The sequence below is a fragment of the Urocitellus parryii genome, chromosome 7, assembly GCF_045843805.1.
Source record: "Urocitellus parryii isolate mUroPar1 chromosome 7, mUroPar1.hap1, whole genome shotgun sequence".
NCBI classification, from domain to species: Eukaryota; Metazoa; Chordata; class Mammalia; order Rodentia; family Sciuridae; genus Urocitellus; species Urocitellus parryii.
The window spans coordinates 117,626,904-117,697,328 of NC_135537.1; the positions used below are offsets into that span (position 1 = coordinate 117,626,904).

Here is a 70,425-nt window from a genome sequence, read left to right on the forward strand (position 1 = left end):
TTATAGCAGCACAATTCACAATAGCTAAACTGTGGAGCCAACCTAGATGCCCTTCAGTGGATGAATGGATTTTTTAAAAATGTGGCATTTAGAAAAACACTAATCTCATTTGTGAGCTCATTCCCCTCAAGACCTAATCACTTTCCAAAGACCTTACCTGCTACTGTCATCGCGTGGGAGGTTAGGACTTCAACGTGAACCTTGTTGGGTGGGGAAACACAAACACGCAGAATACAACCAGCAAGAAGCCCAGTGTTCTGTAAAGGAGTGTCAGGGGAGTCGACAACTTGAGCCTCCCCAAACCCCACTTTTCTTCAGCTATATTGTCCATTATCATTCACTGGGTGAGGCCCAAGCCCAGCGTCCTCAGGGTTCAATTCCATGAAAGGACTAAGAAGGAAGGAGGGATCAGAGCTCAGGGTCCAGCTCCTTGTCTCTCTTCTGAGGACTGTTTTCTGAGATCTATTCTGAACTGATGCCAGTGGGTCCCAGAACAGGGACTTCTTGGAGGGGGTTGGGACTCATGTGGAAGTGGAACAGCAGGGTCTTATCTACCAAGCTCCTATTCTGTGGTTCTATTTCCTGGCTCTGTGTTGCTAATGAGAGACAAGAAAACTCAGGGAGCGTGGGACCTGAGTCTTGCTTTCTTCACTCAAGCATTTGCCTTCTTAACTCATTGCTAGATTCGTGATTAACAGTTATACTCGGTGGCTCTGAATACTTGTGTTCCACATCAAAGAATTCAACCAGCTACAGATCAAAAAAATATATATATTCTGGGGGAAAAATTGCATTAGTGCTCAACATGTACTTTTAGGGTTTGGATCTGGAATGTCCTCCCCAAAGTGCATGTTCTGAAGGCATGATCCTCCATGCAGCAAGGTTCAGAGGTAGAGAGCTTTTAGGCAATGACGAGGGCTCTGACTTCATCAGTGGATTAATCCATTTGCTGGATTCATTCATTGATAGTTAGACTTCTGGGTGATAACTGTAGGCAGGTGGGACATGGCTGGAGGAAGTAGATCTTTGGAGACGTACCCTTGGACTATATCTGTCCTGGGACCCCTCCTTTCACTCTCTCTGCTTCCCATCTAGCATGAGCTGAGCAGTTTCCCACTCCCCCATCATGCCCTTTTTCCATGCCTTATCTCATGCCCAGAGTAATGGAGTCAGCCTACCACGGACTGAACCTCTGAAACTGTGAGCCAAATAAACTTTTCCTTCTCTGAGTTGTTCTTTTCAGGTATTTTGAGCCTAGCACTGAAAAACTGGCTAACACACGTTCAGACTTTTTTCCTTGTCATTATTCTCTGAACAACACAGTGTAACAACTCATTTACCTTGTATTAAATATTATAAGTAATCTAAGAAGATTTAAATATACAGGAGGGTCTGTGCGGGTTCTGTGCAAATACGATGCCATTTTATACAAAGCATTTAAGCGTCGGCAGATTTTTGGTTCCTGGTGGGGCACCAACCCTTCAACTCTTCACAGATACCAAGGGACAACTATAGATGTGATTAATACTCCTCTATTGATTTATCGAGATCTGTATTATTTACATGTTATTCATTCTTAAATAGATTTTTAAAAATACCCTCTACTGATCCTTCCCCATTATCCTCCAATAAAGAATTCTTTAATGTGTGCTTCTAAATCGTGGGTCACAATGAGCAAACTGTCACATGCATTTAGGATTATGTCAAAATGAACCCCACTATTATGTATCACTATAATGCACTAATAAAAACATTTAAAAAATAAAATATAAAAAAAATTGTGGGGCACAGAATCTCAGCTCTCAGGTATAACCAGGCTGCATGTCTAGGGCCCTGCTCCTGAGGACAAATCCTACAGTCTATGCCCTGTCTTCAGGGACAGCACTGCTCATGCCCAGAGTAATGGAGTCAGCCTTCCATGGACTGAGCCTCTGACACTGTGAGCCAAATAAACTTTTCCTTCTCTGAGTTGTTCTCCAACAAAGGGGGCAGGTTAGCCCAGTGAGACCTGTGAAGGGAAAGTGGCTGGGGTCTGCCGCCTCCCTCAGATGTCCTGAGCTCTCTTAAGAGGTCAACCCACAGGCCTGAGCCAGGGTGTTTAGGATCCTGCCCTGAAACTTTCCACCTCCCATGGGTAAAAGGGCTGTGATTCTTGAATAAAAAACCCTCATCCTACCTGCCTCTTTTTTGTTCTCCCAAACCTGTGCTAAATCAATGACTTCCAGGTCCCCAGAGAATCCCCATCCCTGAGGTTTCTCCATCCCAATAGGTTTAAAAGGAGGGGAAATTGGAAAAGGCAGACAAGAGTCTTCTTCTTTATTAGACTTCTTCAGGTGGCCCACTTCTATTATTCCATCCTGGGTTCTATTACCTGATTTGTGTCCACATTTTTCCAAAAAAAAAAAAAAATGGGAAATAGGAACATCACTGAGTGCTGTGACATGTCAGAAAGATGCTTCCTAGGTCCACACAACTAAAACGAGATGGGACCACAAGCTCAGGGCTCACTCACGTGCAGACAGATCCAACCTAAATTTCCCATCATCTGAAATTCACACCTGTCTCACACAATGAAGCAAAGAATGTGCTCCCCAGACTAGAGTTCCAGGCCCGCATCATAGATTGTGGGATAATCACAGAGGGGTCTTAAGCATCCAGGCAGGGACAAAGGAGACAGATAAACCCAAGGCCCCTTCTCAGCCACCTGAGCCCAGCAGATCACCCCGCACCCCACCCCTCAGGGTCACCAGATGCTCAAAATCATTAGTCATTTTTTTTTGGAGAAATGCAAATCAAAAGCACAGTGAGACAGCACTTTGCACCTACTGGGATAGCTACTGTTTTCTTTTCTTTTTGGAAGGGGGATTGAACCCAGGGGCACTTTACCGCCACACTACAACCCCAGCCCTTTTTATTTTGCTATTTAGGCCATCCAATTCACTGCCTATTTGGTTAACCCAAAGTCAGCAGATTAATAGCATTAACTTCATCTACAGAGATTGCTTTTGCCATGTCCTATAGCATCATCTTGGGAGTGACGTTGCTTTTATTTAATTTTTTTTAATATTTATTTTTTAGTTGTAGTTGGACACAATATCTTTATTTTATTTATTTATTTTTATGTGGTGCTGAGGATCGAACCCAGGGCCTCACATGTGCTAGGTGAGCACTCCACCACTGAGCCACAACCCCAGCCCCTGATATTGCTTTTTATCCCAGGCTCCACCACAGTGAGGAGAGGAGATTGAAGTAGGGCGAGGACTGTTGAATGTCCTCGTAGAATTCTGCCTGTCACACTGTGGCTTCCATTTGTCCTCCTCCAAGTCTACCTTAATGTACTCTTTGGATGTTCATTTTTTTGTGCCTAAATTTTGGCAATAAAGGGAGGAATAAAAACATGTTTGTATTCTTTTTTGAATTCTCATTTCTTCCATACCCCAAAAAAGTGTATCATTTGAAGAAAATGTATTTAAAAATACCAGTACTCCCATTTGGTGCAAGTTATTTCTCCCAGTTATTTCTTGCATGTCAGACAAGAGCTGTACCATTGAGATACTTATTATCCCTTTTAGCAGTTACTGAACACATGAAGAAGAGAAGCACTTAGTTTTATTTTAATATTGGAAAAGAATGTAGAAAATAATTCATGAATTTTGACATGTGCATATTAGTTTCCTGTAATTACTATAGAAAATTACCTCAAATGTGGTGGCTGAAAACAACACAAATTTATTCTCTCGTGGTTCTGGAAGCCAGAAGTCCTAAATCAGTTCCCCTGGATGAAATCAAGGCATTGGGCAGGGCTGTATCTCCCTGGGGAGGGTCTAGTGGAGGGTTCAGCTCTTGCCTCTTCCAACTTCTGGTGGTTGCTGGTTTTGCTTGGCTTGTGGCCACATCAACTCAACTGGCTCCCTCCCTCGTGTCACTTCGCCTTCTCTTTCTCTGTCCACAGTAAAACCTCCCTCGAACTCCCTCTTAGAAAGACAGCTGTGAGCACCCTGAGGTCCACCTGGGTGACTCACAGGTCCCAAGAAGGAGGACCTGGCTATTTCTGGAGCTGACCACAGTGTGCCCTCCTCTGATCTTACCTGGCGGGGTTGGCAAGGACGGTTGGTTTATCGTACGTCTGATTCAGGGACTGAAGTAGTCGCCACGACAATGTGTCGACTGAGAAAAACTCACAGTCCAGTAAAGGTAGCATTTTTCCCTTGGCCTCAGAAAGCAAAGCCTCCCTTCCCACATTTTGGAAGACAGAGAACCTGGAGACACCCGTGAACTTCATGAGCTTTAGCCCCTGCCACGCTTCCTTTCACTTCGGTGGCTCCCTTGATCAGAGCCATGTTGGGTGGACTGCCAAAAGGATGAACAAGTCATCTGTGAGTCAGAGGTGGTGACTCGTTGGAAGCAGGATGAGCAGGGGAAATAAATCTGTATCCAGATGTCTCTCTCCAGTGAGAACATCTTGCCCGTCCACCCTGGAAGTGATATAATGCAACCCATCTGCCACGGACCTCCTGCCATATCAGGCATTTCCTTGACTTACAAATACTATTTTTCCCTGTGTCCTCGTTCAGTCATCCCACCCATCTACCCCTTCTGTCTACTCTTCCTGGTGAGAGTCCCAGTTTTTGTCTTTGTTAAACCTACTTCTGAGTCAGAGGCTGGGATGTCTTGAATTAACTTCCACAAGATCGTAGATTGGGCTCCCCATAAACTTATGGTCTTCAACCACGGGTCAACTCCAACGCTCCATGGAAATCACTCAGCCATCCACCAATCCACCCACCTACCATCCCTCCATCTACCCAGCATGCAACCCTCCACTCCTCCAACCACCCCCACCCATTCATCGATACGCTCATCCATACCTACACCCACTCACTCGTCCATCCCTACATCCATCCACCCATCCATCCGGAAATCCATCCCTCCGCCCATTCATTACGTATAAATTCAGCGAGTGCCTTCCTTGTGAGTTAGAACACATCCGTGTACAAAATAGATAAAGCTGGCTGCTTTTCAGAGCTGACATCAGAGTTACTAAAAATTTTGCTATAAATGGTAAGATATTAAATATTTTAAGCTGTGCAGGTCATGTGGTTTCTCTCACAAATACTAAATTCTGCCATAACTGTACAAAAGCAGCCACTCAAAATCCATAAAAGGATAACTGTGGTTGTGTTCCAAGGGACTCTGACATGTGGGATCTATATCATTTTCATGCATCATGAATATGGTGCTTCATTAAGAGTACAAAAGGGAAGCTTCCTTTTACCCCCAAAGAACCGTGTTATCTGCTCATCACAAATGCTTTGATTCCTTCTGTTTGTGCCTTAAGCTTTTCCTTTCATTAGTGCTCCAGCACCTTATGAATTCAGGCCTCGCCTCCTCGCTCATTTCAGTGGGAATGCTTCTGATAATTTAAGTTCCTTTGTTCCAAAACAACGGTTCTTTATCTGATTCATACATATTGGTATATTCCTACTTAATTTGGAGTCTTAAAAATCAAGGATGCATCTTGAAATATTTACCTATATAAGTACATCATCTGAGGTGACAGTTTTATTCTTGCATGTTAGATACCGATGAACAGAGATTTGATCTTTGCCAGCAGCTGAAGGAAGGAGCCACATCACTCACTGCTAACGTTATCATGACAGAAAATAATGGAGACCCAGTTTTGATCACTTATATTTTCCAAATGCCATTCTCTTTCATCAGCAAATATATTCCCGTGACTGTAGAATTAGTAAATAATACAATACAAAGGCAAAAAAAAAAAAGACAAGCTTAAAATTGCTAAACCCAGAAAAATATTCATTCTTCATTGATGTTGACAATCTCATCTGATCCCTTGGCACCTTCCACGGAAATAATTTTAAGGGGATTTTTGTTATTTTTCTACCCTGTGTCCTCTGCCGTCTTATTGGTGAAAAAAAAAAGATATTTGGATGTCTAGTGCTGGTGAAAATCAGAAGAGTTAGCTGTGCTGGTTAAGAATGTATGGACCTGCTACAGGTCCCAGAGTTACTTTAATAAGCAAAAGTAGCAGAATCAAGGACATCAGAATGCCCAGAGTTTATTACTGTCCACAGGCTGAGCAACATTTTCCAGTGACTGATGTTTTTCTGCCCTCTACTGGCTCCAACTAGAATCCCTTGTTTAGGACAAGCCAGGACAATGGCTTCAGGGTAGAATTTTGATGAGAGTTTTCCCCTTAAATACAAAACCAATAAAAATAAAATAAATGAAAGTATGAAAAGCTTGATGTGTGCTCTTACGTCAAACCGTCAAGGAGCAGAGAGTATTCCGATCCCGTATAAGATCTGGCCCTTGACATCATTTGAAAGTCATCAAAAACTGCAACGTTTTGCCCAGAATCTCAAATTCATGGTTAAAAGTAGAGTTCGGTAATGACTACTCTGAGGAGTGACGTCCTCCGTGCCAGTTTCCGAACAGAGCCACATCTGCAAGCCCTCACAGAGAAACCCTTTGCTAAGGCGGAAAAAAAAAAAAAACTCGCCCTTTGCTAACACGGAAAAAATGTAAATATACCACACATCCAGACATCAGCCTGACGATGTCTTCATCTTTCAAACACTTTTTATTTGATTTTTGTACGTGTAAGCACCAGGATTTTCCCTGCTGACATCAGGGAGCTTTTGTTAGTTCACAAACTGGTAAAACACACACACACACACACACACACACATACACACGCACACGCACGCACACACACACAGAAACACACACATACACACACACGCAGAAACACACACATACACACACATACACACACACACGCACACACACATGCACATGCACAGAAACACACACATACACACATACGACACAGAACGGCTTCAGGACCACCTACCCCAGACTCACTCGGTACTGACTCAGGGCTCAGAGTTATCTGTGGCCTGGGACTTGGAGTTCCTTTCTCCAGACCCTTCTCTCCGTGGTTGATCTGCTACCCCAAGTGCATCCCTTCTTAGGGTCTCTGCAGCTGTGGACAGATGTGCTTATGACCACACCTGCTAATCAGGCTCCACACAGCAATGCCTCCCTCTGCCCGGTCCAGCCTCCCCAAGGGAGGGATGGGGATGGTCACTTGCAGAATGAGTTGGACCAACAGCTGATGACACTCACCAGGTCTGGGACTCGGGATCTGAGGTTTTCTATTTTATGTGCACATTTCTACTCCTTGTCCCTGAGAAGATACTCGGCCCTTTCCAGAGGAGGTGGCACACACCTGTAATCCCAGCTTCCCGGGAGGCTGAGGCAGAAGGATGGCCAATCTGAGGCCAGCCTGGGCAACTGAATGCGACTCTCTGTCTCAAAAAAAGTGATTTTTTTTTAAAGGGATGGCAAGGTAGCTCAGTGGAAGAGTGTTCCTGAGCTCAATCCCCAGTACCGAAAAAATCAAATAAAAATACCCAGACCTTCACTGTTCAATCTCCTCACACTCTTAGTAAAAGATAGGAGGGTTCATTATCTGGGTCTTTTTCAACCAAGGGCCAGTCGGTGGCTTTTAGGGACTGGAGTGGGGCTGGGGGCGGACAGCTACTGCTTTCTGCTTTACCTAAATCAAGGTAGTTTTAAAAGTCAACAGAGTCTTTAAATTTAACATCAGTTAAAATTTTTTTTCTACTATTCATTTTGTGCATTTTAATGAAAATACAGTGAACACGAACCTTTGATCCATAAACTATGAAGGTTTTTCCTTCATCACGTAAGGTTTAAAGAGCGGCTTGCTGTCAGCCCCGCTCCACACGCCTGTTAACATTCCCCACACCACACGACAGCTGGACTTCAGAACCCCTCTACTGATTTTGTATGTACCCACACCCACCTGGAGAGGGCCCTGTGTCCAGCTCAGGGAGGGTACACAGGTGATGCCAGCCCACGCTGCTCTCCAGCCCGCCCCCCCCCCCAGGACAGGTTTGGCTGTAACTGAATCAGGCAGAGTCTAGGTTCAGTCAACGCCAGGCAACACAGATCCAAAAGCACTGGAGGGAAAAAAAAAATCAGGATGTGCCTTTTAAGCAGACACCTGTCCATCTATCTGTCTGCCTGCCAGTCTGTCTTCTGTCTGTGTCTGTGCACCTGTCTCACAAGCTGTTGGTCTTGCCAGCCATCTGTCCACTTCTCTGCATTCATTTCTGTCTTGATATCTGCCTGTCTGTCCACCTTTCCACCTGTCTGTCTATCTCTCCGCCGTTCCGCTGTCTGTTTTCATATAATCCATTTGTTAGTCTTCTGTCTAGATATGTGTCCAACTGTCTCTCTCTCTCTCTCTCTCTCTCTGTTCTATGTTTGTAGTGCTCTGTGTAGCGATGTTGGAGTGTGTTTTGGTTAGCTTTTTCATTGTTATGACCAACAAGAACAGCTTTATGAGGAAAAGTGTATTTGAAGCTCACCATTTCAGAAGCCTCCGTCTTGAGAGAGCCAATTCCATTATTCTGGGTCCGAGATGAGGCAGGACTGTCACGGCCTAAAGGCCCAGAAGAAGAAAGCAGCTCATCTCATGGTGGACAGGAAGCAGCGGGGGTCGGGGTGGGGGGGGATCCACCTCCTCCAGACACAGCCCACCTTCCTAGAGATACCAGGCAGCCAGGCCCTTCAAACAAGGATGGGCCAACGAGGTCACAGCTCTCAGAATCTAATCATTTTACCTCTGATGATTTCTGTAGGAACAGGAGCTTTGGCGGGTGGGGGAGACACCTCATATCCAAATCCTAACCGTATGGGACACTACTCAGTGGCTTGTGTGCTATCTGCAGAGATGGGGTGTGGCAGGAGAAGGAGCCGGGTTGGGAAGGCCCCCCCGCACTGCCCGAGCAGCCTGGGTGGTACACAGTCGGTCTGCCTGGGTCGTCCCATGTCCACATCATCAATCCTGCATTCTTTCATGTGCAAAGGGCCCTGGCTGGAACGGCGATCGATTTGACCACCCTCATCTTTCAGTCTCCTTCCAAGTGTCCCCAAGGGATGCTGGGGGAGGTGGCCAGAGCCCAGTCTCTGTTCTCTGGACTTTTTCCAGTAGCTCTGGAAGATTCTGACCCTGACTGAGGTCCCCGGGCCCCATCCCCTCCACCTCTGCAGTCCCTCCAACAGAATGGACCCCTTTTGCCCTGAAGCAACATCTTGGAGGCTGGGAGATATAGCCCCTGTGGCAGCACCTTTCCTGACCTTGGGGTGACCCAGAGATGCTGTCCCCCCAGGCACCTCATGTGTTCAGCAGGAGTCCCTAGAATTTGCTCCCCAGGGTCTAAAAGCCTCACATATCAGATGCCTGACCCTTCTCTTTCACTCTCCCAGGGCACCAGGCTGCACCTCCACCGCAGCCACAACTTCATTCCACCCCCTGAAACATCCCACTCCACTCACCCCCAGCCAGACCCAGCTGGAAGGCAGATGGGGTTAGGGGGAGCAGGATATGGTCTCAAGGTGATGGTGACAGAAGCCCAGGGGCAGGGCTTAGGGCTGGGCTCAACAACTACAGAGCTTGACTGTGCCAAGAGCCATTGGAAGGACCAAGATTAGAAAGGTTGTGGTTTTCATGGTCTGGGTGTGTGTGCGTCTGGGTGTAGGCAAGAAGCGTAGGTGGGAGAGGGGGAGCCACAGTTGTGAGTGAGGAATCCAGAGGCAGATGCATGGACCCTGAACTCAGCTCTGCCCCCAGATACCTCATCTGGACCACCCCCAACTCCAGCTGCTGTGCTGCCGGTCCCCAATGCCTAGACCCTCCCACTCCTTGTTGCTTGTCCGGCTGGACATCTTAATGAGGTCTTTAACGTCTCCTGATCAATCAGTCCCATCCACACCTTTGACTTCCCAGCCCCCAGCCTCAGACCCGATCTCTTCTCTGGAATCCATACACACCACTGTCTTGGCATGTGAACTTTATCAGCAACTTCTTTTTCTTTCCCATCATTTCATAAAATAAGGTATAATTTACTTATATGCATCCCTTACTGTACGCAGTCCTGCCAGTTCTAACCCCAGGCACATACATCCACATAACTAACCATCCTGACAATCAAGATGCAGTAACTGTTATCCACTCCTGAATTCCCTCTTGCCTCCTGTGGTCCACCAGTCCTCCACCCCATACCCTTGGGTGAGTTCTCCTTTGCCTATGGCACTGCCGTTTCCAGAATGTTCTATGAAGGTCACATGATTGGATTCCCCCAGCAGGAAGCCTATGGGGTCTGGCTTCTCCCATTCAGCTTGATGCCTTTGAGAGCTTTCCTGTTGTACCCATTCCTTCTCATGGCTCAGTGGGATTCCATCATGGGACCACCATGTGGTTACCCATGAAGGTGTTAAGGACCTGCTAGTGTAAACTATCCTGACTTGGTATACTGATTCTTTTCAGCTGAAAACATTGTAGACACTATAGTTGCATAGAGAGTCATCCTTTCCCTACATGCACGGGCTGTAGGGATCCCTTTATGGAAGAGGGCTGCTTACCTCACACTAGAATGAGAGAAGGATCATTTTTACTAGAAACTAGGAATGGGGGCTGCAGTGGATCTCAATACTTACATTTGCTGCTGTAACCCTTATCCTCCAGTAGCTTCATACCCCCATAGATCTTAGTCACTCCCCTGAAATCTGCTTCCTCTGGATCTGAAATCTCTTTGTTCTGTCATTGTTCGTTGTCTACAAAGTGTGAAAGTATCTTGTTCCAACAGCGTCTTTCCCTCTCTGGTGAGGGTCTCTGAACATGTAAAATTAATAAAACTTGGATGCTTGGGCTGGGGATGTGGCTCAGTGGTAGAGCCCCTGCCTAGCATGTGCAGGGCCCTGGGTTCCATCCCCAGCACTACAAAAAAATGAAAAAAATAAAATAACTCGGATGCTTTTCTCTGTGTTCAACAGTCTTGTGCTCATTTGATTCTTAGACTCCTCCAATAACCCCACTTTAGACCAGTGATGGGTCCCTGTGAGCATCCCCTACGATGCCTATTCACCAGGTGAGAGGCATTGGCATTGCTTCTTGGTCTTGGTGATTACAGATAAAGCTGCCCTAAACACCCACTTACAAGTTTTTGTGTGAACATAGAAGTTGTCATTTCGCATAAGTTGCACCTGGTTACGGAATAGCTGGATCGCCTGCAAAGTGTGTGTCATTTTATTAATTAACTGCAGACTGAGGGTGTAGCTCAGTGGTAGAGCATGTGCTTAGCAGGAGCAAGTCCCTGGGTTCAATATCCAGTATCAAAAAAAATAAAAAATAAAAAAAAAAACTGCCAACCTGGTTTTCAAGGTAGCTGGGTAATGTTACCCAGAGGCATTCTGCCTGGGATGCTTGCCCCCAGATCATCTCATCTCTAGGGTTAGAGTTTATACTTAGGCGGCCTCTCTGTGTGCCAGGCTCTGTTACAATAGTTTCTCTGATTCTTTCTCATTTAATCCTCACATGCTGCTTTGTGATTTCCTCCCCTCCCCATTTTACAGAGGAGAAAACTGAGGCTCATAGAAATGAGCTCACCGGGCAAGGGCACAAAGTTGGGGAGAGGAAGAGCCAGGGCCACTCCTGAATCCGGAGACCTCAGGCACCGTCTCTGGGTGGCTTCCGGGCTGGTATGAAGACTCCCTCTCCTGAGCCCTGTCTCCCCACCCCCACCCCTGTACACTGCCCTTGTTCTCCGCCATCTTCTGGGAAGCACATGGAAGAGGAGTCCTCTGAATACCATCGAACAAAACCCTGGCAGCACTGTCCCTGCCTCAGAACAAGTGCTGGAGTGAGTTTGGGGGGGCCACTTGGACTTTCCCAGAGCTCCATGAAGCCATCTCTACCTGGTGGGACGGAGAGAGGGGGGCCGCTCTGCCTCTGAAGTGCAATGGAGGGTTCAAGAAATGACCTCAGCCTAGTCCAGTCCCTGGAGTCTGAAATGGCCTCAGAGTCCAGGGATAAAACTCAGGGAATGAAAGCCATCCATGGCAGCCATGGTGACTACAGTTCTGTCCCTCTCCGAGCCGGAGGTCCATCTGCACCTTGTCAGGACACAATTTTTTTTAAGTACTAGAAATTGAACTGGGGGATGCTTTATCAGTGGTCGACCTACCCAGTCCTTTTTTATTATTTTTTTAATATTTTGAGACAGGGTCTTACTTAAGTTTCCCAATGGCCTCAGTCTTGCTGTCCTCTTGTCTCAACCTTTGGCATTGCTGGGATTCCAGGTGTGCCCCCACTGTACCCTGTAGGGACACCTTGAAAGAGCAGCAGGGGTCAGTGTAGATGGGCCCTGCCGGCCAGTGAAGAAACACAGCTCTTCATATATCCCAAATGTATCTGTTCATGTTGGAATAACTGCATTTCAATAGATTGCATCTCCTTTGAAGCCCTATGTATTTTCTTCTAGGTTCTATCTTTTCAGAATGTTATCCTGGAAGAAGATCACACACAGCACAGGGCATTTTTTTTAAAAAACCCCGGTAGTAGATTCCCTGGTCATCCAAGGCAGCTAGGGGCTGCTGGCTTCACAAAAGAGGCCTCTTGGACCTCTGTGGGTCTTGACCGTTTTTGTTCCAAGTCACCAGTGGACACTGCCCTCCCCAACCCTGCAGCAGAGCCCAGGTTCCTCCCCAGGACCAGAAACAGTGCAGACCTTTGGCCTCCTCTGGTTCTTTCCTCTCTTGTTGGAGCAGACAAGGATTTCTTGAGCACCTACTGGGCACCAGGTGTCTGCTCTTCTGAGTATTGGGACACAGCCATGAAAACAAAAAATGTCAACTTGAGGGTGACATTCGGGAGAGGACGATGCTGCAGCAGAGGTCTAGGAAATGAAGGCTGGGCCCTGCCTGGTGTCCATGGCCTCTGTGCACAGTCCATCGGGCTCTTTGGGATCTGTCCCACCTAGGCCCAATCAAGCCAACTCCTTTTACCCTCTCCCACCTCAGGGCCTTTGCTTGTGCTGATCCCTCTTCCTGAGCAGCACCCCCCCCCCCATGCACCTGGCATAGACCCACTTAGCACTCAGACCTCCCAGGAAGCATGCTTCCCTCCAGCCATCCAGGCCTCCCTCTGCCTGCCCCACAGCACCCTGGGTGTGTCCCATTCCAACCTGGGGATCTCACTGTTACTTACTATTATAGCTCTGTGGTGCCAAGCCTGGGCCCTGTCACTGGGAGAACCCCCCATCCCCGGTTCCTTTTCTTGGAAGAGTCTCCTGGGTGGATAGGAGCCATCGTGTTCAGAAACGGCAGAGCCCCTCCCCCATTCTCAGGGTGGCCTCCGCCAAGAACTGACTGGTGAAGGGTACAGATCCAAGCCCCCTGGCCTTCATGCGGGATGGCCCCTCCGAGCTCGTCTCCCTGAGGAGAGTGCAGCTGAGCTGGATTCCAGGTAGACACACCCATCACTCTCCACCCTTCCGACCCATGCTGCCTCCCTCCCTCCCCGGTTGCCTGGAATAGGCTCCCTGGACCAATCCTGTGCACCAGAATCCCCACTTGTAGGGGACTCAGAGCAAGTCCCTGTCATCTGCAGACTGAAAGCCCCTGAGAGCAGAGGCCAGGCTGGTCTGACTTCTCACCATGCCCCCGACGCCCAGCCACCATCCACACAAAGTGGCAGCTCATAACATACCAAGGGATGGATGGGGCTCTCACTTCCCCAAACAGGCCCAGATGGGAGCACTGATAACACGACTTCAGGAGCGGAAGGAATCCAGGATTCAGGCCTTCCAGGTCTCAGCCCAACCTTGGGTGAAGAGGGCCCCCTTCTGTACTTTCTTGGCAGCACAGAGAAAAAAAAGTAGGTGGGGGACCCAGAGCCTTCCTAGGAACCAAGTCCCCTCCAGCCTAGGGCCCCCCCCCTCCTCTGCTCTGAGTTCCCAGTTTCTGTAGCCTTTGACCCCAGGCTGGGCTGGTGTCTCCTGGGCTGGTGACCAGAGGCTCTCCAGACTAGGTCAGGGAAAGGGGATCTGCAGGTTGATGAGGATCGCAGGACCCTGGAACCCTGTGGGGAGGTGGAAACCCACAGGCACTGCACTCCATCCCCCAAATACACCAGGAGCACATACTGTCCCCCATTTAGCCCGGAGACCCAGGGCCAGGGCAGGGTGGGGATCTGATTTTCAGTGTGACAGGAAGCAAGACAAGGGGTGTTACGAGGCTTAATTTGGATTTTGAGACTTCTCTGGTGCTGAGTGGCGGTGGGCTAGAGGGAGATTGGGGGGTGTCCTTGGAGGTCCCCACATGGCCAGGAAGCAAATAGGCAGATCTGGTCCCTTGGTGGCAAGGCAACACCCATGGGTGCTTCCCCCCCACACACTAAGTTGTAGGGGCCTCCGCTGCAGACAAACAGGGCGGGTCCAGAGTAGAGACCTGGCCCCTCCCTCTGCTGGCTTAGACTCTAGCTCTAGCCCTGTCCCTGGTGGGCAGAGGCCCCGAGGGGTCCACTGGGACAGCTGGGTCACTTGACCCAACAGGAGAGCCACAGGACAGGTGGGGCTTGAGGTCTGGCTCAGAGCCCAGCCCAGATAAAGACCCTCTGGGTAACCTTGGGCCAGGTTCTAATGCCCCACCACCAATTGCCTCACGGTATCTCCGGGACCTGCCTGGCAGGAGCGAGTCCAGGATCAACAGAAGTGCTTTTAGGATTCCGGGCTGGAGCCAGCAGGTGCTCAGTTAACCTCATCCCCTCACCCCCAACCGCAGCCCGGTTCTGCCTGTGGGAAAGCAGGGTGTGAGGTAGGTTCATTTCGTCTCTAGGGAGGCGGGACGGCGAGGGAAGAGGGCTGGCTCCGGCCCCACACAGGGCTGGGATAGGCCCCAGCACTATCTTCCTGGCTGTGACCTTGAGCTGGCCCTACCCACTGTCACCAAATCTGTGAGCCATTGTTACAAATAGGCTTTTTATTGATAGGGACATTGATGGGGCCAAGGGGAAAGGAATCCCTCTGGGTACCCCAGCAAGCCAGTGGCTTGGAATCTGACCCAGGGGTCCCCTGGGTTTCAGCACAGCCAGGAGACAGGGGACAAGAGGCTGTGAGTTCAGATGGCACAAATTTAAATAATATGTGGTATTAACAGGGGCCCGATTTTCATGCTCCTGGGGACCCGTGCCTAATGGTCAGTACTATGGGAATATCTTTGGGATGAGAGGACAGAGCAAGGCCACAACGTTCTGACTCCGATCAGCTTAGATTGTGCAATTTGGGGTTCCAGAGGAGCTCCAGAGCCAGGGATCCCGCACCAGAGCAAGCCACAGGCTCTAAGGTCTCATCAGAGGGAAGTTCCTCCTCCAAGAAGCCTCTATGACCAGTACGGCCCCAGCCCCACGAAACCCCCACCCCGTGGACTCTAGAACGTGTCCTCATGACCTAGGAATGACCAGGGGCCTTTCATTGGGTCACCTGGGATCAATATCTCCATCTTACAGAATGAGGGTTCCCCGAGGTCCTTCACTGAGGCGGAGGAGTAGAGAACCGACAGGTGGAAATAGGTTGGATAAAGGAAAGGATGCTCCCATGGAAGACGGAGATGCCAGAGTTCCAGCCCCTTGGCGCACAGGAGTCTGGTTTCCCGAAAATGTGCCATGCACGTCCCCTGCTGGCAACACTTGTCTGCAAGGGTCCGTCCTCCACCCCCAGCCCCACCCCCTTCTCTTTGCATCATCTGAGCAGGTGTACCATGGCACCCCCAGTCCCACTGCAGACCCCAAGACCCTCCTCTCCTTTCTTTCAGTGGGAACAGTGTTGCCCATATCAGGGGCAGCTGCCCCCTTCTGAGGGAGCTCTGGGAGGGTCTGCAGGGTAGAGCGCAACTCTGCAGAAGGAAGGAAGATGGACAGGGAGAATGAGCAGCTGGCCAGGAGGTGTGATGTCCGTGGGAGACAGTTCAGGGAGGCCGCGTTCTGTCCCTTCACCCTAGGGCTGCTATGTCCCAAATCCAGCCCTGAAAATAGGCTCTGGGAGCCCCGTGGCCCCTCCTCAGGCATTGAGGAGGCAGCGAATGCCCGGCACTCAGCGCAGCCAGGCAGGGGACAGTCAGACACACATCTCGACACAGTGGCACTCAAAGAGATCAAAATGCATTTAATGTGATCTAGTCTCGTGGCCTACATCTTTAGATACCGCTATGTATTGAAAATAACATGAAAATTCTCCGGTTTCACCATTTAAAATAGATTTGACATTCTGTTGACCTCACGCAGGGCAGACACCCCGTACAGGGGCCTCCTGACGGCGGCTCCTTCCCGCCCGACGCCCCAGAACCCTTGGTTGGGCGGGGACCGGGCGGCACAGCACCAGCAGGGTTTGGGGGGGGTGGCTGCCTGTGTTCTGAGCAGCAATCACACAGGCTGCACAAGGATTCACCACCCCACTGACACAAACACACACCTCCAGGACCCGCACACACACGCCTCCAGGACCCACACACTCACACACACACACACACACACACACGCATGGACATGTGTTCGCATGGACACACACCCACGGCCTCCAACACATAATCCAGACACAGATGCTCTCCTGCAATGCCCCACGGTGGCACACACACCCGTCCGTCCACAGACTGTATCAGAGAGTCGGGAACCATCAGGTTGGATTGTACCGACGATCTGAGGTCAGGGTCCAACCTGACCAGTGGGCGCCCAGCCTCAGCATGATACCAGCCCTGCACAGAAAGCACGCACACCAACCGGTGGGTAGACACACACACACACACTAACAGATCCATGTTGTCACTCCAGAGACACATGTGGAGACAGTCGTGCACACACACACACACACACACACACACACACCTCCTTTCACCACACACTCCCCGGGAGGCCAGTCTCCCGGACCCCACACACGTACAAGGCTCCCCACATCCTGCCTCCCGCATCCAGGGCACTAAAAAGGGGACTATTTTGGTCTTTAGCACAAGCAATAAATAAATAAATAAATAAATAAATGCAGGGACGGGGAAGAGGGCAGAAGCATTTGAAAACGCAGATCTGCCTGCCTTGCCTTTGGTGAGAGATGAAAGACAGCACTGAGCTGCTCTCCCGCCAGGGCTGGAGGCTGACCATTCAGGCCCAGTGTGGTGGACCTGGGAGGACGGGCCTAAGAGGCAGATGACCACGCCTCAGGGAGGGCTGGAGAGCAGACCCTGGGGGGACGCAGAGACCTTGGGTTCCAGTCTGGAGGCAGGGAGTAGGGGCCCACCCCCCCACCCCACCTCCGTTCCTGGCCGGGAAGGACAAAGCAGGGCACAGACTCTAGGCAGGCACCCAGTGCCCAGGGGCCACCCTTGTCCCTCTCGTCTCTCAGCCTGGCCATCTGAGCAGGAGTGGTGAGAACCAAGCACTCTCATGCCAACTCCACCCTCAAAACCCCCCCCCAAAGCCAAGGCTTAGAAAAGCCAGGCATTGGAGACAGGGGCCAAGCCCAAGTCCAGAAGGAGCTGAGGTGGCTCCAGCAAATCCTGAGAGAAAAAAAAAAAACAGTCTGGGGCTGAAGCTTCCAGGCCAGAAGTTAGGGTGAGGTCAGAGGCTAGGGTGGAGAGCCTGGAGTCAGGCTTACCTCCGGGTGGTGGATGGGGGGGCACTGGGTGTCTCTGCCTCCTGCCCCAGGCACCATGCAGAGAAGTGGTAGCCAGTCTTCCAACCCTCGGTGGCCCGAAAGTGGAGAGAAGAGGCAGGAGCCTCCTACACCCCACCCACTGCACGCCACCCTTGCCACTCTCTGCCTCAGTTTCCCCACTTGGGCCAGAGCGTCCCAGTGCTTTCCGGCTCCCAGCTGGTCTCATGGGGCACAGGGGGTTGGAGCAATCTGGGCAGTCAGGGCAGGGGACACACCCGCTTCCTAATGATCGCCTCCCTGAGGGGCGAGGCCCGGGGAGGACGGCCTCCCTCCGCCGTCCTGGGGAAGCTCAAGAAGGAGGGCGCTTCTTCCTGCCAGCGGTAGGCACCAGACAGGGCTGGCAGCACCAATGCCAGTGACCACGGGCCTCCAGCCTCTTCCCGATGAAGGATAAGGACGCATGGTGGCAGGCCGACGTCAGGGCACGGGAGCTGGGGTGTCCCTGAGCACCCCCCTGCCCCAGGCACCAAGCCAGTTAGACCCCCTTCCTGGCTCTGTCCTTAGGGAGGATGAAGAAGGTGGAGGCTCTGAAGCCAGAGAAGGATTTCTTTGTTTCACGGCCCACGTCTCAACTTGGCTTTGGCCATCTCAGCGGGTCGGAGGAGGATGACCATTCCTATCCTATCCTAAACTCGCAGGGAGCCGCCTACCACAGCCTGGTGGGGTGGGGGACCTTCCTGGGTTCACCTGTCCAGCCCCAGGTCGGGGGGAGGAAGGGGCAGGCAGGATTGTCGCCCGGGGCCTGGTGGGCACGGCCTCTGCCACCACCTTCCCAGGGCAGACAAGAGGGGCTGGCGGGGGACTGCAGAAGGGGAGAGAGACGGGGACCGCAGAGGAGGACCGGCAAGTCCAATAAAAACAGAAACAACTCGAGTGGGACAACCCGAAGTCTCTAAGGCACGACTCCCACTGTGGGCCCAGGGCGGGGGCATGGAGACAGGTCTGCTTCCTTCTCGGGGTGGAGAATCTGGCTTCCCAACAAGAAGCCCGTCCTCTGTGGCCTTTCCCAATCGCCCCTCCCCTGTGCCAGGGGTGGATGCTCTCCGCCCCCCCAGCAGAAATGAGTAGGTGGGGGGCTGTGAACCCTCCAGGGCCCGTCCTGTACCCAGCCCTGAAACGCACCTCTGAGGTACAAAGTCAAGCTCGGAAAGATCAGACCGGCTTCCTGCCAGCCTCCCCCCCACCCCACACCAGTGACATTTGAAAGCTTTTATTGTGATGATTAACATGGTTCTTCTATCACAGACACGACCTGAATTCACCCCTAAGCACTATAGACCGGGCCTGGAGGACTGTGCTTGCTCGGGCCTCCCCCACCACCACCACCACCAAACACAGGGAGAGGCCAGTCCGACCTTGGGGAACCTTCTAGAGCTTCCATCCAACCGCCTGCAGCCTGGCAGGCCAATGGGATTCCAATTGTCCTCTTTCCCTCCCCACAAATTTAAAAAAAAAAAAATTGTTTCAATTGCATGTTGATGGTTTTTGTTTTTGTTTGTTTTGTTTTGTAAACAGTCTTACTCAAGCTAAGATCGAGAAAGCCCAAATCTGGTGTTTCTCCCCAAGTTAAAAACCAGCAAGGTGCACTGCAGCCTGCAGGCCTTTGACCACAGACGCGGGGCCCACTGCTGAGCCACTTCCAGGCAGGCTACCCAGCTCCATCTTCAGGCAGAGGACCTGGCTCTTAAGGCCAGGCACCCCCAGCTACTCCCCGTAGGAGACCACCTCCCTGCCCTGTCTGTGCCTGGTCAGCCTCTGAGGCTGGGGGCTGCCCAATCTGGCCGCCCACTCTCCCGCCAACCTTCCAAGACTATGGCGAAGAAACATAAAAACGACTAAAACACTACTGAGTCTGCCACCCGGGGCGCCTGGCCCATTCCGATCAAAACCCAGAGCCCTCCCAGGACGCCAGGCCTCTCCCTGGCAGGATGGGTGCTGCACCTAGGCCCAAAGTGGCTCAGATCTCTGACTCCCTCCTGTAGGGCCGCTGTTCAAGGGCACCACCGCCGCCAGGCTGCAGCCTGTCAAAGTCATGCCGGGGCTGGGGGCTCAGGCCATCTCGACTGCGGCCGTCCTGGTCTCCGTCCGCCTCGTCCTCCTCGTCCCGGCTCAGGAAGGCCAGCTCATTCTCATAGCAGAAGGAGTTGGCGCTGGGCAGGAGGAACTTGTTCTCCACCAGTTCCTTGGCACTACAGCGGGGCGTGGAGGGCACCTCGTAGGTCTTATGGAAGTGGGAGTAGTCAATCTTATACTGATTCTTCTCCTCAAAGAGCACCGGCTCAAAGCGGTGGCCCCACAGGATCTCGTTGGCCAGGTAGGAGCTGCGGGCCTGCGTGGTCATGGCGGTGGCCTCCACCATGCCCTCCAGAATGACCACGATCTCAAAGTCGTCCGTCTCCAGGTCCTGCCTGCTGATGCCGAACAGCGGGCTGGCCTCGTCGATCTCGTGCAGGATGGTGATGGGCGACACCAGGAAGATGCGGTCCAGGCCCTTGTCAAAGCCCACATCGATGTCGATCTGATCCAGCGGGATGTACTCACCCTCCTCCGTGACCCTGGGCTTAATGAGCTGCGCCCGCACATGGGCCTCCACGATATGACTCTTGCGGAGGTTGCCCACCCGCCACATGAGGCAGAGCTTGCCGTCGCGCAGGGCCACCACAGCATTGTGGCTGAACAGCAGCGTCTGCGCCCGCTTCTTGGGACGCGCCATCTTGGCCATGATGGCACCGATCATGAAGGAGTCGATGATGCAGCCCACGATGGACTGGGCCACCACCATGAAGACGGCCACGGGGCACTCCTCGGTCACACAGCGCAGCCCGTAGCCGATGGTGGTCTGCGTCTCGATGGAGAAGAGGAAGGCGGCCATGAAGCCGTGCACCTGCAGCACGCACGGGGTGCGGCCCCGGCCCTCGGCCGGCTCCAGGTCGCCGTGGGCCACGGCGATGACCCAGAAGATGACGCCAAAGAGCAGCCAGGAGGCCAGGAAGGCCAGCGAGAAGATGAGCAGCATGTAGCGCCAGCGGATGTCCACGCAGGTGGTGAACATGTCCGCCAGGTAGCGCTGCGACTTCTCGTCCATGTTGGCGAACTCGATGTTGCACTGGCCGTTCTTCTTGACAAAGCGGTTGCGGCACCGGCGCCGCGTGTGGACCTTGCCATTGCCGAAGCCGTTGGCGCCCGACATGGTGACCAGGTGCAGACCGTCCTCCTCCGACGACACGATGCTGTAGGGGTTGGCCCTGCTGGCCGCGGTCATCCCGGGGTGGGGGGGGCCCTGACCCGCCCCCCGGCTGCCTCCAGGTGGGAGGGCTCCTGCAACGAAAAGGACAGTGGGTGTGTGGCTGGCCCTGTCCCCTCCACTGTCCCCACCAGGGCTTCCCCACTTCCCCTCCAACTGAGCCCCCTCTGCCCTCTGATCCTAAGCCCATTCCCTTGGCCTCCCTTGGCCTCCCCCAAACTCTTGGACTCATCTTAACTCCTCTGACCCCGACACTGAGAGACCTGCTTTCAAAATATGTTTAGGATCCAACGCTTCCTCCCACCTTCGCGCCTCAGTCCCCATCATCGCCCTCCTGGACGGTGCAGGGGCTGCCTCCTGGTCGCTGCCCAAATCCCTCAACCCCTGTGGTGTCCGTGGGGAGTCTGAGGATGCTGTTGAATGCTCTGCATCCCTTGACCCCGCCGACCTCACTTGGAACCCCCCCTTCACCTGCCTGGCTGGGTGCCCCCCACCAGAACGTCCCCCTGCTGCTCGCCCCCCTCATCTCCGGAGGCCGCCGCACACCCCGGGAAGACTGGATGCCCCGTCCCAGCTGTCACCCCACAGAATGGACCCTCTGATGGGACCACAAAGGCAATAATAGCAAAATGTCGCCGACGGGTTGTGCTGACCAGTGTGCCCACCAAAGACCGCCTGCTCCCTGACAGCAAGGCCCCTTTCTACCTTGTTTATTGCTCTCCCGCCCACCTCGGGGCCTAGCACAGCGCCTGCCAGTCCCACTCTCTGCACCCCTCACTTCAGACGCCTTAAGCACTCCTCTGACGCCTGTGTACCTTGCCTACGGCGCTCACTCAGGCCCCCACAGGCCACACCTGGGATCTCCTCATGGGCAGCACTGAGGGGTAGCCATCCAGACAGGGATAACTTAACAGCTACCCAGAACCTCAGCCCAGGAGCCTCTCCATGCCCTGCTTTCCTAAAATGAGGACCACGGGGCCCTTACCCTGCCCTGTGGGAGTGCTTACAAGTGTCACCTGCTCCCTTCACCACCCTGGGCCCACTCGGAAGGGGCCCCTAGCTCTGAGCCACCTGCCACACGCCATCATGCATACAATATAGGCCCTCCCAGAGCAGGCCCTGCGGCACCTCATGGTACCTGGACAGCAGAATGACCTGCTCTCAGGCCCAGGATGCACAGGCTGAGCCACCCTGCCCCTCTCCCCACAGTGCTACACAGGCCAATTGGTGTCATCCTAGGAGTCACAGCATTGCCTGGTCCTATGGCCGTGGATGCCATCTGGAGTACAGTAGTCTGTCTTGCTGGGCTGAGCTGGAAGGAGGAGAGAGCTGGGACCTGCTGCTGTCTGCAGGATGCTGAGGAGCTGGGCCGACCATGGAGGCCCCGTGGACCCCCCATCCCCACCTGGTCATGCCACAGGTCAGAGCCAGACAGAGCCTCTAATACCTGCCTCCACAGAATCAGAAAGGCACTGAGGTGTCCAGAAAGTCCCAGATGGCTGAGCACCCACTATGGACACCAGGCCCAAGGTGGTAATGCCAGGATTCAGCCCATCTGTGCCACGCAGCTCCCGACCAAGTCCACAGGAGCCAGGCACAGCCTCCAACCTCAGGTAAGGAGGAAGGCCACACTGCGAGCTACATCAGCCCAGGGTCTGTGCCGGACCAGTGCTGCTGAGCCCTGTGGCCTGTTGAGTATAAGATGCTCAGAGCTATAGAGGCTTGAAAAACCTCAGCAAGAGCTGAACAGCTTGGTACCTTGAGACCAGACACAGCTAACGCCCTCAGATCATCTTCTGACAACCTACGGAGGTAACGACCATTGTCGCATCTACTCCCTGAATGGAGGTTCAGAGAGGTTAAGTGATTGCCCTCAAGCCACCAAGCCATCAAGCAGCAGAGCTGAGATTCAAACCCCTCGGGTCTAATGCAAAGTGCTCCACCACGGAACAAGGCTCTGCGGGAGAACACTGTCCTCCTCTGTCCCTCCCCCACAGCTGCTCCAGCTGACCACCTCACCCTGGGTCTGAGGAGCTGAGGCCTGAGGCCATACTGGTAGCCGCTCCTTCTGCCTGGGCCAGGAGGAGGGGACTCGGCAGGGGTGGGGAGCCTGGGGGCTGTTCTGGAGAGATGATTCAGCCCCAGATTCCGGGACCCTCCAGGGGGAGGCGGCCAGGGTTGGGGCACTCAGTCGCCGGCGGGAGGCCGCCAGATCACAGGGGGCAGGTTTGTGTGGCCTGGAGGCCTGGAGGGAGGTCCATCGAGTCATGGCTGCTCCAGCTAGTGCTCTGAGCAGATGGAGGCCTGCAGGAAACAGAATCGCAGAGAATCAAAGTCCAGGCACACCCAGCCTGGCCCCTGCTCCCAGTGGCCAGCGGCTTTGCCTCTGGCCAGCTACCAGGCAGGCAAGGGTGCTACAAATGGCTCCTGGCATTTCTGCCAGGGCTAGGCACCTGAGACCCACCTAGACAGTGTCATACAGGCCTGGGAACTCCCACTTAAGTTGATGTTCCTCCTAAAAAAACCACACAGAGAAAAATCCGCAAGGTCAAGTTCACAACGGCTTCCCCATTTCTCGGAGCCAGAAACTGACTTGGAACAAAGTCTCTTGTCCAAAACAAAACAAAAAAACACCCCAAAACCAAGTAGAGAAAGAGTTGGAACCCCCAGAGTGTCAGCCCTTAGCTTCTTGGGATCTTGTTTAGTGTGTGTGTGTGTGTGTGTGTGCGTGCACACTTGCACACACCTGTGTATCAGAGACAGACTCCTAGAGATGTGGAGAGTCCCCTGGCTGAGTATTTAGTGAACGCAGAACCACAAGAAAGACCCAGAAGAGGCCCGGGAGTAGGAACCCGGCACCACACACTTGCCAAATGCCCAATGGAACGCTCCCCACACAAACACAGGCGTGGCGGCAAAGTTACAAAACCCTGCAGCCTTTAAGGACTCAATTTAAGAAATGTAGGACAGAACCCTCAGCCCGAGGTAGGCAGGCCTGTCTGACTCTCGTTGAGTGGGGTGCATATGGTAAAAACAAATAAGCAAAGAAAGCCAGAGAACTTTTTTTTTTTTTTTTTTCTGGAAGAGACCTCAGCAAGCAAGGAGGCTCGCTCCGTATTTCATAGGTAGGAAAACAAAGGCCAAAGGAGGAAAAAGAGGTTACAGAGGGATGCATGAGCCAGGAGGAGGTCTCCAGACACAGCAGTCCCAGGCCTCTCTGACGGGGGCCTCGGGGAGAGGTGCTGGGGTCGCTACCTGAGCCAGACAAGGCAGTTCCAACCAGACAGGCGGCGTTCGAAGCCAATTCAGCAGGCAGAGGACAGGGGGCACCGACCATGCGAGAGGTGGTGAAGCTGTCCCAGGACCGGCAGCCATGCAACCTGCTTCCTGAGAGCCAGGCTCCCGTAGATGCAGCCTCTCAGGACCCAGGCTGGAGCTTTTAGAGAGGACACTAGACAGCAGCTGCTACCCGACCCAAGGGTGGGGCCTCGGAGTCACGGGGAGGTGTCTCCGGATGGAGTAGGACACCCCATGCCCAGTCCCTGAGGCTCTGGGCACCTCAGGTTTCGGTCACATCCGGGAGGAGCCAGGACAAGGCCCGGGCCCACATTCCCAGGTGACAGAGAAGCACAGACTGGAGGGGGATGGTAGAAGGACCCACATGGCCCATGCAAAACCTCTCCTTTAGGGAACACTAGTTGCGGGGGGACCCCTCCAGAGTTGGGAGTAAATGGTCAAAATCTATCAAATATTCACCATTCATCTGCTCGACAGTCTTCCAAAAGTTAAGATTGATTCAATTATGTCATGTGCATGTATGACTACGTCACAATGACTCCCACTATTCTGTATAATTATAATTATATTAAATAAATTATATTAAAAAATAAAAGTTCTAATAACCTCACTCATTTCATCCCTCTAATAACACTATGGCTGTTAGCCCCCAATTTCCAGGGATGAAACTAAAGTTCCGAGAGGTCAAGTCACTCATTGAGGGTCACACAGCCTTTAAGGAGTGGTACTTCCAATCTGGGGAGCAGAGGTGAGACCAACACCCAAGGCTGTAAGTCCTGATGGTGGCAATGCTGCAGTCCGGTCTCAAGTCATCCAGACCCCTGCAAATCTGTTTGACAAGACAAACTGCCCGAATCTACTCTGTAAAGTGGAGATTTTTACACATCCTCACTCGCACGGACCCGTGGCCATTTGCCCTCTCTTTGAAAGTCCAGGGACAAAGTACTCACTACCTCAAGGGGAAGCCCCCACGTCAGAAGACCCTTCCATGCAGGGAAGGCCAGTGGTGGCTTGCGTACCCCTCTCCCCATAGCTAGCACCCACGGTCACCACCAATCAATCACAGAACTTTGGTCCACCAGGTGCTGGGCTGCCGCAAAATCTTCCTCATCCAGTCACACTGTCCATCAGGCTTAGCATGAGAGGCTCTGAGAGGACCTCCTTGGTCAGTTCCACAGGACTGAGAGGCCGGGGGCGGCAGAGTTCTCTCCTGTGCCAGAGTCTTGGTCAAAGAATGGAACAGCAAGGATCCCTGGGGGCATGGCCAGAGCTAGGAGCCAGGGGCCAGAGAAGAGGCTGGGGGCTGGCTGGTAGGAGCTGTGCATGGGTGTGGAGGGGGATGGAGAATTGGGAGGGACTTGCCATTTTTTTTTTCTCCCAATCTAAAGGAAGGGACCTCTCTCATGCCCAATCGCCTTTCCAGACGGACTCCTCTGCAGGTACTCCAGCAGCCTCTGCCCTGGGTGCCAGCCCGTGGCCTGCAGACATCTGGGATCTATGCAGTGCAGGCTCTCTGCACAAGCCCACGCAGGGCCTGAGGAGAGAATCAGCCATGACGGCACAGTGTGTGCCAGGGCTGCGGACCGGGGGTCAGTACCCGAGTCACCACTTCAAGGTCGACCCACCCATTCCAGCAGCCAACACTGGTGTCTTTTTGCCCAAAAGCTTTCTCCGGCCACCACTTCCTCCGGCCTGTGCACAGCCAGTGGGGGTCAGGAGCAGATGGCGCAAGGCCCCCTGCTTCCTGCCCCTTGGATGGATCACTCTGAGGGTGTGTTCCAGGGTGCCTCCCCTGGAGTCCCCAGCTGGACTGAATCCCAACTTCCCAAGCGGTAACCATGACAACAACACACCCTTCCGTGGTCCCTTCTCTTCCTGAATTCACCTCCCCATTACTCATACTGGAACTTCCCTCCCCTGGGTTCCTGCTCACGGGGCCTCAGGTGGCAAAGACTCTTCCCCTCTTGGCTGTCCATACCGGGGCCAGTCTGCTTCTCCAAGACTTGCTCTTGCCCCGCCTCTTCCTCTCCCCTCCTCTATTAAGTCTTTTTTGGGGTTCTCTAGCCCTGGGGCTTTCCTGTTAGGGCCCAAAGCTACTTCCTACTTTGTGTGAGAGTTCATCTTGCCCAGACCCCATCTCTGACACCACTGCAGAGGCCCAGAGAGGCTGGCGCCAGGACCTGCCCCGGCACAGAGGAGGCACCCAAGAAATGGTCCCTGCCCAGAGGGAAGACTGAAGGTAGAAAGCAGGGAATAGAGGGAGGGATGAGGAGGTGACAGAGCCATGAATGAGAGACAGACATATGCACAGGTGGGTGGTCCAGCAGATGGACGGATAAATCGGGCTGACAGATGGGTAGGTGGACGGATAGGGTGACCAGATACACGTATGGGTGAGGTGGGTGGAGAAGTGGGTGGACGGATCGTCGAGCAGAGGAATGGGTGGGGGGGAAATGAGTAAGAAAATGATAGGATGGGCGGGTGTATGGATGGATTAGTGAGTGGACGGATAAATGGGCAGGTCAGTGAATGGGTGAATAGATGATGGACGGATGTGTGGACGCACAGCGAGGTGGGTGCATCAGTCGAACTACTGGATGGATAAAGGGTGAATGAGAGGCCAGAGAGGTGGGTGGACGGGCAGAGGAAGAGACAGAGAAGTGGGTGAGGGGACCACCCACAGCCTTTGGTGGACAGATGATGGGCCGGACGGGTTTGCCTCAGTAACCCTCATCTTACCTCTCGAACTCTATCTTCTAAGTAATGGTGCTAAGGGGACAAGTGACACTCTTCAGGGCCGGATGAGCAGCAGCTGCCATTTCCCAGGCACCAGCTGGGGAGGATCCGGTCACCAGAAGACCCTAAAGTGAACGAGGAAAACCCACGTTACTGCACGGGCCAATGCTCTCCCCAAAGGGAAAATCAGAACTTTTCACACAAACCCACATTTCTCTTCACTTCCCTCAAGACCCCCAGGAGAGATGGAGGAGCCCCCCACCCCAGCCTGGGCCTCTGATGCCCCCACACTTTCACAGCCTTCAGGCACTGTCCACAACCCCCGCACGAAGAGCCAGACAAGTGCAGAAGGAGATGGGTCTTCAGAGAAAAGTCACAGCTGACAATATCAGCGCCCCCTGCAGGCGAGACATGGGCATTTTACACACGGAATCCTCACCACCCCACAAGGTTGGCGCTATCTCTGTTCCCATTCTAGAGAGGCAGGTAATGGGGCAATTCCCCTAGTACTCCAAAGGTCCCCAGCCTGTGCTCCTGGCCATCACCTGCTGAGCCTTCCCCATGCCACCCTGGGGCCAGCTGTGGACAGCTGGAAGGGTGGGCATGTGGATGGATGAATTAACGGGGGTGGGGGTGGGGAGGGGGGCGGGATTGACAGAGGAATGGATGGATGAGGTGGTGCTCAGGTGAGAGGCCTCAGAGCATGAACAGCTATACCAATGGACGGACACTTTCCAGGGTAGATGGTGGGAAGGGACCCTGTGACTTTGCAGAGGTCAGCTTCCTTGAGCTACTCCCAATCTTGCCCTCCTCCCAGGCACTGGGTCCAGATGCCCTGCCCTATCCAAGGGTACAGTCATGTCTTGTTTGTCACACTGTCCCACACTGGCTTTTCTGGCTAGGGATTAAGGGAACGGTGGGTGAGTCACCTCCACCTCATACAAGCCTCTAGGCAGGTGTGACGGTGGTAGGTCTTAGAGGTGCACGGGCATGCGTTCAAATCCCCGTTCTGCCCCAAGTGAGTCACTTCACCCCCCTGAAGCCTCCACAGCCCTCGGCTCCCGATTCCCCACCCCCCCACCCCCCATGACTCCCTCAGCAGCTGCAATGGACCAGGGTTGGCTGCTCGGCCCTTTCACCCTCGAAACTGATGAGGCTCATGGAGGCTGTGTCACAGACCAACGTCACACAGCTGGGAACCCATGGTGGGGACTTGGGCCAGGGCTGAGAGCTCACGCCCTTCCAGGGAGTCAGCCCACATTGTACCCGGCCTGGGCCGTGTGCTCGGCCACTGACACCAGTTATTCAAACCCTCACGGGAGGATCCTTCTGCCCACTGAATACATGAGGGAAAAAAGGCCCAGAGAGGCAAGTCACTTGCCCCTGGTCACTGAGAGCCTAGGACAGGCCAAATAACGAACAGGAAATGAAGAGGACCTACCTCTCACCCCTGCCCTTCCTCCCGAACCTTCTTTGGCTCCCTATTGCCCTGTGGCAACAGCCCACCTCCACAGAGTTCCAGCTCTCAAGACCTCACTCCTGACTCCCTCTGTGTCCTGGAAGGGGCTTCCTCCAGAATTAAAACTCCAGCCCTAACCTCTTCCTCTTGTGAGTCCCACAGAGGGGCCCTGAGGCTCAGAGCAGAGCCAGCAAAGTAGTGTCCTAAAAACCCCGGTGTCTAGACACCTTGTCCTGGACTCCTTGTCCACCCTGCAGTGGCCACACAACCCACCCAGTGAGCGAGCCCTCCCAAGTCCACCAGATTCTTTCCTGGGTCATGCTCACCACCCCGGATGAGGGAGGCTAGACCTGGGGGGGGGGGGGTGCGGGCAGTGCTTCCACTGGACAGAGGGCCAGACAGGCTGGCCTGGCCTGCGGTTTCCAGCAAGCGAGGAGGGCAGGGCAGGACGGATCCCGAACCTCCCTCTGTGCCAAACCTGGCAGCAGAGACCAAAGCTGAAACCACCCAGGGGACAGGGCAAGGCACTTCCCCTTCCTGAGGCTCAGCTTCCTCCTCCCAAAATGGGGAGGAGGCCGCCGCCTGCCTGGTTTCCCAGAGGATGTGCCCACGAAATTGAACGTGGTGTCGGGAGGCCCAAGGCCGGGGACAGGACCTGACATCAGCAGGGCTCGGGAGGCAGCCACCATCCTCATCAACAAGTCACCCCGGAGAGGCATGGCACCCCCAGATTACCGGGGCACCTCCCTGAGCCTCTCTGGCTCACCAGCCAAAAAAAAAAATGGGAAGACCCCATCCCCTCAGGAGGCTCTCGTCAGGGAACCACCAAGACACGTCCCTGGTGTCGGGCACACAGCAAGCACACAATAAGTGCAGGTTCCTAAGAAGTGGGGAGTGCCGGGATGTGTCAGCTGAGAGAAGAAACAGAGGGCCCAACCTGACAGACAGCTGACATGTCCTCCCCCGGAGGACCCCGCCCCAGGTTTCAGGGGGGCAGGAACCAGGCTGCCAACCCCCTCAGTGCCCAGAACACACCCAGCTCACAGACGGGGCTCAGTGAGTGCTGGTTGCAGAAAATGCAAGGGATCTTTGCAATCTATAGTCCAGAGACAGGGGCTGGACCCGCTGACCTCACGGACAGCCTTGCACCAAGGGGCCAGGAGAGACGGACACCCACCCCATGAGCCCTGAGGTGAGGCCAGGGCGAGAGGTTCTGGCCCCACCAAAGTGGATGGCAGTCACAGCACCAGACACCAGAGAATGTTCCTGCTTGTATTTTTATCTTGACAACATCCTTTGCAGAGGGTGGGGGCAGGGGAGATAGGGTGTCCCTGGCCCCAGGCCCCTGGGAGCAACAGAGGACAGAGGCCCCTCTGTGCCCTCTCTGGGTTCATGATTGCGGTCATCTTCCTCGGGCTCTTGTTGAATCCTAGGAGTGGGGGGCACCTAAAGGGTTTTGGGGGGCTTCGTGGGGCTCCATCTTGTTGGGTGACCTGGGACGTGTCTCTGTCCCTCTCTGGCCTCTCTCTGACCGTCTCACCCTTCCCGAAGGCCTGCTCCATGCCAAGTTCAGCTCTAGGCACTGGGGACGTGAAGAGGAACCAGCAGGCACCCGCCCTCGCGGGACTCCCTGCCTAGCAGGGCAGACAGCAAGGAAATCAGCGGTCACGGCGCAGCCGGTCAGAGCCGCGTCAGAGCCCTTGGGAGCCCGGGGGACGTGTCTGGCCCAGTGGGGAGACATCAGGAAGGCTTCCTGGCGGACGGTCGGTGACCCCAGGAGCCGTGAGCAGGAACAGAGAGAGCCCAGACTCAGCCCCACCGCAGTCCAGGGGAGCAGCCAAGAGCCACTCGGGTCACCCTGGGCCTCGGAAGGGCCCTCAGAGTCCTTCCGATCCGGGAGCAGATCCTGGCTCAGCTCCTCACATGCTGCGTCTGGGGAAGGCTCTCTCCATCTCTGAGCTTCCCGGCTCTCGTCTGCAAATCGGGGGGCCAACGCAACACCCCAGCACCCTCAGGGATTTGGGCCTGGAGTGAGGGTGCACAGAAACAGGCAGAGGTACATTACTGTCATCCTAACAGGGAAGGAGAACACTCCTGAATGCCTACTGTGTGCAGGCACGGGGGCCAAGGTGTCACGCTGACAGCAGAAAGAAACCAAGGCCCCCAGAAGCACTGGGTATCCTATTAGCAAGCTTGAACTTGATCCCAAGGGGCTCGAGAGCCATAAGAGAGGTCTGCAGCAGCAGGTCCTGGATCCAAGTCCTATCTCTGCTCCTTTCTGTGTGGCCTTGGGTAAATCCCATTACCTCTCTGGACCCCGATTTTCTAGCCCATAAAATCAGACTAAATCAAGTTAACACCATCTCACGAGGCTGCAATGAGTTAGTATATTGTGATTCCCCTGCGGAGACTTCCCATCTCCCAGCCTATCCCTGTAGTCATCCGAGACCCTGCCCCACTCCAGAGATCGGGGCCTCACTTCCGGCAGGAAGGAGTGAGCAGATAGTCATGATGGGAAGGAACCCCAGAGGGATCTGTGACCCAGGTGGGCAAAGATCTCAGAGCTTCTGTTTTTCACACAGCTGTCATCTTTCCAATGTCCACTTAATTCAAGTTCTCAGATATTTTCTGCAAGTGCACCGAAGAGCAGGGGACTCGAGATCAAAGAGACAAGTGGCAACCTGGATCCAGAAAGACTGCTGAAGAAAAGACTGGAAGTTTTGCCAAAATAAAAATGTTTATGGTGTGGCTTACCAAAAACCCATCATAAATAAAATAAAAGGCAAATGATAAATCTTTCATGATTAAAAAAAAAAAGGATTCATGTACCCATATGCAAAGAGTTCTTATGAATCAACAAGAAAAGGACAGTGAGGATGAGCAGAGAGCTAGAGAAGGACTCTTCCTTGACGTGACACCCAACATCTCAGGAACATCCACACCTCAGGGCCTCAGGACAAGCCAGCCCCCTCACCCTGAAATGCGTTTCTCTGCCTTTCAGAACTCAAGGTATGCTTTAGAAACCTCAAAGGATGCTCCTCCCATCAAGGTTTCTCTGTTGTTCCTCCTTTAGTACCTTCCTGGGCCCCTGGAACTGAACCCCCGGGGAACTGAGAGTACAGCCCAGGCCTGGGCCCAGGCACGCCCCACCTCTCCACCTGCTGCAGCGGGACCCACTCGGCCTTCACATGGGGGAGTCCCTGCTCTGTGCAGATTCTAATGCTGGGGCCAACACCTGCGGTGGAGCAAGACCGGCAAAATGTACTGAGAAGACAGAACCAGGGTGACTTCAGGGACCGGTGGGACCACTCCAGAGGCTTCTGAGGAGGACGTGTTGGACTGGACACCTTAATGAGGGGAAAAAAATGTGGGAACCGAGTATTAGTGGAAACGGGAACAGCAGATAAAGGCCCTGAGGCCGGGCTGGGACTCCAGGTGCCAGACGGGGGTGAGCGGGGACTGGAGCTGAGCATACCAGGGAGAGGGGAGGGCGGACAGAGAAGGCTCCCCAGAGGACACACAGACGAGTTGGGCAGATCTGGCCTGTGCACCCTCCCCTTGCACAGGACAGATCCCCTACGGGAAGATCTTTCTTCTCCATTTGCCCTCAAACTCCTACACATCCTTCAACGCCCACTTTCAATTCCCCATTACCTGTCCCTCTGAGTCTCCCCGCCCCCACACATGGGTCTGGAGTTCCCAGAGGGACCCCCCCAGCACAGGGTCAAGTTCCTGGAAGAGGCAGAGAAGGGAATGAGGACCCAGAAGTCTGCTTCTGAGCCCCTCAAAAATGCCCTGAGGCCTACATAGATAGACAGCAGGTAGAGCTGCAGCCAGTCCCAAGACACCTCCCCCTCCTGGGACCCTCTCTGTCACTGCCACCCTCTGGTCTCAGTTTTCCCATTGGCCAAATGAGATACCCCTCACCATGCTGTTGACCTTGTCACAGAGAGAAGCCTGAGACCTGGCGGGTGGTCACACACACACACACACACACACACCTTATTAATGGCTCCCAGCAGGGCCACCCCAGCAGGAGGGCACAGAGCTGTCATCCTCAGGGCACCAGCTGAGCTTGTCCCTCAGGACAGGAAATGTCAGCTTTCCGCCAGGCCAGCCAAGGGGGGCTCCGAGCCAAGCCCAGAAGTGAGGCGAAGGGGGGTTCCTCCTGTCCCTGTGACCCTGCCACATGAATAGGTCTGGTGATGCAGCTGATCCCTGGCCCCTGTCCTCCCACCATGGCCAGGAAACTAAAGCCCAGGTCACAGGATACTCTCTTGCTCCCCAGACCCACAGGAGGCCTGCCCAAGGAGACAAGGACCCAGTGAAGGGCAAGGGCAGGCTCTGCCGTCCTGGCCACAACCCAGCATGGCCCAGAAGGGCTGTGGATGGAACCCAGGTGTTGGGTAAACGTCACAGGAGGCCATCGTGTTGAGACTCAGCTCCTGCACGGACCCTCCGAGGCCAGGCTAAAAACCAAAACGGAGTCACTCCTGCCGGAGCTCAATGTCCGCCATCTGAAACCAAGCTTTTTAATCTGACCTCCCAAGAAACCAGGAATATGAGAGATTCTTCCCACTTTTTTTTTCCCCAGACAGCCCAGTTTTAATCTGCATGACGATGAAGTTCTCTCGGCCTTAATCCTTTCACACACAAAAAAATATAAATATAAGTGATGTTAACTAATCAGTTATTGTTTCATTGTCCGTCTCCTCTGCCCACCCCGCCTTCCCTCTACAAGGCAAGTCGCTTCCCAATCTGTTTTTGTTTGGGCTCTGCCTTTTGCAGCCTTTCTCTGCCTGTAAAATCAACCTCCTCTGCTGGGTTCCATTGGAACACTTTTATTCTATTTTACGGAATAAAGGGTTGCCCGGTTCTAGAATCGAAAAATAAAGCCATCAAAGATGTTTAAACTAAATTTTGTCATTTTGACCCTCTGACGGGATCTGGCGTCTAACCAAGGGACTCCAATGACATCGCTGATGATGACTGAGACCCCCCCCTCCTTGAGGCGCACAGGAAAGGTGCTACTGGCACCTTACAAGGTCCCCTGTCTTCCTCATGGAGCTCCAAAGGTTCCAAGTCAGGTCTGGGAACTCGATGAGGAACCAACGGCCATTTTGGCAATTTCGTCTCCCCCAGCCTCTCTGCAGACTGCAGGCTGTATGGTTCCCTGCGGCGCCTGGCCTCCGCCTAGGCACGGCCATGACACAGACCGCGCTGCAGACGCTGTGGCTGCACCTGCTCCCCCCCTCCCTGCCTCCAGTGCAGCTGCTCCTAGAGCCTCAGCCAGGTCTGGATGGTTGTAGGCGCTCATCAGGCGGCTGCATGCTAATTACTACATGGCACATTTAGAGACACTGTCTTGATAAGCAGCACAACATTTCTGGTTTCCTTTGTAGTCTTAGGTGGGTTCTCTCATGCGTGCAGAAAGTGTCATCCGGAAGCCAGGCATGGTGGTACACGCCTGTTAATCCCCGCAACTCCGAAAGCTAAGACAGGAGGATCCCAAGTCTGATCTAGGTAATTTAGTGAGACCCTGTCTCAAAATAAAATGAGAGGGCCAGGTATCGTTGCGTACGCCCTGCCCCTCAATGCTCCTAACAGAGAGACAGACAGACATGCCAGAAGAAAATAAATGATCATGTAGAAGGTGGCAGGAAGTGCAGTTTGGCCACCCAGGAAGGTGAGATTTGAGGCTGACTGCGAGACAGTCAGGTCTTAAAACAGAAAGCAGGGCTTCAAGGAGAGGTACAGCAAGTGCAAAGGCCCTGAGGCCAGAATAAGGAGCCAAGTCAGGGAAGGGAAGTGAGATAGGAGAGGGTTTGGGGGTGAGAAGGGCAGCTCAGAGGTTTGGGCAGGGTCAACCCAGAACTTGACCCTCCCACCCTCAAGTTTCCTCTTGTTGTCCCACCCCCCATTTCCCAGGTCAAACCCACAGTCACGGGGGCTGGAGGCCCAAGCCAGGAGCATGAAACTGAGGAAGTTTCCAGAAGGCAGGACAGGGGTGTCCACAGCATTGGCCTCCCACGTACCACCTCATCTTGGTCCTGGGTGAGGTACAGCTCTCAACCTCACAATGAGGAGACTGAGGCACCCCAGAGCCAGAGTGCAGCAAGCAGGTTCCTTGAGGCCATTCTGACCCCAGTGCCGCCTGGCACCAACCTCTTAATGCCACTCATGCTCTTCCAACCCCAACAAACTGGTTCTGCATGCCTTCTGTGTGTGAGGAACGCCCCACACCATGACACACACCATTTCCTTCACGCTACTGTTTCTTCTTACAGTGGAATAAAACTGGGGCTCAGAGAGGTCACGTTTCCTGCCTAAAGCCACAAAGCCCCAGCACAAAGTTCATGGCAGGTAGAAGTGAGAATTCAGGACTTGGCAGAGAGCCACGATGTTGGCTCTAGTGTCTCCAATAGAACTCACAGCCACACACCTGGGTGAGAACCACCTTCCTGCCAGGAAGCTTTCTCGGATTATGTGGCCCCCAGTTCTTGGGTGGCAGCAAACTGGTGCCTGAGAAGGTCGGTGATAGCAGAGCCTAGAGCTAGCGGAGCAGAGACCTAACATCTACCTCCCGTTGGGCCCTGCTGCTCTGCGACCTTGAGCTGGTGCCTCTCACCAAAGCTGGCCCTAGGAGGACGAGGTCAGTTTGGGGGAGCAAGGGCACCACCAGCAGGTCTCTGCTCCAAGAGCAGCAGAGCAGACAAGGAGGGTCCCAGGGAAAGCTTTCCCTGCCCCACTCAGGAAGAAAGGAGTTTTTATTTTGTACCTGCTGTATGCACCTCTCAACGACTCGGGGACCACCCTCCTCCTTCAAAAGAAAGAGATTCAGAGAGAGACCCCAACAACCCAGGACCGAATGACCAGCCAGTGCCTGGGAGCTGGGTATCCTGGGGAGGTCACTGAGGTCTGTGACTGGGACGCTGCCAGCTGGGCTCTTCAGGGCGTAAAGACGAATATGGAGGCCCCCGGACCCCCATGCTGGCTCCACCCCCTCTGGCTCCACCCCTCTGGCTCCACCCCTCTGGCTCCACCCCCTCTGGCTCCACCCCCTCTGGCTCCACCCCTCTAGCTCCACCCCTCTGGCTCCACCCCTCTAGCTCCACCCCTCTGGCTCCACCCCTCTGGCTCCACCCCCTCTGGCTCCACCCCTCTGGCTCCACCCCCACGCGGCTCCACCCCGCGCGGCTCCACCCCCCATGCGGCTCCACCCCATCCACTGGCTCCACCCCCCGCTCTGGCTCCACCCACCTCAGCAGGGCAGGTGCGGAGCTGGGGGCGAGTTCTGTCTACAGCTGGAGGCAGCCTTGGCCCGCTCTATCTTGTCCTCCTTTTCTTTCTTCCCCCTATGGTGGGACTGGGAGCTGAGCCCAGGGGTGCTGTACCACAGAGCTCCATCTCCAGCCCTTTTTACTTTTTGAGACAGTCTCGCGAAGCTGCCCAGGCTGGTCTCCCATGGACCAACCTCTTGCCTAGCCTCCCAGGTCTCTGCAGGCTCCCACCACCACACCCAGCCTCCGCCTCCGCCCTCCAGGCCCGGGCTGCCATCGTTGATCCTTGCCTCAGTTTCCACATCTATAAAGTGGCCCTCAGCTGTGCCCCTCCCTGGGGCAGCTGTGAAGCTGCATGGCATCAATCTCTGCTCAGCGCCCAGAACAGGGCCCAGCACACGGCAGGAGGCCTGCAGGTGATGAGAGCACTGCACGGAACCCTTGCTAGTAGCATGTCCCTGAGTGTGCCCAGCACGCAGCCTGGGGAGGGAGGGGCCCAAGCTTTCCTAGGCCTTTCCCCAGAGACAGACCTTGAGTCAAGGATTTGGGAACAAGATGTCTATTTTGGGAGGTGACCCCAGAAAGCACCCTGAGGGAATATGAGACAGGAAAGAAGGGCAGCCAGCACTGGCGAGTGATGACCACTTGGACAGCCAGACATCAGTGCCCTGGGCACTCCTAGGTTATCCCCCTGGTGGGAAAGGAAGCCCCCTGGAGGTCACCCCAGGGTGCTGTGAGTGGCAGGGCTGTGAGTGGCAGGGCACCCTAGCTGCCAAGGGCTGAGAGCAGCACATTCACTCCTATGGCCACTCGTGCAGGCTACTGGGTCGGCCAGAGAAGGCGCTGGGCAGAGCCCGGTGCTGAAGGAAGCCCCTGGTCTGAGAAGGGAGCAGTCAGCCAGCAGCTCCCGCCTCACACTCAGGTACCGTGTTGAGTGTGCAACCCACCTACGTGTGCACTCCTGTGTATGCACAGGGGCCTGCGTCCTTCCCCGGACCCTGGATCTGTGCATGTCCACATGCAGCTGCCCACCTGGAGGCGTCCCCCTGAATCTCCTCGCACACACGTGTACACACAGGCAAGCACACACACGCATCCATGTCCATGGCTATGCACATGTGCACACCCCATGGTCCCTCACCCAACCCTGGCAATGGCCACAGGGCGGCAGAGCCACTTTGGTCACCTTGGCAACAGGGCAGGAAGAGGCTAGTCTGGGACAGCCTTGGTTCAAAAGCAGGGAAGAAAAAAAAACCCAAACACTGAACACAAAGAGACTAGGTGACATAAAGGAGCTGGGAGTGGGCACGGCTAAGCCCCCTGCTTTGCCCGCAGCTCCTGATTCCCCCCCCCCCCCGGCCTGTTTGTCCTTGCCCCAGCGGAGGGCTGCCAGAGCAGGGGTTGGTCCAAGGCTTCACATCAAGCTGGCTTGGCTGAACTCCAGGAATGGGTCCCTTCAGAGTCCTGGGGAGCCTACTCAAGGCACAGTCAGCAGGAGAGAAATACCCTGGAGGTGCCCACTCCCCAAAACACAGAGCCCCAGAAACAGGCACACCCCAAACACCAGGCACTCTGCAAACCTGAGGATGCTGGGCCGCACCCATACAAAAGTTGCCCTCTCTGGACAATGAATGCACTCATTGCACACCCTGCCCGTGGCCAGTGCATTAGCCCAGATCATGTGATGATTAATTCACGAGCTCCCTTCTCTTGCTCATCGCCACGGCCAGCTCATCGGCCTCAGGTACCTTTGCTGGGCAGGGAGGGGAGGGAGGGAGGGAGGGAGGGCAGGGAGGAAGGGCCCGACCCACAGACGTTTTCCTATCCATGCTCGAAAACATTGCATGCTATTTATATTTCATCAGACAAGAGTGCTCGGGGATGAAACTGCCGGTGATCCGCTCCCTGCAGGCAGCGGGAGCCACAACCCCCACTCGGGCGGTGGCGAGGATGTGGACTCTTGCTCTCGAGCCTGAAGAGCTAAGGTTTCCTGTATTCTCTGAGATGGCCCTGACTCCAGAGCCCATGGCAGGAACTTTGGTCCCAGCTACCTGGACTGCCCTGCAGTGCCCCGAGAAAGCCCTACAGGGCAGATGCAGCTGTTATCCTATCTGACACATGAGGGAACTGACATTCAGAGAGGTCAAGTGATTCACCCAAGGCCACACAGCCTGGGAGAGGCAGAGCCGGGCAGGCAGACGCTGACAGGTACATCCAGAGCCTGTGCCTTTAATGCCACAGCATTGGGCGTCCCCGATTGAGTCTCAAGAGTAGCCTCACGGGTTAGGCACATTCTGATGCCTGTTTCACGCTGACGAGGAAACTGAGGCCCAGAGAGCTGGAGACTTGCCTGGGGTCACACAGCCCAGAGTGGAAATCAGACATGGCCCTGACGGACAATGTGCTCCTGTCCAGGTTCTGGGTGAGACCCCTGGACGGAACCCCAGGCCAGAGCCTCCCAAACAATTGGGTCCAGGGAGCAGCTCCGGAGGAAGTGAGAATGGTCCTGGGCGGAAGATGCAGCCAAAACAGGGTCCCCTCACCTGCTGGGGACACCTGCCTCAATGCCCGTTCCACCTCCAGACACCACCCCATGGAGGCCCAGCCTGGCCAGCTCTGTGGCTGCAGGACGTGACACGGGGAATGGGCCCTTGAATCGGCCCTTGAGTCCCAGCACCACCTCTCCCTGTCACCCTCAAAGAAGGAGCCCCGCACCCCGGCCAGGACAGGCCTGTCCTGTCAACACTGGCCAGGGACCCCTGTCTACCCCCCAGGGTACCCCACAACCACTGGCTTCCTCTGAGCTATAAGAAGGCCAGCCCCTGCCCAGCAAGGCTCTGCCTGGGCCTCAGTGTCCCCTTCAGTGGGCACCAATAGCCCCTCCAAGGGCTGAGGTGGGCATTGAGGACCAGGTCGCAGCACGAGGCCATCACCAAGTCACACCCAGCAGATGTAGCTACGGCCATCGCACATGCTGTCTGCAGACTGGGCACCTGGCAGGGCACATGGCAAGCTCAGCAACACGATGGCCCCCTGACTCCCTGCCTGTGGACCAGCAGGTACCCTGCCACCCCCTCCGGGCCTCAGTTTCCCCGCCTGTCACCTGGGGACTTCTCACAGGACTCCAGGAGGACAACAGTCCCGATGTGTACAGCCCTCAGCTCCAGCCTCCTCGGGGCCTTCACCCCCACATTCTGACTCCAGGCCAGGACAGCTGGCACTTCTGAGTGTCCCCCGGCCCCTGCCCACGCTCTGAGGGCCCAGTGTGGCCACGGTGCCAGACCTCACGGGGACCCAGGTACAGCAGGACTGTGGCCCCGCTGAGAAATCAGGGGACAGCCCAGGCTGGCCACAGAGGCCCCAGGGCCCAGAGACGGCCTGGATCACACAGCAAGCCAGGCCCAACCACACTCTGGAAATGGCCCTGCCCACCAAGCACAGAGGCTCCTCCCTGGCCTCACCTAAACCCCAAACACACCCTCCCCCTCGCCCCAGGCCAGTGCACAACCTTCCCCGGAGATCAGCAGCAGCTCAGCCACTGAAGGCCCTTGGGCAGGCAGCTTCCCCCCTCCGACCTCCGTCTTCCCACCTGTAACATGGGTCAACACAACGTGATTCTCATGTGGATCACCGAGCTCACGAAGAGCGTAGGGTCAGGACTAGCATCAAGAAGTATTCCAGTCTTTAACTCTGCGGTCATCATTTCTGTGCCAGAAACCAGGGGTGGACAGGAAGTCGCCCCTCCACCCCCGTATGGACCACACCAGGTAGTTACGGCTGTGTCCACGCTTGGTAGAGCCTCGGGGGGGTCCTTCAATGCTGAATTCCCAGGAGTTCCCACCTCGGGGTCTTTCCCCAGCTGTTCTCCTCCCCAGGATGCGCAGCACCAGGGTGGCTCTGTGACAGCTGACCACATAACAGTCACTGTCCTCCCTCTCCCCACCCCCTAGCCTCAGTCTGAGCCTCCGGTCCTCTCTGAAATCACTGCGTCCCCCCAGGGCAGGGTGGGCACAGAGCAAGGGGCTCCATGTGCGTTTGCACAAGAAAAATCTATTGTGGGAGCTTACGCTTAGGGAGCATCTGCCGGGCGTCAGCGCCGACCCCCAGGTACTATGGTTGGATTCTCGTTGAAACCTCGTCAGAGCCCTGGGAGTCAGATGGTCTAACTCTACAGGTGAGGCTCAGGGAGGGGACCTGCAAACACTGGACCACTACTCAGACCCCAGCACCCCGGCTGTTCCAGCACATCCTCTGTGGCCTCACCCAGCTCAGTGGGTGGGAAAGGAAAAACCTAGCACTGGTGACCAGGAGTGCCCTACAGAGGGACGGTGCCCACCGTCCCACCCTCATAAATCTGAGCTTGGAGAAGCCACATTCTGAGGAGCACAGGCACAGCGGAGTGGCCCGGGGAGGATGTTCCCAGCCTCAGACCATGGGCCAGGCGTACGCCTCCTTGCTCAGGTGGGGGCTAGGTGGCAGGGGATCACGGGTATGACGGCTGACCTACGAGATCCAGTTGTGCACTCTGGGTCCCGGTGCCCTCCTCTCTAATACGGGCCTTCGGAGCCAGGTATGGGAGGCACACGCCTGTAATCCCAGCTACTGAGAGGCTGAGGCAGGAGGATCGCAAGCTCGAGGTCAGCCTGAGAAACTTATCAAGACGCGTCTCAAAATAAAATAAAAAGGGCTGGGAGGCAGCTTGGAGATTGAGCATCTGCCTAGCATGTGGGAGCCCCTGGGTCCAATCCCTAATACTAGAACAGAAAGGGGAGAGATGGACTTAGGGAGACTTCGTACATGCAACAAGACCACCTGCTGGAGAGAGTGGGTGCTCAGGACACGGTGGAGGGGCCCTCAAGGGGCTGCAGAAGCCAAAGAAGGGGGGGCGGGGCCAGCAGGGGCGGGGGGGGGCACATCCAGCCACGGTACAGATCATCTGGGAGGGTCCCGAAGCTGGGCTTCTGAGGGCTGGATCCTTTGATTATAGCTCCAGGAAGCATCAGGAGCCCCCCCCTCCCCAAAATCCCTCAGGGTCCTCATCCACACAGTGGAGAACAAGAACCCTGACTCTTTCCAAGGCTGCTACGTGACAGCGAGTCCCAACACCACTTAAACTTTCAGGCCACGTGAGCCTCTGACCCGGGTGCTTCCACAAGCCCCAGCAGCCAAGGTGGGCGGGCAGGGGGTACAGCCGAGGCAGCCTCGCCAGGGACGAGGGTGGGTCTGAGATTTCAACTCCGCAGCGGGAGGAGTGACCCCTCCCAGGGCAGCGGGCTGCACAGGAGGGGACAGAAGTTCCTAAGGTTCAGAACACAGAGTGCAAGGGAGCGATGGGTCCGTGGGACCTCGAGCCCCAGGTTGTCCACAAATACCCTCCCTACCTGGGACTGTCCACACACAGGTGTCTATGCAGCACGCCACTCGCTCTGCCTGCAGAGTTCAGACAGGTGGACGCTGCCCAGGTCCCCCCCATGGTCCCAGAGCCCACACAACTAAGGCCGCACTTCAGCGCTGCTCACACGGTCAGCCTTTCCAGCTATCTTCACAACCCACATCTGTCCACGCGGCCCCAGTGCTGTAGCGACCAACATCTACACCATCTGCAGTGTAGACAGCCAGACCTGGTCTACACGATCCACCCCGGGCCCCATCTCCTGAACCCACTTGCCTGGGCTTCACTGGCTCCTTCACTTGCAAGGAGGGTCGGGGCCCACGAAATCCCCACTATACGCAGCAGAAGAACCCCAGACTGAGGGGAGCAGCTGGCTTGGAGCCCCTCCAAATACAGCCTTCGGGCACAGCCCCCGCGGGGGCTCCTGCCAGCCCTCAGTGCTGACAGGCTGATTAGGGGGTGGGGGATCCGCTGAGACCGTGCCCCCCGCCTCGAGCAGCTGCAACTGGAGGGGTGCAGCACAAAGGGAGAGGGCCCCTGTTGAGGGCATCTGTCCCTCTGTCATCTGTCTGCCTTGGTGACCCTTTCAAGCAACTAGACTGGTCCTTCCCTGGTGGGTCCCAGCCAACAGACTGTGACCCCCAGTAAACACACACGGGTCGCCAACTCCGTGCCAGACCTGGGGGAACCCCCAGACACACGATTACACTGGGAATTGGATGGGCAGCTTACACCTGGGGGCGCTGAAGCTGAGAAGCACTGGTGGCATGACCCGGAGAAGTCACAGCAACTCAGAAAGAGAGGGAGGGAAGCTGCCCTGGACTCCTCCACAAGCCCCACTCCCAGCCTGGGTCACGGGAACCACCACCCGAGTAGGGAGACTACAGTCCCTGTGCTGCTTCTCAGGTGAGGGGCGCCCAGACCCACAGGCACAGCAATGCCAGAGCTGGGAGCCGCCCAGCCAACCCCAACCATGGGCCCCAAGCTCAGCCCTCCCCACCCACTAACCAGAGCAGATACCAGGCCTGGACGGTGACTGTAAGCATCCCACAGCGGTTGCTCAGCACGCAGCAGCCCCAACTTCCCGGGAAGGGTGGAGGTTCAGAGGTCAGAGCCAGTGCTGACCTCCAGGGGAGGGGTCACTATGGCAAGTAAAATCTGGGCTAGACACGATCCCAGGGTGCAGAGCCCAGGGCTGAACAAGGGGTGCAGGGGAAGGAGTGTGGATAAGAAGAGGCCTGAGCCCTGGGGAAGGAGCGGGAAGAGGGGGACGGAGGGTCAGGGAGCCAGGCTTCCAGGCCAGGAGGCTTTGACAGAGCCACGGGGTGAACAGTAAGGCAGGCCCAGGTGACACCCCAGGACACCAAGACCCTGTTGTGAATATTTTCAGAGACATCAAAGTGGCGAAGGTCAAGAAAAGAAGTTGGGGTAAGCCAAGGAACCCCAGAGAGGAGTTCTGTGGGCAGAGACGAGGCAGAGGCCAGAGAAAGGTCAAGAGCACATGCTCTCGAGCTGGGAGACGGCTTTCAAAGACCGATCCTCAAAAGTGATTCACAGCTACCACCTGCCCCTGCCATGCCACTCCTGGGTCTACAGCAAGACAATCGAGACAGGTGTTTAAACAAAACCATGCACGCGACTGTGCACGGCAGCCTCGGTCCCAACCGCCAAAAGGTGGAAATAACCCTGGTGTCCATCAAGTGACACGTGGACAAAAATTATGTGGGGTCTGTCCACACAGTGGTGTGCTGTCCAGCATTCTGACACACACAGTGCAACACGGGTGAACCTGGAAACCAGGACGCTACATGAAGGAAGCCAGGCACCAAGAGCCACATGCTCCATGAAATGTCCTGATTGGGAAAATCCAGATACAGAAATCAGCCTGATGATTGCAGGGAGGGAATGAAGAGGAACTGCAGATGGCTACGGGGTTTACTATTGGGGTTAGGAAATGTCTTGGGGGACTAGACAGACGTGGTCAATGCACGACATCTTGAGTCCCCTCCCCGCTCCTGAAATGTTCACTTCAAAATGGTGCATTGGGCCTTTTTTTTTTCTTTCTTTCTTTCTTTCTTTCTTTTTGGTAACAGAGATGGGACCCACAGAAGCCTTACCACGCATCTAGATCCCCAGTCCTTTTTAGCTTTTATTCTGAGACGGGGTCTTGCTAAATTGCCAAGGGTCTCCATAGGTTGCTGAGGCTGACCTTGAACTTGGGATCCTTCGGCCTCTGCCTCCTATATCTCTAGGGTGACAGGCGTGCGCCACCGTGCCCTGCCTAATAGGGTTCCTTTTATATGATATGAACTTCAACTCCCCCCTTAACAACAACAACAACAAAAAAAAAAACTGGAGATGAAGAGACACACAAAGGTTGAAGGAAATCACAGTCTGACAAATCCAAACCCAACAGTCCTCAGCAGAGCCATGGCTACCCCTGGACCAGGCCATGGGGAAGGTATGCTCGCTGCTGTAAGAACGAGAGAAGGATCATTCCTGACCACCCTAGCTGCCGTCTAGAGAAGGGTCAGTAAGAAGAGGGAGCCTGGACACAGCGGTGGCCTTGGCTATGTGAGAGGTGCCAGGCCCCGAGAGACAGCGGGGTGACAAGCCATCCTCAGGGAGGGGAAAGGCGGGTCCCAGAAGGTGAGCCGTCCCGGTGCGGCCAGTGGGAAGTCTCTTCTTTGACTTTCCCAGTGAGAGGGACGGTCACACTGTCCGGAGGGTCTGGGACCTTAAAGAGACAGGAAGGTGGTCCCCCCGAAGGGAGCTCAATTCTGGAACAGGAGGGAAGGGCAGGGTCAAAGATGACACCCCAAGCTCAGAAGCAGGCCTCCTGGCAGTGAGCAGAGGGGCCTGTGACACAGAGAGCCACCCTAGCTGCCCAGACTGTGACCGTGCTCAGGGCTTGGTACTTTTTAATTTGTGCTCCCTGGCAAGAACCTAGGGGCCCCCAAGAGGCGGATGGCTGAAGACCTCTGGGCCTCAGGCCCCAGGGACAGCTCTGAAAGGCCCTCTGAGGGTTCCCGGGGCTGGACGCCCCCCTTCCCCATGGAGGGCACAGGTGTGACAGAAGCCCCCAGAAGGCAAGCGCCCAGAGTCCGTTCCCCTGGAGGCCTTCTCTGCTCAACACCCAGCCTCTGCAGAGACTTCTGCTCAACCCAGGGATCTGTGGGGGCAGCTGCTCACCCACAGGACTGGGGATCCCCAAAGTCAAACCGTGGATGAATTCATAAGCAACCAACAACTCAACTGTCCTCCCAAGTGGCAAAGCAGCCCCATCACATCCTGGAGCATCCTGTGATACTCACTTATAGACAGATTTCTGGAAAGACAGGCCCACACTTCACCTCCACAGAACCTGGAAGCCCAGCTCTGGTGAGCAGAGGGCTCTCGGGGACATGAGACAGAAGGAAAGTCCAGGTAGGAAATGTTTATGGGGGCAACACACTCCCCAAGAGTTTTTGTAAGGGCTTTGGCCGCCACCTTCTCCCTACCTGAGTCCACAGGGCTCAAACAGTGGCCTGTCTTCTAGCCTGGCATTTGGCAAGAGAGCAGTCAACAAGACCAGCCCGCACTTGGTGGCTGAGGTCCCGAGGGGGATGGAAGGCCACAGGTCACCCAGGGTGGACATGAGCTCTGTCAATCCCTCCCCTTCTCCGGGTCTCGGTTTGTTCTTCACAGGAAGGACTCAGAGAGCCCTCTGCCATCTGCAATTCCAAAACAGTCCTCAGCCCTGGAACATATCCCGTTCCATAAGAGCCTGTTGAGGCCTGTTTCTCAGAGCAGGGAAATAAGAGGCTGCTCAGGTCCCCCAGCAAGTGGGCGACCCCCACTTCAATCCATACCAGCCTGGCCCACGCCCAGTGCGGTCACTCTAGGCCAGAGACACTCTCTGGGACAAGATGTCTCCTAGGATCCTGGGGCCAGGGGTCTCCCTCCTACTAAGGGAGAAGCCAGCCTGGCCCCGGGCCCCTTCCTGTGGGGCTTCCGGATCTGAGCTGAAATCGGGTTTGGCCACCTGCCTCCCCGAGCAGCTCCCCTCTCTCAAGTCTCTTTTCCTCGTCCAACCAGGACATTTTTTTTTTTTTTTTGAGAATTAAATGAGATAATGTTCGGGAAAGCACGGAGCACAGCGCCTGGCACAAGCAGACGCGGGGTAAACAGTCATTTTCATTATTGTATTTGGGTGCCAAATCTCAGGGAGACGTCGCGCCACTTCCTGAGAAGTAAAGGGCGCCCAGTGACACCGCGGCGTACCGAATCCACCATCAGGCATGTGCTGTGCCGGAGCCCCCAAAAATATCCTGATGGTGGCCAGGAGCCCAGGGAGAGGCAGGCGGCAGGCCAGCGCGTCACAGTGAGCCATCAAAAAAAAAAAAAAAAAAGAAACACAGGCCACCTCTAGGGGGACATGCCTGGCTGGTGGCCCAGGGAGGGGATCTGAAGGAGTAAAACCCAACCTCACCTCCCATGACTGCAGCTAACGGAGAAACTCAAAAGTCCCTGGACCCCTTAGACTCTGGGCACAGGCAGGGGTGCTGGGAAATAAGCATGAGGTCACCCCGCAAGTGGGTGACCCCCACTTAGATCCATGCCATCCTGGCCCCCGCCCAGGTCCTCTGTGAAGTGGGGCAGCAGCTCCCTGTCCCTGAAGTCAGCCACGAAGACCCCAGTAGGATGAGAAGTCTCCCCCCACCAGGAGGCAGGGACATCCCACCTGACTCCCTATGGTGGGGGGGGGGTGGATATGGAGGTCTGAAGATACCCCCCACCCTGCCTGCCAGAGAAGAAACCCTCAAGAAGATGCATTAACATGGAAAGATGTCCCACCTCTGAACCAAGAGAAAGACACTCCCCTGTGAGACCTCCCTGTCTGCAAACTGGGAGGTGGGCCGTGGCTGAGGCATACACACAAACCCCAAACCAGCACGACCCCCTTGGAGGGCACAGTGGTAACAGCTCTCAAAGTCACAAAGGCACGGCCCCTCCAACCTGGCAGGACCGCTTTTCCAGAACTTTCTGTTGGGACTGCCCAGGCACCAGGACCTAAGTGTCACAGTATTGCAGCAGCAGTATGTTAACAATAGCCTCCCCGCCAGGCTGGATAGAGACCTAGAAGTGAGTACCTCACAGTGAGGCAGGTTAACCAAACGGAAATTCAGCCTCTTCCGGAAATACCAGTCCGATTTTTAAAGCCACTTTGCTGATTGCTGTAATCATAAAAGGCGTTGTCTCCCACACCCTCCCCTTGTCCCAGGGCTGCCTGAGAACTGATTGCTCCCAGCAGCCCCACAGGGAAAGGGCCATTACTATCTCCACGACACAGAGCAGCTGGGTCATCTGCCCAAGGACGTACAGACGGTAAGTGGCACCGACCAACAAACAGAACCCCAATGGTATGTATCTCCAAGGTAGATTGCCCGAAAAGAACATTTTTCTTTCTTTTTTTTTTTTTAAGACTTTGTTTTCCCCCAGTGCTAGGGATGAAACCCAGGACCTTGCACAAGCTAGGCAAGTGCTCTACTGCTGAGCTACGCCTCCAGCCCTTTTTATTTTTATTTATTATTATTTTTTTATGAGCATGAACATTGTTTATTTTTGTTTCCGATATTTAAATCATGTCATGCTTTTTGTGAATTGCTTTCTTTTGATCTTTCTTTTTTTTTTATTTTTTTATTAGCTGCTCATGACAATGCAATGATCTTTGTTTTTAGACAGTGTCTCGCTAAGTTGCCCAGCCTGGCCTCCAAACTTGGAATCCTCCTGCCTCAGTCTCCCGAGCAGTTGGGATTACAGGAGAGTGCCACCCACACTTGGCTACTCTATTTTTCTTCGAAGAAGAAAATGTCAAGATACAGGGTGGTATTTCCAGGTAAGACCCTGTGTTGTGGGTCGACAAAAGATATGGCCACCTGGAAACCGTGAACGTGACCTGATGTAGGCAAAGGATTTTTTTTTTTTTTGCAAATGTAAATAACTTAAAGGTCCAGAGATGAACTCCCCGGAATTAGAGTGGTTCTTAAATCCCACCCAAGCATCTTTCTAAGAGAAGGAAAGATAGTCTAAGGAGAAAGCCACGAAGCTACAAGCCAAGCGTCATCGAGGACAGCCAGCAGACACTAAAAGCCAGGAGAGACCCAGAACAAATGTCTCTCAGAGGCGACAGAAGGAACCAACACTGTCCACACCAAGATCCTAAACTTCGGGCCGCCAAAACTGGAAGGCACATTTGCACAAGTTTTTGAGCCTCCTTCATCCCCAAATCCAAAATCTCAAAATGCTCAAAACTACAACATTTTTGAACCCTGACATGACACTGCAGGTGGAAAATTCCACACCATGAAACTTTGCTAAATCATAATAAAATTATTGAAGATATTATGTAAACCTACTTTCGGGTGATGCGCCTAGGACGTACATGAAACACATCCATGCATGCTTAGATTCTGGGTCCCTTCCCCAAGACATCTCATTATGTATATGAATATATCACAAATTTTTTTTAAAAAACTGAAATATTTCTCATCCCAGCATTTCAGATAAGAGATGTTCAACTTGTTCTGTTTTTGTTTTTAATTTTTTTTAAATTTTTTAGTTGTAGTTGGACACAATACCTTTATCTATTTATTTCTATGTGGTGCCGAGGATCGAACCCAGGACCTCGCATGTGCTAGGCGAGGGCTCTACCGCTGAGCCACCATCCCAGCCCTCAACTTGTTCTGTTTTGGGCCCCCAGAGTGGTGTCATGGCTGACATAGCCACAGGAAAACTGACACAGGGTCAAGAGTGCTCCTGCTGTCACTGCCTGGACCCGGCTGACTGTCCCTCCAGACTCCTGCCCCTGGATCCTTCCCCCCTCCCCCAGACACAACATCAGGCATGTGAATTTGTTCAGCCCATTTTTCTCTCGTGTTCCCATTTCACAGGTGACACACTAAAGCCCATCCTTAAGCCACAGCCCCCAGGGCTCCCGCACCCCACCCCTACCCTGTCCTCCCAATTTCCTCCCTATGTACCCTAGCTCCACTTGGGGTGTCCTCACCTAGCTACAGCTGGCTCTGAGGCCACCAGGAGGCAACAGGGTCGGGACAAGCCCAGAGCCTGGTCATCGGGTCCTGGTGCTACAGGGCCAGGGCATCTGCTGTGGGGTCAGAGCCAAGACCCCTAAATGGACGAAGCTCTGCTCATCAGACCCAGGCCAGCCCGCTCCCAGCAGAGGAAAGGAAGAGGGCAGGCATCAGGGTGCCAGTCCTCTGCCCCTGCATCCCCAGAGGGGGGCTTGGGTCACGCTAAGACGGCGGCACAGGTTCCTGGGGACGCTCCCTGAGATGATCCTCAAATCTCCCGTGGCCCACGGAGGGACCTGGCTGCTCTGTCTGGCAGGTGCTCTTGACAGCTTGAGACCCAGCGGGGTGAAGGGATGGCGTGGCTGAGCCTCCCGCCACACAGCAGAGAGGCGCAGGGAGGAGAGGAAGCCGCCCTGCCCCGCCCTGTCCGGCCCTGCCCACGGAGCCAACGCACTCAGGGGGGGAGGCTGGTGCCCATGTCGCAAATGGAGAAACTGAAGCTTGAAGAGCAAGAGCACGAGGGGGTCATTATCACCTCCCCCCAGAATCAGGGCATCAGAGTCTTCCTGAGTAGGAGCCCGGTTCTTCTCAAATCATTCCTTCGGGGATGACAGGGTGGCCGAACAGGAGAGAGGCACAGTGATGCGGGTCTCCCAGAAGATGGGGGGGGGGGTGACCCTCCTCAGGACAAAGGATCTTCATCTGAAGACCGTGGAGAAGCCGGCGATTCTCCCTCTGAGAGGTCAAGGGCACCAGAGAAGCAAAGAGTCTATCTGGAGAAGTGGTGGGTGCTCCCCCCTTGGGAATCCAAGTGGGGGGCTCACTCTGCCCTAAGAGGAAGCTGGACTCACCCCCTAAGTTCCACAGCCTCAAAGGAATGGGACCTGCGGGGGGGTGGGGGGCCTGGGGGCTTGACAGCAGCAAAGAATGGCTACTGGGCAAGATTAGAAACTGAACTCCCAGACGCCCCCTCCAAACCCAGAATTCTAGGAATGGAGCCAGGGGACCTTCGAAATTGCGAGTGGGATCTGAGAAAGGAGGTATCTAGGCAAGGAGTCAGCACCCCTCCTGGTGCTAAGATGCTCCAGTTCTGCAGTTCAGGTTGCCTGTCTCAAAGCCGCCAAAACTCTACAAAGAATCCATGAGGCATGAACTTCAGTGGCTCGGCGCACATTCAAAGACTCCACAACTAGGATTCTGTGATCCAGGGACTCGGTGACTCAGCCCACAACCCATATGCAAAGAAGACGGGATGAGAGCCGTGGGTCCATCAGGCATGGGGACACCACACAGTCAGGGGACACAGTGGCATGGATGGGAAGGAAGGAAAGAAGGGAGGAGGGAAATTAGCTTGCTTATATGCCTCCTTCACATACTAACATTTGCACAAAAGCCCTGAGAAAAATCCAGAAAGTTCTCTAATGATGGTCCCCTCAAGAACACAAAGCTTTTTTTTTGGAGGTGGGGGGAGTGAGAAACAGAATTTGAGAAGGAGAGGTTCAATTTCCACCCTGCCGATGGTTAGATGCTTAACCAGGAGCATGCAACCCTCCTGCAATTACAAACTGTAATAAGTGACACAGGATTATGGGCACATCTGTGCTTCTTCCTGAGTTGGTTTACTTGTCCATTGGAACCTCCTTCACCCACCGAGACACCAGCCCCACGAGGGCTGGGGTGGGGGGGCTCTTGTGCACTGCCACATCCCCTGACTCCTGGCTGAGGACGAAGCACATAGCAAGATCTCAAGAGCTATTTGTTGTAAACACGAATGATGCTAAGATGTGACCTCCTCGGGCCCCACAGCACAGACATGTGATAAGGCAAGACTTCTAGGATTCTCTGGGAAGGGAAGGGAGAGGCCGGAAAGAACAGAGATGCCCTGTAAGAAGGGTGTGTTCCCTGAGTTTGCTGCACCCCAGCCCTACCTAGGCCCTATTTCCATATGGCTGAAGCTAGGACCTCTCCAAAGCCCCATCCATGAGCATTCGTCACCTGCCTCAGGACTCCAGCACCCCCGAAGCCCCAGGTGTCCACCCTGTCTCTGCCCTCCAGGTGACCCATGAGGTCCCCACCCCCCCCACCCCGCTCCCCCCTGAGCCCTCTACAGCTCCATACAAGCCTGGAGTGGGAGTCTGGCCTTGGCCTGGAACCAGGAGCCCAGAGGCAGAGGGTCGGGGCAGGGGGTGGCGCTGCTGCTGTCACCCAAAATGCCAGCTGCTGGCAGCGATTTATTTTTGCTTTAAGTGCTGGAGAATTGCAGGGCTGCAGCCGCCAGCTCAGGGGGGCCCAAGCTGCAGCTGGAAGGAGGAGGAGGTGGGGTGAGGGGCCCGCCCCGGACCTACAGCTCCTTCTCAACCTCCCTGGCCCCAGTCTTTCAGCCTCCTTGACTCCCGGTCACACACCAGCCAGCACCTCCCTGTCTCCAGGCGCTCCCCCACTTCAAGTCTCCAAACAGCTGCAAGGAGGCCGAGCAGGGTGAAGTTCCTACCTTGCTTCTCATGAGCTGTGCAACCTTGGGCTGCGGCTCTCCCTCTCTGGCCTCGGGGTGCTCCAGATTTCACAAGGGAGGTGGTGTCATTGTCACACATACACTCCCCAGGATACCCATTCAGGGGTGGGAACACAGAGAGCTGCAAATGGCTCTGGTTCTCCCATTTCCTGGTCCGTCTTCTGTGTCCAGGTGAACTCCAGGAGCTGATGACCTGTCCCTGCACACCTGGCTGAGCTGGGCTAAGTGGCTCACCACTAAGTGGCTCATGTTGGAAACACCAGCCCTGTCTTTTCAGAGGCCACCAAATAGGAACTCACCAGTGTGCATCCGGGTCTCTTGACAACCAGGAAGCTGCTAACGTTGATCAGTGCCAATTTTAAAAAATTAATATACACATATGATATACAATACATGTGTGTGTGTGTGTGTGTGTGTGTGTGTGTGTGTGTGTGCCTATGAACTTGGGTGGTGTGTCCAAAAAGAGGCTGGAAAAGAAAAGTCAAGTGCACTGACACAAAACACACACCGCCAGAAGTGTGAAAATGCTGATCTGGGCGAGGAATGGAGACCTCACCCCCCCCCAACCCCACCTCCTGAGGCCTCCATACATTTTTATGATTTGTACGGAAGGAAGCTAAGATTCACTGATTTAAAAAAAAAATCGGCTGAAGGTTGAGAGGTGCGCCTCCCCGGGCCTCAGTGCACTTAGATCTGCAATGGGAACGGCCTCTGCCCCTTCTTGCAGGGTTGGGGCAGGGACACGGTGAGCTGGAAGCAGGCCAGGTGCTGGGGACGTGAAGAAGCTCAGAACTTGCAGCCAGTGAGGGCACCGATACAAAGAATTCAGTCCAGAAGAGAAGCTTGACATAAACCCAACTCCCTCTCCCCAGAGCCGAACAGACGGTAGGCCAAAGGCCCGGAGAGAAGGCCTGAATCTCGGCTCTGCCCTGGACAAGTCTATAGTTCTGGAGCAGTGATGTCATCCTTCTGAGGCTCAGTCTTCTCCTCTGCAGAATGGGCAGCAATTCTAGCTACCATGGCTCCTGAGCATTTGCAGGGTGTTAGGCATGATGCATGTCTGATGCAGCCCATTCCACCCGATGTGTTTACTGAGCACCTACTATACACGGGAGGGCAGGCCCTGGGGATGGAGCTGAGGGGGAACGGCAGAGTCGAGGAGTCTGTATCCCCAGGGGAGGCAGACAATAAACAAGACAAAATGTATTGAAGCAGGAGGCATGAAGAGAAAAGCAGAGCAGGAGGGAGGGAATATGGGGTGAAGGAGGCCGGTCAGTGAGGCCTTAGAGAGGAGGTAGCATTTGGACTAGACCTGAAGGGCAGGAAGAAGTAGAGATCTGGAAAAGAGTGGCCCAGGCAGGGGGAACAGCATAGGCCATGGCCCTGAGGTAGGTGTGAGCCTCGTCTGTTGGAGGCTCAGCAAGAACAAATGGAAGGAGAAAAGGTGGTGGGGGGAACCCAAGCTGGGATGGAGGAAAGGCCCTGACACCCAGAGGTCATCAAGAACATAGTAGGTGCTCAAGTAACCATGTTCTGGCGGAAGCCTCTCTGCTCCGTACCATTGCTACCATGTCTCGTTTGCTCTGTGACCCCTGCCTGAACCTGAGTCCTTCAAAGAAGCCCAGGCCACCGGTGAAGGGTGCAGAGGGGCTTCTGCTGCCCAAGGCCTGCAGGAGAGGTTGGGGGCTTTTCCAGGCAGGATTCGGGAGGCTGTGCTCCACCGACTCGAGGAGCAGCCTTAAGGCCCAGCCAGGGCAGAACTGCTCCCTGGAGCACTAAGAGGGGCACTCCAGCTCCTGGTTAGCAGTGCCACAGAGCACTGTCCAGTGCCACAGGGCGGGAAGCTAAGGGGGCCCTGGGCCAGGGTCTGCAAGATCCTCGCACCCTCATTTCTGCTGAGACCACCCCCCCCCCTGGCCCTCAGAGGTACACACACCAAAGCTCACATTTCTACTTCCCCATCCCTGGTAATCTCAGGGGCCCTCCTGTGGCTGGGGCCTCGGATCCACTGCACAGTCAAGAAACCGAGGCCAAGAGAAGCGAGGCCCAGAGAAGTGCATCTCCCTCACCCCACCTCCTCCCTGGCACTACTTCCCTCGAGTCTCCCTCCCACAGGGTGAGAGCCATTCATTCAACAGCCATGTATGAAGCACTTCTGTGTATGCTGGACACACTGCACAGGGGACCACGGGGCACTTCACCCCCAGAGCACGTGCCTCCACAGTTGGTGTCAGACCAGCCAAGCCAGAGTCACTGAAGCATCTTTGGACATTTACTGAGCACCTACTATATGCCAGGCCTTCACGAGGTCCTGAGGATGAAGCTCTCTGGGGACTGGAAGGGCAGGCCCCCAGGGCCTGTGTGGGACCTTCCTCGGGGGGCAGGTAGCTAAAGCCAGCCTGGTCCATAAATACCCCTGGGTGGGGTGTCTGCTGAGCAAGGAAGAGTAAGGTCAGTGCCTAAGAAAGTTCCAGGACTCTGGGTCAGAGGCTCACAGCTTCTGGCCCCTCCAGAGCCTCCTCAGCCTCCAATCCCATCTGTAGAATGAAGCTAATGCCACCCTCTGCACTGGCAAGCCATTAGGAAATTAAATCAACTAGCAGAGCGCTGGGCCCTCAGCCAGTGTGCCCAGTAAGGGCTCTGGTCCTGCCTGAGGCCCGGCTCCTCCGGAAAACCCACCTGCCCCCACCCAGTCCCCCCACCCCCAACCCCATGGCTCCTCTTGAAGCCTCCGGCAGCCCTGCCCGCGGCCCAGTTTCCAGGCGGCTAGCTTTCATCTGCAGCCTTTCCCTCTGCAGGCTCCCTACCACGCTGCCAATCCCCCACAGCAGCCTCTGTGGGGCCCAGCCCACGCCCACCACACCTTCCGGACGGCCGGCCCAGCCTCCACCCCTCCTGCTGCCCACAAGCTGCCCCCCTCCCAGCCTCTCCCTGGTGCCAGCCGTGGCAGGGCTCCAGCAGCAGGCCCCAGGGGACAGGCAGGTGTGCCCATGTGTCACTCACAGGAAAGCCCTGGCCAAGTCTCAGCCACAGGCACCAGGTGCACCTGTCAAAGGGAGGGCCCAGCCCAGAGTTCCTGGGCACCTGGGGGCTGAGGGGGACCGCTGGGCGAGCATAGAGGTGCAGCAGCAGCCTCTGCCGCAGGCCTAGGAAGGACCATAAAGGTTACTAGGAGTGACAACACAGTCACTTTCGCCCCCCCTACCTGGTGCCAAGGCCTCCAGGTACCATGCATGGTGTTGCCAACTGTGGCCCAGGGCACCAGAGGCCTGGCCAGAGAAGAGGAAATGGCACACAGGCCGGCTGGCCCAGTGCTGTATGCAGCACTGCAGGGTGCTGCTGTCCCCGATCCTGGGGTTACTATTATCACCACTGTTGTTATTATTTCACTGCTTTGGGGCCACCTAGTGCCACCCGTCCTTCTTGGAGCAGACTTGGGGACAGGGATACAGTAGCCCCCGGGGCAGGAAGGCTGGCAGGGCAGCCCCAGGCCAGGAGAGAGCTACCTGAAGGTTTGTTTCAACCCAACCTGCTGCAAGGCTTTGGGCAACAGCTTCTCCAGCACAGCTCAGCCCTCTGAACATCCCTCCACCAGGTATACACCTGGAGGGACCCCTGCCTCAGTCACCAGGTGGCCCTGTGGAGATCTGACATGGCACTCGGGCACAGCCAGCATCCAGAGAGAGCCAGACAAGGGGAGACCCTGTCCCCTTCCCCAAGAGAAGACTCTTTCTCTTCCGAGCGGAGGAAGGAGCTCAACTATGCTCTCACCAGGGAGGGGAACAAGGAGGTGATCTGAAACTTGGGTTTCCCTTCTTCTAGGCTTGGGCCAACTCTCAACATTTAGAGAGCGCCTACTGTATGTGCACAGCAGTGCCCTAAAGGAGCAGAGAGCCCTCCCGTGTGGTCCAGCACACTGGAGCCCACCTCCCTGTGGGCAAGGATGCTCAAGCTCCTCCCCCTTCACACCATGCTCTCTCTCAAGAGGCCTGGCCCCACCTGATGCCAGCCCTCCCAGGGTACCCCCCCTCCGCGGCAGCCAACCTGAGGTCCCCTAGCTGATGGGAGGGGCCACCAGAAAACTGCGATATAGACTATAATGAGAAGTCTCTTTGGAGGTCCCTGGCAGACAAGGAGGGGGCTCTTCTGGGAATACAAGAGGGAGCACTCCTCCAAAAGACCCCAAGTCTCTGGTGCTGAGCTGTCTCTCTCCTGCCACATGGCGGCGGTCCAGGGTGGAGCTTCGGGTGAGAAAGGGGCTGTCAACGTGCAACCTAGCGCAAAGTGAGGCTGGGGTCCGGTCCCGGGTGGGGGGGTCAGCACCCAGGGGCTGGCCTTTGCTGGCACCTCAAGGAGGGAGCCAAGGGTAGGCCGGAGGCTAACGCCTTCTGGGTTCGCACCTTCGAGGAGGCGGCTGCCGATTTCAGCGGCGTGTGGGCGCCTTGGCGCTCCCGGGAGACAGAGCCTAGGAACCCAGGTTCGGAGACGCGGATGTAGGGGAGCAGGAGGTCCCCCAGCGCTTTATAGCAAGGCTCAGACTTGGGCACAGGGGAGTGAAGAAGAAACTAGAAATGGCCCCAGGCAGCACCACACTCCTGGAGGGGTACGCCCCCTGGGAAACGGGAAGGGGATGGCTCCAAGTCTCCACAAGTCCGGGCTGCAGGGAGGTAGAATCTCCCAGAAGGGGAGGCCACCACCAAAGAAATACTTTCCTGTGACCCCATTCGTAACACAGGTTTTTAAGACACTCACATGACATGTGCACAGAGGCACAGACACCGCCAAGGCCTCCAATCGCATTGGAAGACCCCCCCCCCAAGGCGCTTCCCAGCCCAGTTGTCACTTGCCTTGAGCCGCTGAATCCCCTTCCAGCTTCCCCCCCCCCCGCCCCAGGGCACTTAGAGCAGGCATGCACACCCAGGAGGGACCCTCAGCCCTGAAGCCCTGCGGGCTTCTCCAAAAGCAGAACGAACCTCTGGCTGAGAACCATTTCCAGAATGTTTTTACTCCATGAGAGCACAAGAGACGGAAAGAGAAACGACTTCAAGGACCCCGCTGGCATCCAGCTGGGAACGCCCCAGAGGCCAGCTCCTAAATCCCACGCGCCCTCTCAGTGGCCCCACCTTGACGGTAGGGTCTCTAGGAAGGTCACGCCTGGAGAGACCAAAGCCAGCGCGCCAAAGTAGCTCCTCCAGCTCCTTTCTGAGCCCCCCCACCTCATGCAAACCGGCCAGAGGGGTCCGAGGCTCCTCAAAGTTTTCCGGAGCGCCCCCCGGGACGAAGGTTAGCCCGGAGCAAAGTTCCCTGGTGGCGGTAGCCCGGAGACATGGCAGAGGAAGAAAAGCTCGCAGTCAGCATTTCCTCCGATGGTTCACCAAGGGAGGAAAAAAAAAAGATGAAAAAAAAAAAACGAGAGCGAGGAAGAACCCTCCTGCCCCACCTTCCCTGTTGCTGCACCGCCTCGTGCGCACACCGGGCCGGGAAGGAGGCCTGCGGGGAGCTGGGGGCCGGGTTCCTGGGGGGGTCCGTGCGCCTGCGGCCACACACTTACCTCGGTCAGTAGCCCGGGCGCGGCGCGCTCCGCGTCCTCCGAGCTCCGGGCGGCCGTTCCTGGCCCCGGCTGCCGCTGCGCTGGCTGCATCGCCGCCGCCGCCGCCGCCGCCGCCGCCTCCTCCTCCTCAGGGCAGCCCCCGGGGGTGCTCCATGCCGAGGGGCGCGTCCGTCCCTGACGCGGATCGCCGGGGTCTAGCCACGGGTCGGGGGCGCGCGCCTGGACGGCGCCCCCGGCCGCGGGGCACTCGCTCGGGCCAGCGCAGCTGGCGTCGGTCCCTCAGTCCCGCTGTGAGCGCGGCCGGTCCACCCCCTCCCCCGCCGGCTGTTATCTGATCTCGGGCAGGGCCCGGCGCGCTCCCCTACGCCCCGGGAGTCCGGCACCTCCCGCGCGGGCTTCAGCCGTGCCAGGCCCCCCTCCCCCGGCTACCGTTCCCAGGGAGGCGGCCGCAGCGGCCGCAGCGGCGGCGTGGCCCGGGGAAGACGGGGAGCGAGGAATGGAGGCGAGGAGGCGGCGGGAGGCAGAAGCTCGGCGCGCACCCAGCTCCGCGCCCCGCTGCTACCGTTGCCCAGCTCGGCAACTCGTCTAACTCTCCGCCCAGAGCACGCCCGCCCTGCACCGCGCTGCTGCTGCTGCTGCTGCTGCTGCCCCCGCCCACCACGGCCCTGGCCTGGCCCTGCGCCCCCCTCCTAGCCCCAGGATGCCCCCCCTCACACACACACACTCCGCCAGCCACTTGCGCACTGGGACGCGCGCGCGCACACATACACACACACACACACACACACACACACACACACACAGGCACATCCTCCCGGGGACAAGCGCACCACACACAGGTGCACGGCGAGCATACACACACAGGCATACATACACAGGCAGGGGAATCTTGAACAGGAGCGCACACAGCCAGACACACAAGCCCAGGCATCGCGTCCACACACGAAAAACATGTCCTGACATGCGTGATGGTCGCAGGTACACAGGTGCATACACACTTGCACGTGCACACAAATGGCGGTGTCTACACATGTGCACCCATATACATAGCTAAACTCGTGCACTCTTCACATAATCCTTTAGCTTTGCACACCAAGCACACACATTCACGCACATACCACCACCACCTCCTCTTAATGGCATATCTCCCCTCCCCATCCTGTGCTCAGTTTGGCTTCTCCCATTTCCTGCTTTCTCCTCTGTGTTCCTCCCCCCTGCCCTCTCTCGGCCAACTTGACCGTGGTGTGACCCCCCTCCTCTGGCCCACCCCTGTCTGGGAGGCTCAGGCTTCCTCCCCAACCTGTCCCCAGGCGCCCTGCCCTCTCAGCCTCCTGGGGCCTATTGTCTGAGCCTCACATCTCTCTGCCTCCTGCAGGGCCCAGGCCTTTCATCCTGGCAGACAGACCAGCCCGGCTGGGCCCTGACCCAGGGAAACCCCATTTTATCACTGGCCTGAACCCCAGCTCAGCCCAGGGGCCAGAGAATTGGGCTGGGGAGGCAGGGTCTAGGCCCAGAGCACAAATCTCAAAGGGCTCCTAGGCCCCCCTCAGCCTCCAGCTTCCCCTTTAATGTGAAATATAATTATGTGTCTGCACAGCGGGGAGACTGGCTGCAGGATTCTAACCAAGGAGGATGGCTCTCTGGCCTCCGCCCAGATTGCTGGCAGGCAGCTCAGTGCAGAGCCGTCTGCAGGCTCCCCCAGCCCAGGGCTGTGACCCAGGCTCTTCACCCAAGGCCCCACAGTCATCTGGAGCACTCACCATCCTCAGGCTGTGCTGTGTTTGAAAATCCCACTTCTTCCACTGACAAGTTGGAGGCAAGTCACTTGCCACTCAGGGCTTCAGTTTCCCTAGGGTCAAGCGAAGATCCGGGGAATCCCTGTCTTATGGAGCCGGAGCGAGGGCTAAAGGAGATCAGTATACATAAAGTGCTCAGCATGGTTCTGGGCTGGGTAAAATGGGCTGAGGTCATTGGGTGCTCAGCTCTGTGCAAAGGACCTGACTAGTTTTACACCATCCCTTTGACCCTCTGGGGTAGATACACCCTCATTGCCACATTTTACAAATAAAGAAACTGAGACCCTGCCTTACCAGTGGAGAGAAAAGAGATATCCTGGGGGACTTGGCCCCAACACCCCCACACCTGCCCTGGACAACCACACCATGTCCTGGCTTCCTCCTCCTCCTCCTGGGACACCAGACTCTCAAGAGACCAAAAGCTCTCAGGAAAAGTTTTCCCTTCTCCTTCCAAGTGTCCAAGGAAGGAAATGACTCAGTTCCCACCCTTCCCTGCCCCAATGTCCAGAAGAGGGCCAAAGGTTGGGGGGCAAGAAAATGAGCAGACACACTCTAGGGGCTCCTCTGGATCTAGGATTCTGATAACTCCTGGGACCGGGGGTGAGTCTAGGATGTCATCAAGCCTCCATAATCAATATGCATGAACGCACACCTCCGCGTGCAGGAGTGCACACACATACACACACACCCCTCCCACCCAGTCGTTCTCCAAGATGGCCCATGGGAGGCAGGTGGAGGGGTCTTCTTCCTGGGCCCCCTTTTCAGACTCATTTCACAGAAAGAGCAAGTGTCTTGCCCCAGGTCAGCCAGCGAGGAATGCCCCAGGAGAGAAGCAAACCAAATGGTCCAGGTCACTGCCTTTAGTTCTCACACCTTACCCTCCCAACCCACTTGCAAGGTTGGAGTTCAATTCTTAATCACCCACGGCTGTTGTGGGTCCTCTGCCAGGGTTAGGGGCACCAACCTCCCTTTGAGGAACATTCCCATGTTCCAGACGCAGAGACTGAGGACCAGGAGGACAGACACACGGGCAGGCCTCTAATCAGTGCACACACCTGCACTGGTGGGCTCCACCTGTGGGCAGAAGGGCTCATGACTTCCCCCTGCAAGAGCAGAGGCATGCCGCCTGTTTCCCGTTGAGCTAGAAGTGTTTGAGAGTGTCCCAAGGTGGACCCACACCCCAGCACTGCCCCTCCCAGGAGACAGCCCTTGGATACATCCCTCCCCACTTCCTTCTCTGTAAACTTGGGGTGGTAACAGCCCCAGCAATAAGAATAATAACCCTCCCACACACACAACCAGAGGAGGAGCCAGCGAGATGGGCCTATGCCGGGTGTCCTGTGGCACTGCCTGGCGCCCAACTGTCCCTTAACCTGAAATTCCCCTTCTTCTCCTACAGGGAAGGAGCTGCCCCAGGACATGGATGTTGTCAAGGTACCTCCCAATCCTGTCCTCAATGCATGAGCAACAAAGGTATGCCAGGCGAGCGTCCCTAGAGCCACAGTCCGGGAGGTCAGAGGAGCCCCTCCTATCATTTTTGATCTCTCCATTTTGAGGACAGTGAGGCTTACCCAGTGGCTCCCAGAGAGTGCACTGTGCACAGCAGGGTCGGAGCCTCAGCTCTCTATGCTGCAATGGCCAGTTCTCTTTTTCTTTTTCTTTCTTTCTATTTTCCTTTCTGGTTTTTTTTATTGTTTGTTTGTTTTTGTTTTTGTTTTTGTTTTTTTTCATACTAAGGATTGAACCCAGGAGCACTCTAACCTGAGCTTCCTCTCCAGCGCTTTTTATTGTTTGATTTTCTTTGGAGACAGGGTCTCATTAAACTGCCGACTCTGGCCTCCTGCCTCTGCCTCCGGAGTTGCTGGGATTACAGGTGTGTGCCATCATACCTGGCTAGCTGCTGGCTCTTAGGGTAGTCACATCTTCATAAAACGCCACTGCTTTTGTGTTACGCATAAGTCAAGCATTCGCTATTATCAACTGAGATGCAGAACCCAGATGACCCCTGCCTGGTATCTCTCCTCAGCCAGCCAGACAGCTGCACCTACCTAGTGCTCCCCAAGAATGCTTCCTGCAGAGAGATGCAGGATTTCTCCCGCCTGCCCTAGACCAGGGCCTGGACTCCGCACTCGGGGCCTCTCCTGGCCAGCAGAAGACCATCAAAATGCGAATTGGGTCTGAAAGTCAAAATCTCCCAGGCTGGGGACCTGCCACTCTCAGGACACCCAGGGCCCTGGGACTCCCTCTTCCAGACTCACTGGCTGGCCATGCAGGCCGGCTACCAGCTGGGTCTCAGCACCCACTGACTATGCGGGGTCAATAATGTTGTTTCTTGGAATCATCCTTCCTTTAGAGCAGCTAGTTCAGCCAGCTCCCCTGGAAGAGATCTGTCCTACCTCTGGGGCTCATCTACTCCACAACTCTGCTCTGCTCCGATGGTGACTGAGGTGTCAAGTTCAATGTTTCTCTCTCCCCTTGGCCCATCAGCTCTTGGAGGACAGAGACAGGTCCCTGGGCGCCGCCCAGGGTTCAGCACACCATGGGTGTGTGATCAGTGTCTACAGAATGAGAATGGCAGACGCGTGCATGAATGGATCTCCTCTGCTGAGTTCTTGCAGCCGTGCCTCCCTGCACCTGTACTATTGTAGACCCGCACTTGACCCTGTGTGAAGTCACAGTCTAGCTGTCAGCACAAAACTTGCAGGTGGCCAGGGTCGGAGCCTAACCCTCTTTCTCAGTGCTTACCCTGCCAGAGAGACCTGGGTGCTGGCTGGTTCCAGAATACACATTTCTGTTCTGAGCCCAGGGCAGGAAGCCCAGAAGGGCAGGGTTGCATTCCACTTAAGCTCCACCCACCCCAGGGGGGGGTCAAAGGCCAGTTGAGCTGGAAAGAAAGGTTCCCAGCTCTCTTCTAGTGACAAGAAGCCACAAAGCAGAACCCAGGCCTGGTAGCTCTACCCACAGCCCGGTCTCTTTCCTTAGCACCATTTGTCCCAAGACAGTCTGTGATGATAATGACCAAAACTGATGGTGACAATGGCCCATACCAGCTGTGCTCTTGGCATGTGCTAGGCAACACACAGGTGGGAGTGATTGCCGAGGGAAGACAAGGGCCCTGTCCCCAGAGATGCTGTGGGGGTGGGGGGTGGGGGTGGGGGAGTGGCTAGGACCTTGCAGGCAGTCACACAGGCGTGCACATCCACCCCTCCCCCACCCAGGTGCCCGAAGGCCCCAGGCTGACCCTGAAGCATTGATCTGAGGCGTGCAGAACTTCAGGAATGATGGCAGCCCGGGGAACAGGACACTGAGTCCCTCCCGCCCCTCCCCGCCTGCCGGAAGCAGGCATTGATCAGCTCTGGGAGCTGGCGCTGACTGATTCCCTGGTGCTGGGCTCTGACAGTCCCTCGGCCTACCTCTCCTCCCAGGCTCCTCCCCTGGAGCTCTGGCTTTGAGGAGGATGCTCTCACGGTGGCCAGGCAGGCAGCAGGGGGCCAAGTAGAAGGCCAAGACTTTCCATCGGGCTCCATCCTGCATCTCCTGGGCATCAGGAGGGTCTGGATTTTTAGGATTTTGTCCAGGCTGGGCAACTTTCAGAGGTGTCATGGGTCCCAAGTCCTGCCATTGTTTAGGCCCCCCTCTTCTGAGAACCTTACTCTTGGGGATCTCACCCACTCCTCCGACCCCATACCCTGCAATCAAATTGTCTCCTGTGGGCTTGGGGCCATCCCCAGGCCCAAGGGGAAGAAGTGACCGAGGCCTGGCAGTAGGCATCACAATGATTGGTTGAATGATACATTCTCCAAACAGCGAGAGATTCAGCCCTAGGACTTTGGTTGGATCTGCAGGAAAAGGAGGCGTTTTACTTCCCAGAGCTGCTAGAGTGGTGGAACGGAGCCTCGGGGACACCTCTGCCCCCACGTTGGGTGAACCCACCTGACATGAACCCACCCACTCAGAGGGAAGCAGAGCTGATACTGAGAGAAGCAAGATTCCAGCCCCATCTTTTGAGTCCCATAGATCTACCCCCTAGACCTTTGGTCATGAACCCAACAATCCTGGTTTTTTGTTTTGTTTTGTTTTGTTTTTTAATATTTATTTCATAGTTTTCGGTGGACACAACCTCTTCGTTTTATTTGTAGGTGGTGCTGAGGATGGAACCCAGGGACCCGCGCATGCCAGGAGAGCGCGCTGCCGCTGGAGCCACCTCCCCAGCCCCATCCTGTTTTTAATTTAAGAAATTTCCAGTAACCCAACCCTCAAGGGGCTCCTGGTGGAGGCCACAGAGAGTAAAAAGACCAAGGCCTCCAAAATATCCCTGAAGCTTCCCCAAAACCTCTTTCTTCTTCTAGAACAGGGCGCTGAAGCACGTGGGGACCAGAGATGGGGGTCCAGGCGGAGGGAGGTCTTCCCCTCTCCCTGCCCCCTTTCCATTCTGTCTCCTCCCCTAAAGGGACAGAGCTTCCAGGAAGGCGGGCCAGGCCTGCAGGCCCCAGGAGGACAGGAATAAAGGGCAATAATGGGAGGGAGGGAAGTGGCTTCAGTCTCTCTGAGTTTAAAAATAGCTGTCCCCCAAGGAGGCCTTCCCGCTGGGATAATCCGGCCAATTACCCAGCCCCTCTCCACCCTGGTGGGCTCTGCCTGCCCCCCTCCTGGCCTCCCCCACTGTGGTCCCCACGTGGGGCCATCACTCCACAGACCCCGGGGGACTCTGCCCCAAAGCCGGGCAGGACTGGCCCTCCTGGCCCTGGCCCTGGTCCTCCTTCCTCTGCAGCGGGCAGAGCCCTTGGCCTCCAGTGTTCCATCTGAGTCCGTGAATTGTCCCAAACTGCCCCCTCCCACAGGAATCAAGAGGCAGATCAGGGACTGCTAGGTGACCCTGTTTATGGTAAGAAAAAAAAGAGAACTACAAATGTGTTTGCATCAGCAAATGGAGAAAGCTAAGAGTTTGGAGACAAAGACTATGGGTGATCTGTCCTCCCGGGAGGGGACTTCTGCTCACTCACCTCTGTGTCCAGCCCTGACTCCGGGGGCTGCGGACTCCAGCTGACTTGGAAAGGCGGGGATCCCACTGCTTCTCTGGCTGCTGCCAGGTCTCTCCAGGCCCAGCACCCCCCACCCCCACCCCGGGGGGCCTCTGCTCAGGGATGAGGAGTGTGTGAGGCACTTGAAAAAGAATATTGAAGTCGAGTTACTCTGTGAGTGGAATCAGCTGGGTAACTGGGTGACGGGGAGGGACAAGGCTTGGTGGTGGTCCACAGGACAGGAATCCAGCCTGGTTGGAGCTCAGCTCTGCCCCTACCCACCCATTCCTGGGTCTTTTGAGGCCTCTGGTCTCCCACTTGCCCTGTGGCCAGGCTGGACCCTGAGCACCCTCTAAGTGGGCCTGCCCCAGGTGCTGGCTGAGATCCCCAGGACTCTGCTGTCCTGTTGGGCAGGGGAAGTCTAACTGCCAATTTGACCCTGGTCTGCTCTCAGGCTCAGCAGAGTCTGGGGAGTGGGTCTCTCTGGGGTAAAACCGATTTGTGCTTCAGAGAGCTCAGCCAGCTAAGGCCTTCTGTGCCCTGGGCCTCCGCGTGCTCGGGTCTGACCTTCCAAGGGGTCATGACTCAGTGAGAGTCAGGTGGAAGCTGTGGAGCCGTGGGAACAGGGCTGGAAAACTCCTTTCTTTCTTTATTTTTTTTTTAATATGTATTTTTTAGGTGTAGATGGACACAACACCATGCCTTTATGTTGATGTGGTGCTGAGGATCCAACCAGGTCCCACCCCTGCTAGGCGAGCGCTCTACCGAGGAGCCACAGTCCCAGCCCAGGGCTGGAAATCTTGTCAGGCCAGAGCAGATTTTCTGGGGGCCCAGCCATGGTATCGGGCCCATGGGCAGGACAGGAGGGTGGCACTGGCCAGCTGAAGCCCACTCCCAGGAATCAATGGGGGCTGGAAGCGCCGACTTACAGGAGCGTCCTCAGCCCAGGCAATTCTCAGGGGTGGGTAGCAGGAAGGATGGAGATGGGATTTTTGGGGACCCAAGCCTTTGCCTTCTCCTTCCAAACCTCAGTTTCCTGAGCTGCAGAACGGGCACGACGTTCCCCCCAAAGGTGAACTGCTTCCCCTCCAGTGCTCTGTGCACTCACTAGTGGCAGCAGTGCCAGGTCTGTACTCAGAGTATCCACTGGGTGCGTGGAGGGACCACCCAGAGCTCCCCAGACAGCACACAGGGAGGCCCAGGCTGAGTCTTCTCAGGCCTCCTCTGGGCACACGCAGCCTCCCCGACTCCTCCATCACAGCTCTCCGGGGACATTATCCCTCTCGACTTCTGCTCTCCCTCAGCCTGAGGGCTCCCCGGGGCTCCTTCCTCCCCAGCCCAGGATCCCTGCACAGTCCTGGCCTGTGCCTCTCCATCCCTATCAGCCCCATCTCCCGCAGGGTCACCTGGGTCCCCAGCCTGGGGCACCTCCCTGTCCACAACCTACACCTGACATTGCCACCAAAATCTGGTCACAGCTGGCCACATTCAGACGCATCCCCTTAATCCTGGAAAATTCAGGCCTAGGAATTTATCCCTCTGATAAATCTTGCAAGTGGTGCATCCAAATTTACTCACGCTGTGATGGGACAGAGCGCACAGTGTCCCTCCAGGCGAAGGCCACCACGGCACAGCGTCAGTGCCGCAGAGCAGGACAGCCAGCCACCAGGACTCTGAGGGCAGGGCTGCCCTCCTGACCACGTGACAGCACTGCCTGGCACTTAGTAGGTGCTCCATAAACGTCTGTGGGATGCATCTCACATAGAAGTGTCATAAGACATGGTGAAAAAACAGTACAAAAGAGAGGGCGTTGGATGCCACCCTTGAGATTTTTTTTTAAAAAGATAGGTACACACAAGGGTGTGTTTGATAGAATATTCTAGAAGCAGACACCAGAAACTGGTTGCTGGGAGGGGAATAGGAGGTTAAGGGAGGACAAGAGAGAGGAGCCATTTGTCTCTAGACCATGTTCCTTGATTCCATGTGGTCTCCCCAGATTAATTAGAGACAGACCGCCCCATTCCATGGGAGGAGGCTGGCCCCGACACCCCAGCCCCTGCTCCCTGTGCTGAACCCCAAAACCCACCCCCACAAGGCCTCCTGGCTCACGGGTTCCCTCCCAGGGCAGATGCCCCGTGGAGTTGCGCAGCAGGCCCGACCCCATCCTGTCGGTGGTGATTAATGAACACACAGCAATGGCCTGGATCTCACAGAAGCTCTAGGGAGTGGTGCATCCTCTTCTTGGGGACAGCCTTGTCCCCTGCCCCTGCAGCAGGAGGGCTGACTGATACCAGGGACACTCTGGAGGTTTCCGTAGTAGGTCAGGAGATCCCACCAGGGCACCCTTGCCCAGGCTGTCCCTGCTACCTGGCATCCTCCCTGCTCGCATCCTGGACTATTCAAATCCGTGATGTAGGTCCCCGTGAGGGTCCCTGCTCAGATATTTGGTCCCAGAGCTGGAGGAGACCCTCCCCCCACCCCCCAGGCTGCCTCATCCACAGCATGAGGGCAACTCGTATCGACTCCATTTAAAACCCATTCACCTGCCCAGGAATGGGCCTGAGGACTTTAGGCACCACTGTGGACCCACAGAGCCCAGCCCAGCCCGGAAATCGTCCTTTCGTGCACACAGAGGATGGTGAAATGGGCCAGACATCTATTCAATCCCACTTGTGCGCCCACTATGCTATGGTGGGCAGTGGGAGATCAAATCGCACAAGCTCCCTGGGTCAGACAACCTGGGGTTCAAAATCCTGACATCCTTGCTCAGGAGCTGTGTGACCTTAGGCAAGTTACTTAACCTCTCTGTGTCTCCGTTTCTTCCTCTGCAAAATAGGGACTCCACTCATGGCTGCCTCACAGACTTAGGTAAGGATCAGATGAGGGAAGCACTGTGCCTAGTGTCTGGCACAGAGCAAGCCCTCTGTGAAGACTAGTGGCTCTTATTTTGTCACCGTCATTTCTTGCGTGTGACCTTACTGATGTTGTTGAGGCTCTATTCCTGGCAGGAAGTTCTAGAGCAGGAGATATGTAAGGGATGGGACTTAGGGGCACCTGTATTTGAATGAGGGAAAAAAAAAAAAGTATCCTTAGTTCTAGCAACCTCCACCTGAAATTTAGCCTTTCCTTCTACTCTGAATGGAGACAACAAGCCCCCATCTGAGACTTTGTCACAGCCCACTCAAGGCTCACAGACGTCTCCAAATGTCCCTTAACAGTTCATTTCTGATTCAAAGGTAGGATTATCGGCTTTGATCTGCTATTCAATCTCCGTGCAGGAGCACATTTCCCCAGATCACAAGAGTGCTTCTCGACTCCTCTGACTCCTGGCTTCCTGTGCACTATTGGATGCTTTAAGACCAGGTTTCTGAGCAAGGGTCTGCAGCCCAGAGAAGGCCAGGCACCACCTGACCAGAGGAATGGCCCCCAAGTGGTGCTGGTCCCCTCGTAGCCAAGACTCCACGGCTCAGGTCCTGGCCCTGACACCATTGGCCACAGAACCCTGAGCCAACCCATCCTCTGTCTGCACCTTGCAAATCCATCTGAGCAGGCATCTCTGTGACCGTCAGGGGACCTGGGCAGGCGTGCTGTGATTGGGGTGCCTCTGCCCACCTTATGCCCTGGGGAGACAACAGGCATTCAACCCCACAATCCCAGTATCCAAGTCTGCCCAGAGAGCCCTCTCACCTCCAGCTGCACGTCTCCCTCTCTCCCAGAATCTCTTGCAAGTCCGCCACCGACTCCAGCCCTCTGGAACAGCCAGGCAGAAGCTAGGGAAATGGAGGAGTGAGAAGAGAAGCCCCAGGATGGGGTGAGCCCCTGCAGGATCCGGCTTCTGAGGGGAGGGTGGAGGAGGCGAGGGAACTGGGGTGTCCACAGCAAGAGGCTCCAGAATGAGGCAGGAGAGTGGTACGGAGAAAGCAGCCCCTCCCTGCTCCCCCAGACCTGGCTGCTGGGCCGAACAGGAGGCCCAGTACCCCCACCTCTTAGAGAGGTCCCCAACTCTCAGGTTATCAGCTCAGCCGGGGCCACCAGCCTGCCGATTTCTCCAGATAGCCGGATCGCCACACTCACCCCCTCACCGCAAGCATTTTGCCATTTTTGCAAAGAAGAGGACCATTTTGCCATTTTTTGCAAAGAAGGGAAACATGTTGCCATTTTGCAAAAGAAGGGAAACCCAGGACCACGTGAACGCTGCGTGTACGTGGTAGTCGTGCTGCACGGTTGTGGGAAACGTCTGCACAGGTTCCGTGTGGGCTACACTTTTGTGCATGTGCAGGGAGCTGGGGATTGAACCCACCGGCCCTCCACCGCTGAGCTGCACCCCAGCCCTTTACTTTTTTTTTGTTTTTTTAATTTTGAGACAGGGTCTCGCTAAGTTGCCCCAGGCTGGCCTTGAACTTGCCGTCCTCCCGCCTCAGCCTTCTGAGCGAAGGGGATCCCAGGCTGTGCTGCTGCTACTGACAGGTGCAAATCTTTTTTTTTTTTTCTTTTCTTTTTTTTTTTTTTAATTCTTCAATTGCTATTGGCTGGGCCCAAGGTTGTGGAGTCATGGACAGAGAGGGCCAGTCACACCCGCTGCCTGAAGAAGTCATTGAGGTCTGAAGCCCCACCCCCACCGCGGTCCTCTGCTGCGGGGGGGGGGGGGGAGGGATTCAGGGCAGGGAGGACAGTGGGCACAGAGGGCTGGCCGTGGGGACCCGGAGGGACACATGGCTCGCGCTCTTGGAAGCCCCACACTCGGCCTCTTTCCACCGCTGGCACAGAAGAAAGAACGGCTTTTTCCTATGATCCCAACAGCTCAAAGCCAAGCACGGCTGCCCTGGGAGGTAGTGAGCCCCACAGCACAAGAAGCATGCAAGGAGCAGGGACACTCTGTCCCCGAATGGCAGGCCTGGGTGGGACACTCGACTCTGCTCACCCTGGCTGCAGGGGAGGCTGGGGGGGACACTGCCATGAAGCCCATCCCGGCACGACCATGAGGTCAGCAGCCAGAGCTGGACACCATTGTCCTGGGATCCCCCTGGGCCTTCCGCTGAGCCCGGGCTTAGGCACAGAATGAGTGCACTGAGGGAAGCCAGATGCGGAATTTGGGGCTTTGTGTCAGCACATAGCTCCTGCGGGGTGAGGCGGCTCCCCCTCCACCCCCCCCATTAGGCCCCCCCAGTCCCCCCCACCCCCACCCCCAGCACCAGCTGGGCACAGCAGTGGGAGCTTGAGAAAGGATTTTCATCCTTCTGCTTTTGAACAATTTGGGTTGATGTTCCCTGCAGATCCTTGGGGGTTCCCACCACGGGAAAAGCAGGCCACAGACTGTTTCCAAATTAAAAACCCCAAGTTTCTGAAGGCGGCTCTGAAAGGGTTGCAGGCTCCACACCGCAGGGCAGGGCAGCCACCCCCTGGCACGCATCAGGGTGCCCCCCTGCACCCTCCTGGCATTTGGCAGTCAGGAGCCCAGGTTTAGGGGCTCAGGTGCTTCTCCAAGTTGGGGCCCCATGAGTTCCCGGCCTCCTCAAGTCAACCTTTACCTGGACCCCAGTGGGGACAGTGACCAGCTCCTGCAACCTCCACTGGGGAAGGGGGAGGCAGGGCTCAACCTCACCAAGTTCCCAGGAGAAGGGACGCTCCGTCACTGAGGACAGACAGCCCCCTCCTCGCACACGACAGCCCTGGGGAGTCTGTTCGAATCTCAAATCTTGGCTGTAAGCCCTCCTTCCAGCTCAGCCACAACCTCTAAGCTGTCATCACCTCTCAGGTCTTAGGCGCCTAGCCTTCTCCCTCTCACCCCTCCTTTCTATCCCTGAACATACCAGGTCCATACCTACCCCAGGGCCTTTGCACCTGCTGCACCCACCAATGGATACTCCCCCCTTCCAGATTTCAGTATGGCTCACTTTTTCATCAATTTGGGGTCTCTATTCAAAGGCCTCTTCTCAGGGATATATCTATTCTAGATATTTTATTTAAAATTGTACCCTGTTCTTCACCCTCCTTCCCCGTTTTATTTTTCTCTATCCTACCCCACATGACATGTGCAGAATTTGCTTCATTTGTTGTGTTCATTATCAGATCCCCCAAAGCAGGAATATTTGACTGTTTTGATTTTTGTTTCGTTTTCATTTTTTTTTTTCTGTTTTTGGTTTTGTGATGTTTTGTCTGTTTGTTTGTTTTTGGAGATGGGTCTCACTGTGTGGCCCAGGCTGACCTAGAGCTCTTGGGCTCCAGTGAACCTCCTCCCTCAGCCTCCCTAGTCACGGGGGTACAGGTGTGCACTGCTGTTATCTGTCTCATTTGTCCGTTTGATTGACTGCTGTGTCCCTAACTCCTAGAAAATAAATCTGGGGAAATAAATCTCTGCTAACAAGACTGGAATCATCTTAATGAAGCTGCAAGTCAGGTCTCTACGCCTCCATTTTAGAGAGCGGGGACATCAGACTACTCTGGAAGGATCGCCGTGTCTGGGGGTCACGCGGCAGAGCCGGTGGGATGGCCCCCAGTAGGAGAAGCGCCTCTGTTCACAGGGTTCCCTGGGCCAGCTGAGGAGTGGGATGCCCCTACACCGCAGGTCTGTGGACTGACGGTGGCTGTGCCGTGCTCAGGAGCCTGGGCACCGAGGACTCCTGCTGGATTCCCCTCTTCATCCTCAGTGAACCCTGCCAGCCCTCTCCCACCCACATCCTTCCCGTGGAGGATTGCGGGTTGGTCTCCCCTGCCACCGTCTCACTCTCCTGGGACCGTCCATGACACCCAACATGAGATTAGACCTCACAGACCTTCACAGAGACCCCCCTCCCCAAGAGGCCAGCCAGGGGGCAAGCGTGCTCCCAAGATGGACCCTCTCACAGGACAGAGACAACATCCCCAAGTTTTCGGGATAGCAGAAGGGGTCTCAGCTTTACCTGAGAGCAAATGTGACCTTCACTTCTCCTCAGCTGTGACATCTTGGTGAGCCATTTCATGACTCTGAGCCTTTGGTTTTCCATCTGTAAAAAAAATGGAGACCGAAATGGTTCCAACCTAAGGTTGTAGCAGGAGGTCGATGATACAAAGTGCAGGACACACAGATAGCACTCCGAAAATGGTTCATCATCATTATTATGGTCACTTAGATTTAATGGTCCACCCATCTCTCCATCTGTCCACCCATCCATCAATGACGGATCCACCATCTAGGGGCCTTCTGTCCCTTCCTCCCTCCATCTACCCTTCCACTCATCTTTCCATCCACCCACACACCCATCCATCCATTCACTTATCCACCCATCCACTTGTCCATCTGTCTATCCATCTACTCATCCGTCCATTCATCCATTCACCCATCCACTCATCCATCCATCCCTCCATCCATCCTTCCCTCCATCTCTCCATCTATCCACACATTCACCCACTCACTCATGCCTCCACTCATCCATCCATCCTCTCACCCATTGATCCACCCCTCCATCCATCCTTCTGTCCATCTCTCCATCT

The 70,425-nt window shown here is 55.5% G+C and overlaps 1 protein-coding gene across 7 annotated transcripts; it reads right to left on the reverse strand.

Moving 5' to 3' along the window:
• Positions 1 to 16,038: 16,038 nt before the first annotated feature.
• Kcnj12 (potassium inwardly rectifying channel subfamily J member 12) lies at positions 16,039 to 56,691 on the reverse strand. Of its 7 annotated transcripts, XM_026408657.2 has the most exons (4): positions 24,094 to 24,108; positions 23,303 to 23,353; positions 22,858 to 23,142; positions 16,039 to 20,912 (listed from the first exon to the last, which is right to left on the reverse strand). In XM_026408657.2, exons 3-4 carry the CDS (start codon positions 23,105 to 23,107, stop codon positions 19,552 to 19,554), a joined length of 1,611 nt encoding a protein of 536 aa, XP_026264442.2. In that variant the 5' UTR covers positions 23,108 to 23,142; positions 23,303 to 23,353; positions 24,094 to 24,108; the 3' UTR covers positions 16,039 to 19,551. The 7 variants fall into 7 exon arrangements, 6 of the variants coding, with proteins under 6 accessions (XP_026264442.2, XP_026264444.1, XP_026264446.1 ...); XM_026408659.2 differs by lacking the exons at positions 22,858 to 23,142; positions 23,303 to 23,353; positions 24,094 to 24,108 and adding exons at positions 26,875 to 26,996; positions 56,139 to 56,691; XM_026408661.2 differs by lacking the exons at positions 22,858 to 23,142; positions 23,303 to 23,353; positions 24,094 to 24,108 and adding exons at positions 26,875 to 26,996; positions 44,503 to 44,522.
• Between the last annotated feature and the right edge of the window lie 13,734 nt (positions 56,692 to 70,425).

Bases quoted from the DNA above. Each gene is read 5' to 3' on its own strand.
- Kcnj12 (XM_026408656.2), bottom strand. From the start codon at position 24,175: ATGGTCGGTGCCCCCTGTCCTCTGCCTGCTGAATTGGCTTCGAACGCC. The intron at 23,143-24,093 runs GTAGCGACCCCA...TGTTTCCTGCAG, and splicing joins AACTGCCTTGTCTGGCTCAG to GCCTCCATCTGCTCAGAGCA. The intron at 20,913-22,857 runs GTGAGGTGGTCA...TTTTCGTTGCAG, and splicing joins CTCAGCTCCTCAGACCCAGG to GAGCCCTCCCACCTGGAGGC.